Source organism: Lolium perenne, chromosome 7 (assembly GCF_019359855.2).
Source record: "Lolium perenne isolate Kyuss_39 chromosome 7, Kyuss_2.0, whole genome shotgun sequence".
Lineage (NCBI taxonomy): Eukaryota > Viridiplantae > Streptophyta > Magnoliopsida > Poales > Poaceae > Lolium > Lolium perenne.
This window is the reverse complement of record NC_067250.2, coordinates 206545411-206616967: the sequence shown is the minus strand read 5'-3', so window position 1 is coordinate 206616967 and position 71557 is coordinate 206545411. Positions and strand designations below refer to the sequence as shown.

General features: G+C 45.6%; 4 protein-coding genes across 4 annotated transcripts; 2 read left to right on the top strand and 2 right to left on the bottom strand.

Annotated features, from left to right (window-relative positions):
- Window positions 1-29506: 29506 nt before the first annotated feature.
- LOC139833826 (uncharacterized) lies at window positions 29507-29905 on the top strand. The gene is made up of 2 exons (XM_071824178.1): window positions 29507-29563; window positions 29621-29905. Exons 1-2 carry the CDS (start codon window positions 29507-29509, stop codon window positions 29903-29905), a joined length of 342 nt encoding a protein of 113 aa, XP_071680279.1.
- A 3931-nt stretch (window positions 29906-33836) lies between these two features.
- Window positions 33837-36827, top strand: LOC127314395 (uncharacterized). Its single transcript, XM_051344859.2, has 4 exons — window positions 33837-34418; window positions 35138-35569; window positions 35677-35989; window positions 36159-36827. The coding sequence occupies exons 1-4, from the start codon at window positions 33900-33902 to the stop codon at window positions 36329-36331; spliced, it is 1437 nt and encodes a 478-aa protein (XP_051200819.1). The 5' UTR covers window positions 33837-33899; the 3' UTR covers window positions 36332-36827.
- Window positions 36828-37240: 413 nt separating this feature from the next.
- Window positions 37241-40419, bottom strand: LOC127314394 (uncharacterized). The gene is made up of 4 exons (XM_051344858.2): window positions 40182-40419; window positions 38511-39695; window positions 37604-38425; window positions 37241-37459 (listed from the first exon to the last, which is right to left on the bottom strand). Exons 1-3 carry the CDS (start codon window positions 40255-40257, stop codon window positions 37614-37616), a joined length of 2073 nt encoding a protein of 690 aa, XP_051200818.1. The 5' UTR covers window positions 40258-40419; the 3' UTR covers window positions 37241-37459; window positions 37604-37613.
- Window positions 40420-41886: 1467 nt separating this feature from the next.
- Window positions 41887-48472, bottom strand: LOC127314396 (actin-related protein 3). The gene is made up of 10 exons (XM_051344860.2): window positions 48142-48472; window positions 46997-47231; window positions 46653-46907; window positions 45814-45960; window positions 44204-44296; window positions 43736-43855; window positions 42946-43056; window positions 42725-42850; window positions 42481-42573; window positions 41887-42247 (listed from the first exon to the last, which is right to left on the bottom strand). The coding sequence occupies exons 1-10, from the start codon at window positions 48186-48188 to the stop codon at window positions 42167-42169; spliced, it is 1308 nt and encodes a 435-aa protein (XP_051200820.1). The 5' UTR covers window positions 48189-48472; the 3' UTR covers window positions 41887-42166.
- Between the last annotated feature and the right edge of the window lie 23085 nt (window positions 48473-71557).

Genomic DNA, 71557 nt, shown 5'->3' with positions numbered 1-71557 from the left:
TTTACGAGCAAGTGCATCAGCACGCTTGTTGGATTCCACAAGGTTTTCTGACAAAATAGTCGGCAGCAATCAAAATCATGACAAGAAAGGAGGGAGAGCTCATTTGCCAGAAGAAGTAGCAAAATATTACCTTCGGCTTTTTTAGCATAGTCACGGTACCCGATGAATTGGGTACCGAGACGGATGAATTCCTTCATCAAAGGCTGACAAAGGAAAAAGAGAAGCAAGCATCAATAAGGTAAAAAGCTCGACAACAAAAAGTAAAAAGAAGCGACAAACAAAAAAGAGTCGATAGCATCGAAAAATATTTTGCACAAAAGAGGAGAAGTAAACAACTTACGTCATCCAGAGGAGGAGGAGTGGAGCTACCAAGTAGTAGGGCAGGCTCCGTGGCTGGCTCGACCCTAGCCCTCTTTGGCGAATGGGCACGGGGGCTTGCAGGCGGAGTTGGATGCTCGATGTTTTGTTGAGGAGGCGAAGTTTCATCTCCGTCAGGATGAGCTTCGGAGACAACTAAAGTACGCGACGTACTCGTTCGAGCAGTCGCGTCAATAGGTTGATCTTCATCCTCGTCACCGCTGCAATAAGATGGCGACAATATAAGAATCAACATAGACAAAAACATTGAGAGCAAAACAACAAAGAGTAATAGGAAACTTACGAGCTAACAAGAGCATCCTCGTAAGGATTGAAAGCAGTCTTCCTTTCAGAAGGACCAGATTCTTCGGCTTTGGAGGAGCCGGAATCGGCGACTTCATCCCTTTTCCTCTTGTTCCTTGGAGAAACAGCGGAAGGAAGGGAGCGTGTCGAGGCAGTGGCCTCAGACCCGGCTTCTTTTTCAGAGGAAGCCGCAGATTTTTGAGAACCGGAGACTTCACTTTCAGGGAGAGAAGTACCCTGGTTGTCATCATCGACAACGGTACATTCTTCGACTTCTCCACCTTCAGGAAGAGGAGGAAGAGAAGCCAGAACAGGGTGGTTCTGCGAAAAACAAAGAGTGTCGACAAAAAGTTATGCAAAAAGACGCTAGCAAGATAGTAGTCGACAAATACTAAAAACTAGAGAAGACAATATAGTAGTCAAGAGGAAAAATTACCTCGGGAAGGGGATTGGCGCCACTATATGGCGTAATGCGGCAAGAGGATGGAATAGTATCCTTCTTGCTGAGCGACGAGATTCTTCGGATCAGTTTCTCCAAATCCTTCACAGGAAGGTCTTTGGAGAGCATGTCGACGTCTTCTTCACCAGCGTACATCCAAAGGGGATTTTTGCGAGCTTGGAGAGGCTGCACTCTAATCCTAAGGAAATAGGTTGTGATCTGAATACCCGACAGTTCCTTGCCACGGGTGTTCTGGAGCTCATGGATGCGAGTCATCAGCGCCTCTGTCGCCAATTTCTCATCTTCCGTGGCTTCAGCATCCCAGGAACGGCGGCGAAGGATTTTGGCTCCTCCATCGAAAGGGGCGATATTGTTCTCCACTGAGTCGGAGCTCTCTTCGTGCACATAGAGCCATCTCTTGCGCCACCCTTGGACAGAGTCGGGGAATTTGACGTCGAAGTACTCAACGTCAGAACGAACACAGATAACAATGCCGCCGATATTATAGGCGACGTTATGGGAGCCATTACGGCGGAGGCAGAAGATGCGCTTCCACAGAGCCCAATTAGGTTGGACTCCGAGGAAGCATTCGCAAAGTGTGATAAAATCGACACGTGAAGGATGGAATTGGGCGTCAGCTGATGCAGCTGAAGCCCATAGACAAAGAGAAGACCTCAAAGAAACTCGTGGATAGGGGGAGAAAGACCGCGGATGAGATGGTCAACGAAACTAACCCGGTATTCGATTGGAGGCGAGGGATAGCTCTCCTCCTTGGGGAAGCGCAGTGCATTCTCCTTCTTGGTGAACCCAAGTTTCTTCAGCAGGTTCATGTCCTGATTAGAGATCTTGGATCTCTCCCACTCCAGATCTTCGGTGGCCATCTTGGATTCGGGAGTGCTATGCATGGTGAGCCGCGCGCGTGGTGGCGTCAATGAGAGTGGAGGAGAAAGGTGCGAGCGTGGCTGGGCGCAAGAGGCAATGGGAGCAGTGGAGGATTTTTGCAGAGGAGAAGCAGAGGTGCGGTGAGAGCGAAAGTTTACAAGGAGGAAGACGATGACCTTAAGTAGAGGTGCGGTGAATCGACGCACCGTTGGATGAAGAAATTGTGAGGTAGATGGTGTACACGTGGACAAGGGGTAAAAAAGTAATTTCACTAAGAAGAGAAAGAACAGGCGCTACAGTGTGTGCGCCAGGAAAAGTGGAGGACGTGTGTCCCCCACTTGCACGACGTGTCAACTGGATGAGCAATTTCGGCCCGCAAGGCAGAGAGAGAGCAGTTCTCGCGTTTTCCCGATACAGCGGTCGTGGCTATCGTCAGCAATGATGTCACCTTGGCAAGAGAAAAATTCGGCTAAGCAGCTTCATAAATAATGGCGACAGCAGAAGATTGTTGATTATTTCGAGAGCCTTTGGTCAAATACAAGTTTTTGATCAACTGCTCGGGGGCTACTTTGGAACAATGAAAAACTCGAGAATGACAAAATGGAAATGTCGAGAGCCTATGATCAAATACAAGCATTTGCTCATAGCCTCGGGGGCTACTCCCATCGGAAGCGCTGTTCGCGCACCCGATAGATATGAAAACTCCGAGAAAGAAGGAAAATATAGCAACGTAAGGCGTTGAGCCTACGCCCAAGCACAAGTCCTTAGCTGTAGCCTTGGGGGCTACTCCCATCGGGAACGCTGTTCGCGTGCCCGATGAAATTATAAAAAAGAGAGAAAGAAGAAGAAAAAGTGAGCATATTTCGAGTTATATAAATAACTCTACATATACTCCCATCGGGAGGGCAATATAAGTCATCAGTTGACTCAACAAAATGTGCTATTCCAACAGCCAAAAAAGCACTCGACAATATATTCTCAGAGCGCCAAAGTTGCGAACAATCTCTGAATGCCGCAAAACTTTGCGAAGGTAAGACCCCAGATCCGTTTTGAGTGGCGTGGCGCCGTCTCTGACGTCGGTTTGCTACTTTTTTCCGTATCAATAGATACGAAGAAAAATCCTAACGGACGCGTTTGGTACCCGATAAAATATGACTGGGACTCGACAGAATGGTAAGACCTTAAGCGGCACCTGTCGAAGTTTACACCAGTATCCTGAGATCATGTCCAGGGACGTGATCTTGAAGTAGGTTTTTGCAGATTGCCACTAGAGCAGTTAACTAGTACCTGATCCGTCAGATGAACTAGCCCCAACTACCATTATCCCTGTACAGTATATAATTACGTATCCAAAGATATGTGATAAAATTCGACAAAGTTATTGAATAAATATAAAGTTGGAGATTTTCCCTGACTCTGCGATTCAAGCAAAATCTCGGGGGCTACTGACATAGGCATCCCCAATGGGCCTGCCGAAGATGGTACCCGGGGTTTACTGAAGGCCCACGACCCGAAGGATAAGAAGAATCGGAAGCCCAAATTACTATTCAGGAAAGCTAGAGTTGTATTAGGAGAGAATACTTGTAATCTTGCGGGATGAGTTGGAAACCCTCCCGGACTCTGTAACTTGTGTATTACGAATCCCTCGGCTCCGCCTCCTATATAAGGGGGAGTCGAGGGACAAAGAAAGCATCGATTCATTGTCTCACAAACCCTAGTTTTCATATTGTCGAGCACTTTTCGGCTGAAACCTTCGAGATCTACTTGCCCTCTACTTCCGACTAAAACCCTAGTCTACAACCCGTAGGCATTGACAAGTTAATCCCTTGTCACCTTCACCCCAAGAAATATTCCATAGGTACAAGCATCAAAGCTTGTGGATGTTTAAGGCATCCCCTCTTCATCAATAAAACAACAGGTCATCTTTCTATGCGCTATATTTTTATTGCTTCATACGCTATGTGTTGTTCTTGGAGCCTCTTTATTTTATTTTTTTGGTTTTATTTTGTTTTGTTTGTTGTAGCATATGTTGTATCCCAGCATATTTGTTTTGGAGAAGACCCGCTCCGTTTTAATTGCATATAATGCTCTAGTTTTCGTTGTTATTGTTCTGTGAGTGTTCTAGTTTTCTGGTACCGTGTTTAGCTCTTGTTATTTCACTTGAATTTTGTTTAGAGCTTGTTAGTATTCTTTATTTATGTATGATTAGCTCTCTGGTTCATTTTTTTTCATCTCTGACATTTATTTCAAATAAGTTGATTGGTGTTGGATACGAAAAATGTTTCATGACTATAGTGATGCAAAAGGAAACTTGTCTAGACTGTGGCATAGACTTTGGCATGTTATGTTGGATGTTATTCCTGTCATATGCTTAGTATTTATTTTTGTAGCATGACTTGTCTCAAATGGCTGAGAGTTCATAATGTGTCATTGAAATAATCATGTGTTGTGTCCATCATAAAAGCATAATATTGTGGTAATCTCCTTTGATGCTTTATTAGGTTGACTTGGCGCATCTTATACCATGTTATGACTATAACCAGTCAACTAAAGCATCTATGATCATTTAGTTTTTTATTTGTAATATCACTTTATTCTTTCATTGATAATGTTTTATTGCTATGCATGATTATGGCCACTAATGCTCTCTTAGTTGGTCGCTCCCAGTCTTTTGCTAGCATTCGCCTGTGCTGAATATGATCTCTACTCATGCATCCAATTACCATAAACCAAAGTTTTCCAATTGTGTCCACCACATCTACCTAGCAGCATTATTGTATTCCAAGTAATTCATCATGTTTTTTATTTTTATCTCTAAATTAAATTTTGGCATGAGAAAATTAGTCAGTAAAGCTCTCACGAACTTGATGGCACATTTACTTTCTTGTACTTAATAAATTTGATCATTGTGAATATCTTATGAAGTTTATATGTTTGCAAATTGCGAGTTGGGAGTTATTATAACCATGCTTGCATGGGGAACACTTTCGATATTGCACTTATATTTAGTTGATGTCATGTTCTTTTGTTTATGGATGTCTAGCATGCGAAATAAAATGGAAAGTTGTAAGTCCATGGAATTTGTATATGAGTTAGAGAAACAACTGGGCCGCTAATCTAAGACATGCATCAGTCATGGTGGAAATTTACAGCTAAACCATAGTGAGCATTCTATGAAGCATTTGCAATAAAAAAAACTATACTCATGGTAAATAAAAAAAATTGATGAGATGCTCATTGTATGTTTGTCTTGTCATTTTGGCATGGGATTGCTCTTACAAGAGTATCTCCATATCATCGGGAAAAAGGTACCACGTTGGCGGTTCTCAATGATACATATATACTTACATTGACAAGAACTTATTTGAGACCTAAGTTGAGTAGCATGAGGTTTAGGTACTCGCATTCAAGGGGCATGAGATTTTCAACTTGTGATTTGCAAGCATATAGCTCTAATTTTTGGCTCACATTAACTTTAACCATTCAAGATGCTTATGATATATAGGGGCAATGAGAGCTCAAAGCTAAGAAGTACCATACTTTTTGGAAGGTTTATAAAACTTGTTTATCTTGCTTACTCTGCAAAGAGTCTCTCTTTTACTTTTATGTCGAGTCTTCATCTTCTACTTTATGCACCAATTAAGAGAGCATAGTTGTCATTATTAGTGCAATGTGCATAGTCCCAAAAATTATTATTGATGTTGATTCATGATTATGACTGTTGGGATTCATAGAAAACAAAAAAATTCCTACCGCGAGAACGAATAACAAGCCAAGATGCAATCTAGAAGATGGTAGCAACGAGAAGATCATGAGACTAACCCTCGAAGATTTTCAAAGCCTATGAGATTAGATCTCATTGATGTTGTAGTCGGTCACTTGCCGCTTTCAAAAGCGCGTAAAAGATCTTGACGGTGCCACAGTCGGGCAGCACCTCCGTACTCGATCACACATACGGTGTTGATGACGACGTCCTTCTCCTCGTTCCAGCGGGCAGCGGAAGTAGTATATCCTCCTCGGAATCTCGACAGCACGACGGCATGGTGTCGGTGGAGGTGGAGATCTCCGGCAGGGCTTCGCCTAAGCGCTATGGAAGAAGATGGAGGAGGAGAGAGGCTAGGGTTTGGGAGAGAGGGAGGCCTTTGGGGCGCCGTCCAGGGGGCCCTATTGTAACATCCCTGTTTTGCTAAACCCTAATTAGGAGTTGTTGTGCATCATGAGCATCATATAAAATGCATTAGGAAAAATTTGCAAATAAATTAAAATGGAAACCCAAGGTTTATGCAAGTCTTTGTCTTTTTGAAATGTGTTCAAATGTTTGAAAACCCCAAAATAAAAGATATGTGGACTTTCAGTTATTACTAGGAAGGCCACTAAATATTTTTCCCTAAAATATTTGGGTTATTTTGGATCACTACAAAGTTGCAAAATGCCAAAATAGAATAGAATTGGTGTTGTTTTAGCTTTTCCACGAAAACCCTCAAAGTCCAAGGGCTATTTTGCAAATCGCCCTTGTCTTCTTCCTCAGCCACACAGGCAGCTGCGTGCCTTGCACAGGGAGGCCGACGCCGGCCACGTCCTGCTCGCCCCACGGATGAGGACGACGTCCTGGAGCCTCCTACACGCCTCTCCCTCGTCTTTATCTCTTCTCCCCCTCACGCGCCACCTTCCTCTCTCTCTGCTGCGCGCCGAAACCCTAGCCGCGCCGGCCGCTCGCCGTCGCCGCCGTTCGGGCCACCCCCGCGCCCAACCGCCACCACCACTGGCTCCGCCTCGCCTTCCTGAGCGTCCTCGTCGAAGGAATCGACGGGGGAGGGCCAGAATCGACGCCACGGCCTCGTCTTCCCCGCGGCCGGCGAGAACGCCGACGGCGCCGCGCGGCGCCTGCAGGCCTCCCCGGCCGAGCTGAGCCCTCCACGATGCTCCTGGTGAGCTGCCGGTGCTCCGGCGCCCCTCCGTTCTCCCTCTCGCCCTCTCTAGCGCCCCCGCCTCGCTGACCCGTGCCCGGCCGCCGTGCTGCTCGCCGTGGTCGCCGCTCCGGCGACCATCTCGGGGCGGCGCCGCCTTCCAGAGGTCGCCCGCGTCGAGGCGCGTCCAACGCGCCCGCTCACGCTGCCCCGCGCGCCTCCAAACGCCCAGGCCGTGCCCGACCTGGCCGGCCAGGCCATAGGCGACGTCATGCTGACGTCATAATGACGTCAGCCTCCCTTTTCTTTTTTTGTAATTCATTTTCTGAATTTGTTTAAAATTTGTAAATTCAATATCTTTTTCATTTTTAAATCAGAAAAAGATGTATAATATGTCAAATTGATCAGAAAAGTGAAACCTATCCATCTAAGCTATCATCATGCATAGTTAAACAACTTCAATTAACAATTTTTGTTAGAATACCGAAATACCACTTTATGGAAGTCATCGAAATGCAATGTTTTATGCATTCGAATTCCATTTAATTTGACCATGATGTATTAGGGTTAGTTTCAATAACTTTAACCTGTCATATCATCATCTTTGTTTGCGCATTGCATCGATGCCATGTGTTGATTGTTCTACCTTTCCGGTGTTTGCTTCTTCGCGATCGATAGAGCACGAGTCCGAGCCGATGAAGATCGACAACACCGAAGATCAATATTGTCCACCGACAAACAAGTCAAGTACAAGTTTATCGAAGCTCCACTTCGGTTTGTCAGGGACAAAGGCAAGCCCTAGCCTGGTTCATATAAGTTTTACAAATGCTTTTACTCTGGTTCCTTCATATTGCATGCGATTCAACTGTCTTTTATCGATAGGTAGAGTTATCCTATCTGTTGCATGTTTCACCCTTGTAGCCTCAAATCCATGATCCACTGCTCCTAGCATAACTAGGTTTGGCATGTGTGCATCGCTAGAGCCTTTATCTCTTTATGCTTAGCCATGCTTAGTTTGTTACGCTGCTACTCCGGTCTTCGGACTGGAGCCTTACAATGATATGAATCTAGCATGACATGTTGACGTGGTAAGTATAGAGATTTTGTTAAACATGATTAAAGGCTCAGACGAGAGGCCACATTGGGATGTGGTGGGTTGTTTCGTTTCTGCCGACCCTAGGAACCGAGTTCTCGCCTCTTGAACCAAGACTGAGCGTACAACCACGCGAGGCCCTATTATGGTACCCTCTCGACTCACTAACTTGCCTAGTAGATTCCATGAGTCACATAGTTTGCGCGTTATTTGGACATATGCATCGAAAATGTTTGTGAAAAGGTGCATAGCATACAGGTAGGTAAGCGTGGCCGTGGTGGCTGGGGTTAGAGTCCCTGGGGAAACCCACCTCGCCTCACATCGTTAAGGACCGACTTCGGGACTTGACCCGTTACGGCGGAACAATCCTTAGCGCGTGACTCATGGTCTCGGCGACAGCAAGGTAAAGGTCGTGGTCAACCACTCTCTGCCGGCTTTCCAAGGAAGAGAGCTAATGTACTGGCACTAAGAATCGGTTGGCACGTGTGGGTAAAGTTGTGCACCCCTGCAGGGTAATGAATCTTTTCGAAAAGCCGTGTCCACGGTTACGGACGACTTGGGAACGGACGTGGAGATCATAGAGAACTTTAACCTAATCGTAAAACTTGGCAACCAATGTGTGTTTACGGCTACCTTCTTCGGGTGTTGAGGGGGTAATCCGAGGATAGTGGTTCGAGATGATGAAGATTGGTGGATACAATATGATGATCAGTAGAGCTAGAGATGTCGCTCTCTTATCCCCTTTCAAAGGTTCTGAGTAGTCGAGCTTCTCCTCTCTCTCGTCTTACAAAGGAAAACTAGCTTTACGCAAAAGAAGCTCCACAGAAAGCCTGCATACCCGCTTTGCTAAAATGTTGTACTAAGTCTTGCTGAGTCCCTGTACTCAGCTTTGCATGCTTTTGTTTCAGACGAAGTCGCTCCAGCAGATGGTGGTTTCTAGTCGACATCGATGAGTAGCTTGGGGTTCCCAGGTGGCAGCCTGGAATCTATGGGCTGGGACGTCGCCGTTATGCTCCTGGCCTCTTAGGCCTTTTGCTATCTTGCTATGTCTAATAGCATAACTTCGCTTCCGTTGATTGATGTTTGCCAGGTCAGTGACCTCTGCTTGTAATACTTTGGTTCTTCGCTCAGGTATGAGCTTGTATTACTTTTTGAGTCGTAGAGTCACTGTTGTGTTACCGATTCTCTCACTGTATTCTCTCGAGCTCTAGGTTAGGCTTTTGTCAGACGAACATCTGGTATTTGTCTAACCCTGATCCCGGGGGTGCCACAGGTTTTGGTATCAGAGCAGGACTGCCTGTAGGAAGCCCTTTCTACTGGTCGATGTTGAGTCTAGTGTTTGTGAAAACTATTTGAAAGCTAAAAGTATTTGCGAAAATCTGATTAGGCTTCTTTTTACTCCTTATCTGGTATCGCTCTAATTCTAAGGTGCCTTACCTTGTGTTGATTTGAAAGTTTTCCTATCTCTTCTAGTCTTTCAAACTTAGGTGCCTTAAGGGCATGTCGTTTCAAAACCAGTTAACCTAGTGCAGAGTTCTCTAGAGTCGTGTGTGTTCTTTGCTCCCTTTTTGTTTTGTTTTGTTTCAACAGAGAGATTCCTTTCCATCATGATCTCTCTATTTTCTAGGTTCCACAAAATTCTGTTCTAGGCTTCGAGGTTTCCTTTCGCCTTGAATGCCTTCTTTCTATTTGCTTGGTACTTTGGAAGCCTTGCATGACTTCTAGAATCTACATCGTGATTACTACCTCGCAGTGTCCTTTGTGTCACTCATCTAGTAGTTACTACTTTCTCGGGTTTTAACCCTTGGACTTGAACCTAAGGTCCCCGATTGTGCTAGATTCTGTTTTATGAATCTAAGTACATGAAGCTGGCCTTTAACCCAAGATCCATGCCATTGAACACTGGCGTTAATGTTCAAACATTACATCGGGATGGCTAAATCCAAATCAAGCTAGCCTTAAAGCTTGTGGTTGTTGTCGTGTTGAATTGCGGCAATAAATATCTTCCCCCTTCCACTAGCTATCGCGGAGATTCTTTCATTGAACCAAATAGATCACCACAAGAGTGCTCTTTGAGAGTATTATATCTATGTCTGTGACTCCGCCACACCTTCTTTTTTCAACATGAGTTTCACAAAAGTGTTAACTTGTGCATCTACATCTCAGGAATTCTGATCTTGATTGTGTTCCTCCTATTTAGTTTCTTTCCAACCTTTGTCTGCTAGTGAGTAGACAAGTTCTAAATGTGCATTGGTGTTTTCCAAATGTATGTTATTCTTGTGGTTCTTCAAGACATTCCACTTCAGTATGTCAGGAGAAACAAACTCCAGTACCTCGTCCGTTTCTAAGACTTGGTCAAAGTGTTGTAATCTGCAGATTAAGAGGCCTCGTTAGCTTCTGTTCTGTTCTACCTTAGACTATCACCCTCTTCTATATCATGAGATCGTGTTGTATCATGACCTTATTGATGAAGTGATAATCTTACATATCTTTACTCACCCTTTCTCCGAGCTGTCTATGCTTGGGAATGTTGGGGTTTGCGTATTGATGTAGCCATCCGAGATTCTTAGCAATTCTAATTGTTTTGAAATCCAAGGACAATTGATGTCATTCCTAGCATAATTGGTTCGCCAATTATTAAGCGAAGTCTGATTGTGCTACCAAGTCCATTCATTCAGACGCACATCTTCGGTCAAAGAGTTAGGTTTATGCTGAAGCTCTCAAGACCATATCGTTTGCTTTGTAAAGCAAGATTCCCTCTTGAATTCAGTGATATACCGGTGGTTCGTGATATTCTGGATGTCTTTCTAGGAGTATCACCATGTTGTTACATGACCGTGTTGTCGAGTTCATGAGTACGTTGGTTCGTTCAACTACTCCTTCTCCAAGAACCGTGCTGGATAACGCTGGACTAGTTGGTTGAGCTTAATCAACAACTTGGAGAGTTGAAAGACAAAAGGTCTATCCAACTTTGTTCCTTCATAAAGGGATGTCTAGTGTTGTCTGTGTTGAAGTCAGAAAGTATCTCCTTTATGGATATGCTATCTTTCCCATATTTGATCTGAGCTTGGGCTATCGTCAAATCAAACTCAGTTCCAAGGACTATCTTGATGATGTTATACTCATGGTGCTTCGCTTGAGTACATCTTCTTATCCTTTGGTCTGACCAATACTTTTGCCTCGTTCAGACAACATATGAGAACATCTTATTGGAGTATCTTGATAGTTTGTTATTGAGCCCATCGATGACATTCTTATTTTCTCCATGCTTAAAGAGATTCATATTGAATAGTTGGCCTTAATGTTGGAAACTTTTAGGAACCATCTTTGTGTTATCATGAAGTATGTGTTCTAGATGCTGGAAGTGACCTTCTCTAGTTCACGTGCACTTGCTGAAAGATGTCGCCGTGGATCTGAGTCGAGTTCCCTTTGTTATCCTCGGGAATCATCGCAAGTCGGTCAGGCATGTGCGAAGTATTCTTGATATGGAAGGTTGTTACCTCCATTCCTTGAAACATTCCTCTATGCACACTAAGCTACTGACTGGTTTGTTCAAAAAAAAGAGAAGCAGCTGAAGAGCTTCAATATCTTCTTTGATGTCCCCACAAGGACTCACTTGTGTTACCTTGCAAGTTCATGTGCACGCAATTGCCTTTGCAGTCGCAACCACATGTATTACGCAATCTAGCTCAATCCTCTGGAGCTTGACATTATAGTCTATATCTTGAGAATCTAGCAACTTTACCTTGGTGGTAACTATTGCAAAACTTCTATTCGGACATTCTGAGTCTGAAATATCTTTATACCTAACCTAAGCTGAATCCCAAGTGGCAATGATGGTTAGTGTTCCTCAAGGATTTTTGACATAGGTCTCTTTGTAAATCCGGCAAGATTGATGTCGTGGTTAACACAATTAGTCGGAAGGCCTAATGCCATAATCTCTTGAATCATCAAGAATAACCACTCTCAATAAGGATCTTGTGCGACTTATTCTAGGAGTTGCCCTTATGATGTCTTTTCAATTCCGGAGTCTGACCTTCACTTGATGACCTATTGAAGGCTGGTCAATAGCCTAATATTGGTGTCTAGAATATCAAGGAGAACATTATAAGCAGAGTTGTTAAATGTATCTCGGTCAATCCCTCGAAATCATTTCTCCGCTGACAACAACTTTGTTCGGGAAATTTCACTCCCCAATGATCCTTGCTACGTCTTTCGACGATGCTTATTCCCTTACTTTGGCTTACCTGAAATTCTAATCAATTCACACGTTGTGTGAATTCGTCAGTCATCTAGGCCCTAGCCTTTTGAGTAAACAACAATCATTTCATGTACCCTTGCCAGAAAAGTGACTATGATTCTTAAATCCAAAGTTGCTATGGTTGGATAGTCATTTGTGTTTCCACGAGTCACCCTCTCTAAGAGTGCCTCGCCATGGTATCAAAGGCAGTTTAACTCCTCGCTACCTTGTCCCTTCGTATTCTTGTCAAGCTTGGAGCAATTGCCTACCAAAATTTGAAACTTCTTCTGTCTTCTTCGTTACCTTGACGTGTTTCATGTTTATCAACTCAAGAGTTGTTTCTAAACACTCCTTCCATGAGTTGACCATGAAATACTTGATCTTTGTGAAGATCCACCATCCAGTGTCATTCCCTCTTTCCTTTAGAGTGAAGAAAGCAAAATGAAGAGCTCTTCATAGTGTTAAAGATCAACCTCTTCATGGTGATGTGGGTCAACTTCTTCATGGTGTCGTGGATGAACTTCCTCAACAAACCAGATCGGTGTAGTATCAACAAGCGAGTTGAAGACCGTCGTAGTCCTTGTTACCTTCTCTTTTCCTACCTTAGGAATCTCGGGGACGAGATTCTTGTAAGGGGTAGAGTTCTAACATCCCTGCTTTGCCAAACCCTAATTAGGAGTTGTTGTGCATCATGAGCATCATATAAAATGCATTAGGAAAAATTTGCAAATAAATTAAAATGGAAACCCAAGGTTTATGCAAGTCTTTGTCTTTTTGAAATGTGTTCAAATGTTTGAAAACCCCAAAATAAAAGATATGTGGACTTTCAGTTATTACTAGGAAGGCCACTAAATATTTTTCCCTAAAATATTTGGGTTATTTTGGATCACTACAAAGTTGCAAAATGCCAAAATAGAATAGAATTGGTGTTGTTTTAGCTTTTCCACGAAAACCCTCAAAGTCCAAGGGCTATTTTGCAAATCGCCCTTGTCTTCTTCCTCAGCCACACAGGCAGCTGCGTGCCTTGCACAGGGAGGCCGACGCCGGCCACGTCCTGCTCGCCCCACGGATGAGGACGACGTCCTGGAGCCTCCTACACGCCTCTCCCTCGTCTTTATCTCTTCTCCCCCTCATGCGCCACCTTCCTCTCTCTCTGCTGCGCGCCGAAACCCTAGCCGCGCCGGCCGCTCGCCGTCGCCGCCGTTCGGGCCACCCCCGCGCCCAACCGCCACCACCACTGGCTCCGCCTCGCCTTCCTGAGCGTCCTCGTCGGAGGAATCGACGGGGGAGGGCCAGAATCGACGCCACGGCCTCGTCTTCCCCGCGGCCGGCGAGAACGCCGACGGCGCCGCGGCGCCCTGCAGCCTCCCCGGCCGAGCCGAGCCCTCCACGATGCTCTGGTGAGCTGCCGGTGCTCCGGCGCCCCTCCGTTCTCCCTCTCGCCCTCTCTAGCGCCCCCGCCTCGCTGACCCGTGCCCGGCCGCCGCGCTGCTCGCCGTGGTCGCCGCTCCGGCGACCATCTCGGGCGGCGCCGCCTTTCCGAGGTCGCCCGCGTCGAGGCGCGTCCAACGCGCCCGCTCACGCTGCCCCGCGCGCCTCCAAACGCCCAGGCCGTGCCCGACCTGGCCGGCCAGGCCATAGGCGACGTCATGCTGACGTCATAATGACGTCAGCCTCCCTTTTCTTTTTTTGTAATTCATTTTCTGAATTTGTTTAAAATTTGTAAATTCAATATCTTTTTCATTTTTAAATCAGAAAAAGATGTATAATATGTCAAATTGATCAGAAAAGTGAAACCTATCCATCTAAGCTATCATCATGCATAGTTAAACAACTTCAATTAACAATTTTTGTTAGAATACCGAAATACCACTTTATGGAAGTCATCGAAATGCAATGTTTTATGCATTCGAATTCCATTTAATTTGACCATGATGTATTAGGGTTAGTTTCAATAACTTTAACCTGTCATATCATCATCTTTGTTTGCGCATTGCATCGATGCCATGTGTTGATTGTTCTACCTTTCCGGTGTTTGCTTCTTCGCGATCGATAGAGCACGAGTCCGAGCCGATGAAGATCGACAACACCGAAGATCAATATTGTCCACCGACAAACAAGTCAAGTACAAGTTTATCGAAGCTCCACTTCGGTTTGTCAGGGACAAAGGCAAGCCCTAGCCTGGTTCATATAAGTTTTACAAATGCTTTTACTCTGGTTCCTTCATATTGCATGCGATTCAACTGTCTTTTATCGATAGGTAGAGTTATCCTATCTGTTGCATGTTTCACCCTTGTAGCCTCAAATCCATGATCCACTGCTCCTAGCATAACTAGGTTTGGCATGTGTGCATCGCTAGAGCCTTTATCTCTTTATGCTTAGCCATGCTTAGTTTGTTACGCTGCTACTCCGGTCTTCGGACTGGAGCCTTACAATGATATGAATCTAGCATGACATGTTGACGTGGTAAGTATAGAGATTTTGTTAAACATGATTAAAGGCTCAGACGAGAGGCCACATTGGGATGTGGTGGGTTGTTTCGTTTCTGCCGACCCTAGGAACCGAGTTCTCGCCTCTTGAACCAAGACTGAGCGTACAACCACGCGAGGCCCTATTATGGTACCCTCTCGACTCACTAACTTGCCTAGTAGATTCCATGAGTCACATAGTTTGCGCGTTATTTGGACATATGCATCGAAAATGTTTGTGAAAAGGTGCATAGCATACAGGTAGGTAAGCGTGGCCGTGGTGGCTGGGGTTAGAGTCCCTGGGGAAACCCACCTCGCCTCACATCGTTAAGGACCGACTTCGGGACTTGACCCGTTACGGCGGAACAATCCTTAGCGCGTGACTCATGGTCTCGGCGACAGCAAGGTAAAGGTCGTGGTCAACCACTCTCTGCCGGCTTTCCAAGGAAGAGAGCTAATGTACTGGCACTAAGAATCGGTTGGCACGTGTGGGTAAAGTTGTGCACCCCTGCAGGGTAATGAATCTTTTCGAAAAGCCGTGTCCACGGTTACGGACGACTTGGGAACGGACGTGGAGATCATAGAGAACTTTAACCTAATCGTAAAACTTGGCAACCAATGTGTGTTTACGGCTACCTTCTTCGGGTGTTGAGGGGGTAATCCGAGGATAGTGGTTCGAGATGATGAAGATTGGTGGATACAATATGATGATCAGTAGAGCTAGAGATGTCGCTCTCTTATCCCCTTTCAAAGGTTCTGAGTAGTCGAGCTTCTCCTCTCTCTCGTCTTATAAAGGAAAACTAGCTTTACGCAAAAGAAGCTCCACAGAAAGCCTGCATACCCGCTTTGCTAAAAGGTTGTACTAAGTCTTGCTGAGTCCCTGTACTCAGCTTTGCATGCTTTTGTTTCGCATTTAAGTCGCTCCAATGAGATGGTGGTTTCTAGTCGACATCGACGAGTAGCTTGGGGTTCCCAGGTGGCAGCCTGGAATCTATGGGCTGGGACGTCGCCGTTATGCTCCTGGCCTCTTAGGCCTTTTGCTATCTTGCTATGTCTAATAGCATAACTTCGCTTCCGTTGATTGATGTTTGCCAGGTCAGTGACCTCTGCTTGTAATACTTTGGTTCTTCGCTCAGGTATGAGCTTGTATTACTTTTTGAGTCGTAGAGTCACTGTTGTGTTACCGATTCTCTCACTGTATTCTCTCGAGCTCTAGGTTAGGCTTTTGTCAGACGAAGATCTGGTATTTGTCTAACCCTGATCCCGGGGGTGCCACACCTATGGTGGTGCGGCCAAGAGTGGCTGCCCCCCTCCCTCTCCTCCTTTTTATATAGGTGGAATTCCTAAGGGTTTGCCCAAAGATCTGAATAAGACCCCAATTCAAAAACTGCCATATGGACGAAACCTAGAGGGACAGGGACTCTCCCTTTCCCCCCTTTATTTGGCCGGCCAAGGAGGTGGAGTCCACCATGGACTCCACCCTCCCACTTGGTTGGCTGGTTAGGGTTGGTGGAGTCCAACCGGGACTCCACCTTCCATGGTGATTTCTTCCAGAAGGTTCTAGAACATTCTGTCGCCATCCATAAATGCACCGAATCATTTCCAAACTTGGAAAGTGACTTCCTATATATGAATCTTATTTCCGGACCATTACGGACCTCCTCGTGATGTCCTGGATCCCATCCGAGACTCCGAACAAATATTCGAACTCCATTCCATATTCCATATCTACTTAAAACGACATCAAACCTTAAGTGTGTCACCCTACGGTTCGTGAACTATGCAGACATGGTCGAGACTCTTCTCCGACCAATAACCAATAGCGGGATCTGGAGATCTATAATGGCTCCCACATATTCAATGATAACTTAGTGATCGATTGAACCATTTACATACGATACCGATTCTTTTTGTCACGCGATATTTTACTTGTCCGAGGTTCGATCATCGGTCTCTCCATACCCTGTTCAACCTCGTCACCGACAAGTACTCTTTACTCATACCATGGTATATCATCTCTTGTGAACCATTCACATGCTTGCAAGCTAATCAGACGACATTCCACCGAGAGGGCCCAGAGTATATCTATCCGTCATCGGGATGGACAAATCCCACTCTTGATCCATATGCCTCAACCCATACTTTCCGAACACTTAATCCCATCTTTATAACCACCCATTTACGCAGTGGCGTTTGATGTAATCAAAGTACCCTTCCGGTATAAGTGATTTACATGATCTCATGGTCGAAGGACTAGGTAACTATGTATCGGAAGCAAATAGCAAATTTAACTTAATGACGTGATCTTATGCTATGCTTATATGGGTGTATGTCCATCACATCATTCACCTAGTCATATGACCTTGTTATTAATAACATCCAATGTTCATGATCACGAAACCATGATCATCTATTAATCAACAAGCTAGTTACACAAGAGGCTTACTAGGGACTCTTTGTTGTTTACATAACACACATGTATCAATGTTTCGGTTAATAAAATTATAGCATGGTATGCAAACATTTATCATAAACACAAAGATATATTATAATAACCACTTTATTATTGCCTCTTGGGCATATCTCCAACAGTTACTATTGCTTGTTCTTAAATTACTTGTATCTAGTCACCCTCTGAACTTTAAAGGTGTCCTAGCATTTATGTTTTGCTACTCTGTAAAGGACATGTTGAGTACCACTTTGTTATGTTTACTCTATGCTTATAAAAAAGGTTGCTTTCAATGCACTATTATTCATGATCCTTTGTCTGAGTTACTCTTCATGTTATAACATAGTTGCTAAGTTCTATTGAATTATATCTAGGGATTTCTAGTTTCGTGCCCCTGGTTCGTTAGTTGTACTCAGTTTTCCCCAGCCTCTTAACTTTTCCTCAGTTTTCCCCTCCCTCTAGTTTGAAACCCCTTTCAGAGGCTCGGACGGGAGGGTTGCCGTCTGTTCAGAGGCCTTCCGTTACCGGTGACGGCTAGGGAGCCGCGGTGGTTTTGACTTGACCGTTGCTTTCGAAATGTGTTGACTATTGACTGGAAGAGCTGACCCAAAGCTTTCCCCTCCGTCCGAGACTGGAGGAGCTCACACACCGCCCCTCCGCCGCCACGCCATCCTGCCCACCTACCTTATGGCGTCGTCCGCCGCCGAGCCGGCCCCGCCCCCACCACCACCCCTGGGCTCCGCCTCCACCAGATCTGGATCTACCCCTGTCCTCTTTGTAATTCCGTCTGGTGTGCAGACTATTCCCGCCAGCCGTGGAGAAGATTGGGAATCGGAGGGATCTAACGCATGGATTCCATCTGGGTAAGCATCGTCTGCCTATCCCATGTGAATTAACAGTAGGCAGTTTTTGAGCGCCAATCGTTGTTGCTCAACTAACTGCGTTGCTTTTCGAATAGGATGGATCCAGCGCTGGCTTTTCGGCTGGTGGTTAGGCTGGATTCTAGCTTTACGCGTGATTCTAAACGCTGTAAGACTGGGTTTTACTTCCCTGCGGTGGTTGCAACCACCATCTCGTTAAGGGATTTCAAAGCTAACATCTACGATATCTACACCTGGAGCTCTCTCGATGCAGTTCATTTCGAATATTTCAACAGCTCAGAGGGAAGATTTGTTCCACTAATTTCTGAAGACGATCTGGGATTTCTTTTTGCTTTGAATGCTTCTTGCCGGTTCGGTAAAATTCGTATCCATGTGGATAGGGGCCAGGCATCATCTGGTGCTGGGGCATCATCAGGTGGTCGGGCATCATGTCTCTCTACTGCTGCTGCCTCTGCTAATAGTGTGCGCCGTGGCGCTCCTTGTAGGTCCACAGCAGCACCATCTGTCCCCAGTGCTAGTGGTAGCCAGATCATTCGTACGGTCGATGTGGAGGACGATGCAGACATTGAGGATCAGCCTCCTCAAGATGATGAGGATGAGTTGATGTTTCCTGAATTGGTAGATCGATGCGAAGAAGGCAATGGAGGATCAATACATGGAAGATATGGCTTTTGGTGCCAGATTTGATGACACTGATGATGAAGAGAAGAATGAGAATGATGACAGCCTCGTTTTAGCCGATTACGAAGGTGAAGACTTGCCAACAATGGAGTGGAACAGGGAGAATCCCCAGCTGGTAGAAGGCACCGTGTTTCAAACGATGATGGACTGCCGTAATGCAAATACTACATATCACATTCTCACTAAGAATAATTTTGAGGTTATTAAAAGTGAGCCAGGTAGGTTCACAATTAAATGCCCATACCCAAGGTGTAGGTTTAGGCTGCATGCATCCACAATGCGCAGAAGCAGCTTGGTTCAGGTACTACGCCAACCAGTTGTGTATTTAGATCACGGTGTAAAATTTGTTATCTATTACTGACATCCCTTATCATTATGTTTCAGATAAAGAAGAATAAGGAGATCCATAGGTGTCCACCTCTAGGGGGAGAGCCAGAGCTGAAAACAAAGCTAGCGAAGACTAGGTGGTTGGCAGATATAATCCTAGATTGGCTGAGAGAAGATCCTTCACTTGGTCCAACAAAGACTCGTAAAAAAGGTGGCTGAGAAGTATAAAATGGAAGTACCTTACATGAGGATGTTCTATGCAAAGGAAATGGCTCTTGACAAGATCAATGGTCCATGGAATGAAAGCTTTCAGTTGCTTTACACTTTCAAAGCTGAAGTGGAGATGGCTAGTCCAGGCAGTGTTGTAGCGATAGACAAGCATACAGTTCCCTACAAATTGAAAAGCGGGAAGGTAATGCACAAGGAATGTTTTAGAAGGGCTTTTGTTTGTTTCAAAGCGTGCTGGAAAGGCTTTTTGGATGGTTGCAGGCCTTATTTGGCCGTGGATGCATCAGCTCTTCATGGCAGGTTTAAAGGACAGCTAGTTGCTGCTACTGCAGTTGATGGACATAATTGGATGTTCCCTGTTGCTTATGGGGTTTTGGAGGTTGAGTCACAGGAAAGTTGGACTTGGTTTCTGCAGAATTTGCGCGACCTTATCGGTCATCCACCAGGACTTGTTATCCACACGTACGCTTGCAAAGGTTTGGAGACTACGGTAGAAGCAAGATTCCACTGGAGTGGAGCATAGGGAATGTATGCGACACTTGGTACAGAATTTTACAAAGAAATTCAAGGGTAAAGTTTTTACTGACAACCTATGGCCAGCTTCATACACATGCAGCTCTAGGAAGCATCTGTTTCATTTGGATGTGTTGTATAAACAAAAACCTGGGGTGAAGGAGTACTTGGATGAACATCATGGTAGGGTGTGGTCAAGAAGCCAATTCAATGAAATTTGCAAGGTAGACTATGTAACAAGTAACCTTGCGGAGAGTTTCAATTCAAAGGTCAAGTCATTGAAAGGGCTTATGCTGTGGCAAATATTTGATAAGATTAGGCAGATGATCATGATAAAGATCGATCTGCATCAAAGAATTGCATCCACAAATTATGTTGGCCATCTCATGCTCCCATCTTTGATTAAGTCTTTGCATGCCAGGGCAAAACAATTGAGGATGCAATGCGTCAGAAAAGGAATGGAGGCTGAGGTAACCTACACTGACAAAGAAAACAGGCAGTGGAGGTATCCAGTGAGTTTGGTTGATAGGACATGCCATTGTAGGGGATGGCAGATCCGTGGGATACCCTGCATACACGCATTGTTTTTCATGAGTGTTATAGGGGGTGAAGATGGTGAAGTTGATCAGTATGTGTCAGAGTATTTCTCTGTTGCCAAATTTAGGGCTGCATATGCTATGAATGTTCCTACCTTGTTGGGAAAAGACCAATGGATGAAAGTCGATCCAGGCTTCAAACCGTACTCTCCAAGATTGACTAGACCGGCAGGTAGGCCGAGGAAGAATAGGATCAGTAGCTAGTGCAGAGGGTGGTGCACCGATTCGAAACGTAAGTGCAAACGTTGTGGAATCCCTGGACACATTGCTAGGCTTTGTAAAAATGGAGTTGACCCAGCTTTTGGAATGGAAGATCAGGCGGGAGCAGAAAATGCAGAGGAGAATGAAGCAGCAATTCAACTTGAGATTGAAGCAGCAGTTCAACATGAGGTGATTGAAGCAGCAAATGCAGAGGAGATTGAAGCGGCAGCTCAACATGAGGAGATTGAAGCAGCAAATGCGAGAGGAGATTGAAGCAGCGAGTTCAACATGAGGAGATTGAAGCAGCAAATGCAGAGGAGATTGAAGCAGCAATTGAACATGAGGAGATTGAACCGATGGATCGAGAGCAGAGGGAACAGATGGATGTAGAATGGCTTCAACCGATGAGTCTAGAGGAGAGGGAACAGTATAGTCGAGAATGCCTCGAAAGTAGTAAGGCCATGATAGAAACTAACTTCGAAGAGTACATGGCGAAGAAAAAGCACAAGCTTTGCAGAAGAAGAAGAACAAGAAAGAGGGCAAAAGGAAGGTAGACACCGGTAATATCCCTGGTAGGGTTACCCGAGTAAGGTGGTGGCCCCGGCGAGTCACACCAGGAGCAAGAGAAAGATTTTATTCGAACAACTAATTTGAATTTGTATGAACAATTTGTATTGTGGTTCCCTTTGTATTGGGGATCCCTTTGTGTTGAACAATTTGTATTGGGGATGCCTTTGTGTTGAACAATTTGAATTTGTATGAACAATTTGTATTGTGGTTCCCTTTGTATTGGGGATCCCTTTGTGTTGAACAATTTGAATTTGTATGAACAATTTGTATGCCACATTTAAGCCACATTTATCATTTTAGGGTTTTAGGGTTTTAGGGTTCAATTCAAAATAATTCAAAACATGGTGGAACCTTCCCATGGAGCCTTGTTATGTTACCTACAACCTAGAGAAATAATAATGGAAAAGGAAATATAGAGATATGAAGTTTTTATGCCAAAAGCTTCAAAACCACTTCCTAGTCCATGAGCTACTAGATATGAAGATGCAGGGCTTTCTGCTCAATACACCTCCCAAATACCCACTATGCTTACAAACTTTGTCCAAATGAGTCCAAATTCGTCACACTTGTGTATCTTTGAGTTGCAAACAATATCTAGTCGGCCAAAATGTAATATATTGTTCAAATAACACAATTTTACAATTTTTATGCCAAAAGCTTCAATTTCCTTAGTCCGTTTATTATTTGGGTGCCCCTGTTTTACTTAGTGTTACTCAGTTTTCCCCTCCGGGCCCACTTGTTTTACTCGGTCATACTCAGTTTTGCCCTTCCGATAAACATTTCCTCACTTTTCCCCCTCTTAGTTCTACTCAGTTTTCCTAACTTGTACTCACCGGCTGATCTCTCGATTGGTCGAGATGTATGTCACACGGATCTTGGTTAGTTGAAAGCTCAACGAACGCTTGCACCGTTCGATCATTTATGATCGGACGGCCTGTATCTCTCTCTCTACCACGATGGACGCATACGGAGACAAGAGCAGAGCACATACCTACCAACCCTGGCAGTCGCATATTCCAGTCGCATCCTCCTCTCTCGTATTTCCTCTCTTACTACGGCGGTCGCGGCGGCGCGGATCTAACCGTGCGTGCGGCGGCGCGGATCTAACCGTGCATGTGGCGGCGTGCGGCGGCGCGGATCTAACCGTGCGTGCGGCGGCGTGCGGCGGCGCGGGATCTAACCGTGCGTGCGGCGGGCGGCGCGTGCGCGGCGCGGATCTAACCGTGCGTGCGCCGTGGATCTAAGAGTGCCGGTGAGGATCTAACCGTCGAGAAATAGTTGAAATGTCTCTCTCTGTCTCTCTGTCTCTAACCGGTGAGGATTCTATTCTCAGATCTGTTGAATGATGAAGAACACCAAGACAGCGGCCGTGCCGACAGTGGTCATCGATGCCACGAACATTGAAGCCATCGCCTACAACATCGCTTCGACGGCGCAGACCCAGCCTTCAATGTCGGAGCCTGTTGATGTCTCACTTCCGGTGCCGAGAGTGCGAATCGATGCCAAGACGATTGAAGCCATCGTCTACAACCGCGCTGCAAAGCTACCGATCCAGCCCTCCGCAGATCCGTCGCTGATGAAGTACACCAAGACAGCGGCGGTTCCGACACTGGTCATCGATGCCACGAATATTGAAGCCATCGCCGATAACATCGCTTCAACGTTTGATGGCGCAGATGACCGTGTTCGACGCCGCAAATTGGGATAAATCATGATAAATTTGTATTTTTCAATTTCCAAATGGGATAAAATTGTTCGAACTACTACCTCCGTCTCAAAAAAAGCTTCTCCACGTTCTTGATGTGTCCATGTACATCCGTATGTATGATTTGAATTCTATCCCAACTTGATTGGGAAGATATTGATATGTATTTGATCCGGAGGCTGGTACATGCTTTCACTTTTGGGATCCCTTCACTTTTATAAAATGTTCATGCATTCTAAAATTATCGTGCGCATTACTTAGCACAAGTAGGAAATTGTACACCAAAATACAGTGCTTAGAGCCACAACAAAATACAGTGGTTAGAGCCATCTACTGAATAACAATTCTATACTAAATCGTCTACCAGAACCACATAACTGCTAGGACAGGGATGACACCTAATAAAACTGCACAGATGAATCTACTTTTCTCCTCTCCCATCACTTTAAGTTCATGTTCTAGATTTTCTACCACTTGATCAAATACGGCAAGATCTGTCTCAACTCTCAACTTCTCCTTGCGAATAAGCTCTGAATTCTTCTTTTCTTCCTCCACAATACGCTTCAGCTCGAATATCATCAGGTTTTTACGGGCCAATTCATCACCTAAATTGGCCACCTTCTCCTCCAAATCCATCCTCTGGCTACACCACTGGGTTGATTCATCTTGGTATGCAATGTACCATGGATCATCGGCTTGCCTGGCTAACTGTAACAATAATGGAAAAAAGAACAACTGAAATCACCCCAACAGGCCATGACGGACTTCAAATTCAACGGTAGTACAGAGAGCTAAAGCTAGATACCTGCACTTCCGACGAGGTAGGAGAAGTAGAACGTGGCCACGACATGATCGAATCCCCACCCTCGCCGGTGTACCCGCTACGACCAGACATTGAGGACTATTTCGTACCTGCAAACTCCAATAAATTACGGGAACCGAATCGATTAGGGGGCGGGGGAGGCAGAAGCGGAGGTCTTACCAAGCTATACCAATTGGTGCGCGGAACAAATCCCGGTCGTCGTGGGCGGCGGATCTGCTTGCGGCGGACTTTCCTGCGGTGGGTACAATGCGTGCGGACGAAACAAGTGCTGGAGCCGTGGTTGACGTGCAGCGCCGCAGTTCGTCCGACGCCGCCGGGGGACAGAGCCGGCGGTGCGACGAGGCGCCGGCGATGGCTGCTCCGTCCGACGGTGGGGAACGAGCTGCCAGCGGTTCTCCGGTCTAGCTTAAGAATAATTAATTAGCGAACTTGTTGCTTCTCTCTATGATATTCTCTAAAGACATATATCAGAGCGGCAATATGTGAGTTTTCCTGAAAAATAGACGACCCACTGGTCATTGGCTGCGGCAGCCCTATAGAGCGGCAATATATGATTTTTCTCTCTAAATAAGTAGACGATCCCACCGGTCATTGGCTGCGGCAGCCACACGTAGCGACAATATGTGTCTTTTCCTGAAAAATAGACGACCCCACCGGTCATTGGCTGCGGAGGCCCCACAGAGCGGCAATATATGATTTTCTCTAAATAAATAGACGACCCCACCGGTCATTGGCTCGGCAGCCCCACGTAGCGGCAATATATGTCTTTTCCTGAAAAATAGACGACCCCACCGGTCATTGGCTGCGGAGGCCCCACAGAGCGGCAATATATGAGTTTCTCTAAATAAATAGACGACCCCACGGTCATTGGCTGCGGCAGCCCCACAGCGGCAATATATGTCTTTTCCTGAAAAATAGACGACCCCATTGGTCATTGGCTGCGGCAGCCCTATAGAGCGGCCCCATTTGTCATTGGCAAGACCGCGTATAAAATCATGAAATAAAACGGCCCACACGTCGCCGATAGATGGATGGCTGCTCCGACGCAGTCTCTCTCGACCCTACCCGTCAGCACGAGACGGTCAGGGAGGAGCTGCCCCTGTGCGGCCCCACCCGGTCAGACTAACGGTCAAGGCCTCTGACCTGACGGCTACCGGCCGTTCCAGCACTTGTGCGTGTTTCAAACTAGAGGAGGGGAAAACTGAGGAAAAACTAAGGGACTGGGGAAAACTGAGCACAACTAACGAACCAGGGGCACGAAAATAGAAATCCCTTATATCTATCATGCGTATGTTTAGAGTACTTTGATCCCAGCTCGCAATGCTTTACAATGCTTGATCAAGATTGTGTTGGTTGCATGTCACCTCAAAAATTATTTTGTTATCACTTACCTACTCGAGGACGAGCAAGAGTTAAGCTTGGGGATGCTTGATACGTCTCAAACATATCTATAATTTTTTATGATCCATGCTTGTTTTACACCAATTCATATATGTTTTGCTTATACTTCGATGCACTTTTATATGATTTCCGACACTAACCTATTAACAAGATGCCACAGTGCCAGTTCCCTGTTTTCTGTTGTTTTTGTATTTCAGAAAAGTTGTACAGAAAATATTCTCGAAATTGGACGAAGCAAAAGCCGAAGTCAATATTTTACCGAAACGAAGACAGAGTCCGGGGGGGCGAAGTGGCGCCATAGGGCGGCCAGACCACCCCATGGTGCGGCCTGGGTTTGGCATGCGCCTAGGGGTGGTGTGGGCCCCCCAGGAATCCACCAACCTTGCCTCCTCCGCCTATATATTCACGATCTCGAGAAAACCCTGGATACCCGAATATCCATCCACAAAAAGTTCTGTCACGGCCGCCATCGTAGAACCCATCTCGGAGGTTCTGAAGCTCTTCCCGGCACCCTGCCGGAGGGTGAAATCATCGCCGGAGGCATCTACATCACCATGCCCGCCTCCGAAGTGATGCGTGAGTAGTTCATCCATGGACTATGGGTCCATAGCAGTAGCTAGATGGTTGTCTTCTTGTAAGGGTATATTGCCCCTATGTGTGGTTTTGGTAATTCGTGACAACCCCTATGGACTAATGTTTTCATTGAGTTTATATGAAGGAATATTCCATAGGTAGTACTTGTATTACATGTGTTGGATTCAAGTATGGATGCCATGAAGATAAAGATATACCTTGTGTATTGGCATCAAGATAATCGATTTGAAGATATATATATATATATATATATGTGATATGATCAAGAAGAAGAAATGAAGATGGAGTTCTTATGTGGAACTACATATTAGCCATGCTCTAGCTTATGTGATAAGCAACGAATGATCAAGATCTTGAGTGCTTGATTCCAAGTGAAGTATTCAAGTTATGGCTCTAAGTCGGTGTCATGATAGTCTCATAAGTTGAGCTATGGTTGACTAAGATTTAGAGCATGCAAACAAATGAAGAATTATATATACACCTCAATATAGTATGATAGAGCATGAGAAGATACAAGGTTGACCAATACAAAGAGTGAAGAATAGATTCAAGTTTGGTCAACACATGAAGCATGAAGAATATGCCACGAGAAGTCATGTGGTATGGTAAGCCGTGTCAATTATGCTTTATGAAGTAACCCATCATATATGTTCCCTTGTGTTGTCTATGTGGGTTAGGTATCTTTCCATGGGCATGCATCAAAAGTGAGATCTCATATAGCCCATGAGAGGATGACGGCAAGTGGTGATCGTCATCAAGGTTGAGTTGGGCAAGTTCAAGTTGAGCATCTCAAGAGAATCATATGCTTGAAGTTTGCCGTCCATTTGGCGATAATGTACATGTGAAGATGTGCATCAATGGAGCTTTCCCATCATGGTGTATGGGGGAGCATTTGTGAGTCTTTACGAAGCAACAATGATCAAGTGATGCATTCCGGCTTGAGTGGAGCTTGAAGAGTTATCATCAAGATCAAGCGGGATGCGCAAGGCAAAGTTATGTCCTTGCTAGATTTTCCTTTTACCGGTCTCAAGGTGGTTGTTGGGAGACCGGGTTATAGGATACATAGACGCACTATCAAGAGGGGCTTTCAGTTGGGTAACTTGATCACATCGTCTTAGGGAGCTCAATCCTTTGCATGCTTTGCATTCCATAAATCTTGTTGCTTCTTGGTGTTTCTCTGTGTGAGGTTCTTGAGCTTGTTTCTAGCTTTACAACAAGCCCAAGTTCATCTAAAACGGAATTCGTATGCATCTTCTATTGCGTTTTCATGGTTGGAGGTTTTACCGGTGTCTCTTTTATAGATAGGTAAAAACCTTTTATATTATGTTTCTTACTCAATAGTTGGACTATGATGTTTCTATACATAACGTTGTAGTGCTCGTTGTCATGATTCCAACGAGCCCAAGATCATCGAAATCGGAGTCCGGATGCAAAAATATCGCAGTTTTAGTACACAGCCCGGTCCACCGAGTGTTGTTACCGGGTAGGTCGGTAGCCAGCTCGTCGGGACCGGGTCCAGTACCGGGTGGCTCGATTCTACCCCCAAACAGTCATATTTTGATGGGCTATAAAAGGGGCCTTCTTCCCCATTGTTCTTGGGGTTCTTAGGCATGTTTTTTACCACCATTGTTGACATTCTTGAGCTTGCTTCCTCTCCATTCCCTCCTATAATTCTTGCATATTCCTGGGGGATTTGAAAGAGGAGATCTAGATCTACAACCTCATCCAATTCATATCTCCTCTAAGTGAGGGGAACTCTTGGGATCTAGATTTTGGAGTCATCTGTTGATTTCCTCCATTGTTCTTCCTCTCTAATTCCATCTTAGCATTTGTTGCTTTGGTGAGATTTGAGTGTGAGGGATTTGAACACCTTTGGTGTTCTTGCTTTCCATCATTGCATAGTGTTGAGCTCTCCACCACGATTCGTTCGAGTGAGAGACCGTGAGCTTGTTACTCTTGGAGGGAGACCTCCTAGTTGGCTTGGCGGTTGGTGCTCCGGTGATCTTCAAAGAAGATTGTGAAGAGGCCCGGGCTTCTCCTTCGTGGAGCTTGTGAAGTGGTTTTGGAGCTTGCCATCTCCGGAGTGGAGGAAAATCTAACCATAAGGAAAGGCCATTATCCTTCGTGGGTTTGGCTCGGAGAAGAAGGTGAGTCTTCGTGGCGTTGGGGAATCCTTCGTGGGACCTCCACCTCTCCAAACGTAACGTACCTTCTTGCAAACGAATGGAACACGGGAATACATCTTCGTCTCTGCGTGCCTCGATTATTTCTATACCCGAGCTTACTTTTCTTGTGATAGCCATCGTGCTTGAAGTACATATATCTTGCTATCACTTTTGCTACATATATCTTGTGCCTATCTTGCTTAGTTCTAGTTGTTGTTGTTGCACTTAGTCAATCCTACCATATTTAGTATTTGTGCTTGTAAAATAAACGTTAGTTTAATTTTGCATTCTTACAAGACAAATCCGTAAGACTTTTTAAAATGCCTACCCTCCCCCCTCTAGGCGACATCTTGTCCTTTCACTTCTCCAATTTGTGCTTCATGTATAGATCTTGTGAGGTGCCCTACATGATCAAGATCATCCTTATGTAATCCTACATGTTGTGTTTGCTGGGATCCGATGAATATCGTATACTATGTTGAGGTATATATTCAAGTCATATGTTATTTGTGATCTTGCATGCTCTCCGTCGCTACTAGATAGTCTTGCCAAGTAGATGCTTGTAACTCCAAGAGGGGGTATTTATGCTCGATAGTAGGTTCGTGCCTCTAGTAATCTGGGAGAGTGACAATAACTTCTAGGATTGTAGATGTGATGTTGCTACTAGGGATAAAATAACAATGTTTTATCCACGGGTAATTCTATTGTTTACTTTACACACATTGCTTAATGCGATAATATGTTGCTTGCAACTTAATACGGAAAGGGGTTCGGACGATAACCGAAAGGTGGATTATTAGTCATAGGCGCAGTTGGGTTATAGGCGCAGTTGGGTTACGGTCTATGTATTACGTTGTAATTCCAATCAAATCTCATAGTAATCATCTTGTCATGTATGATCGATACACTGCCAATTGCCCAGCTGTAATTTGTTCACCCAACATGATATTTATCTTTATGGAGAGACACCTCTAGTGAACTGTGGACCTCGGTCCTTTCTTTTACACTGATACAATCATCATGTTCTATTTACTTATTGCAATTCATGTTCTCTTTAATTACTGCAAACATCTCTTTCCACTCGATACGTCAAATCTTTTGTGTTCAGCAAACCGGTAAGATTGACAACCTCACTGTAAGTTGGGGCAAAATACTTTGGTTGTGTTGTGTGCATGTTCCATGTTGTTGCCGACGCCGGTAGTGCGCCCTGCCACTAGTCAGCTAGCAACACCTTCAGAAGTCACGCATTTCTCCTACTGGTCGATTAAACCTTGGTTTCGTACTAAGTGAAAACTTGCTGCTGTGCTCATCACACCTTCCTCTTGGGTTTATCAACCGCTTCCACAACAACGCTCAGCAAGATTGTTTGGCGCCATCACTGGAGCACCATCAGCGCCTCCCGGCACGTCAGAAAATGAGCGCGGGCTCCGCCTGGCAGCCAGACACACCGATTTCCCCATCTCCTACTCACGTCCGAGCCAACTCCCACCCCTCTAGATCGCTACCGTCGCCGACGCTACTGCGCCCCCTGCTTGCAATAGACACCGCCGCTTGTCTAGAAACCGCCGTCCATCGACACGGCTGCCACCCCCTCGATCGGCGGCCGCTGTTTCGCCCGGAATAGAGCTTGCCGCCGCCGCGGCACAACCGTCCCGCCCGCAAGGTGTTCGTCCGATTGCCACGATGGACATAGACGACGAGATGAAGGTGCAGTTGTTCACGGAGGAGCAGAACGCTGAGGTTGTCCAGCGGCAATAGCAGCAGCTGATTCTGACGAGCATGTTGCACGTTCATCAGCCTTTCTTCGTCGTTCCTCGGCGCGGCGGCTCAAAGCCAGGCAAGAGGAGGAAAATCAACCGGCATCGTCAAGCCGGCGCAATGCTGCTTGACGCCGACTACTTCAACGACGATGCGACTCATTCACCGATGGAATTTCGGCGCCGGTTTAGGATGAACAAGGCGTTGTTCTTGAAAATTGTCTACGGTGTCAGGGAGTACGACAACTACTTCATGGCCAAGCAAGATTGCACAGGTTTGTGGGGCTTCACCTCAATTCAGAAATGCACTGCTGCAATGCGCTGACTTGCATACGGAGCTCCTCCAAATACATCCAATGACTACCTACGGATGGCAGAGTCGACATGTACAAAGACTCTCTACAAGTTCTGCTGAGACGACATAGCGGTGTTTTCTAAATACTATTTGAGAGCACCAAGAGCAGATGATACAGCTCGGATCCTGTAAAAAAATGCAGCAAGAGGGTTTTCTGGGATGCTCGGAAGTATTGACTGTATGCATTGGGGCTGGAAGAATTGTCCTTTTGCTTGGCAGGAGATCTACAAGAGGCATACTAGTGAGTGAAGTGTCATTTTTGAGGCGGTGGCAGACCATGACCTTTGGATTTGGCATGCATTTTTTGCATGGCGGGAACAAACAATGATATCAACGTGTTGCAGCGCTCCCCTGTGTTTGCCAGGCTAGCTGAGAGACAAGTTCCTACCGTGAACTTTGAGATAAACGATCACACATATAACAAGGGGTACTATCTAGCTGATGGTATCTACTGTAGGGATGCGTAGCATAGAAAACAAAAAAAATTCTACCACGAGAACGCAATCCAAGCCAAGATGCAATCTAGAAGATGGGAGCAACGAGGGGATGAACGAGACTAACCCTTGAAGATTTCCAAAGCCTACAAGAGGAGGCTCTCGTTGCTGCGGTAGACGATCACTTGCCGCTTTCAAAAGCGCGTAGAAGATCTTGACGGTGCCACAATCGGGCAGCACCTCCGTACTCGGTCACACGTTCGGTGTTGATGACGACGTCCTTCTCCCCGTTCCAGCGGGCAGCGGAAGTAGTAGATCCTCCTCGGAATCCCGGCAGCACGACGGCGTGGTGGCGGTGGTGGTGGAGATCTCCGACAGAGCTTCGCCTAAGCTATGTGGGAGAGAGAGGTAAGAGGGAACCGCTAGGGTTTGGGAGAGGGGGCGCCGGCTAGGGCAGCCTTGAGGGGGTGCGGCCATGGTGGTATTGATGTGGCCGGCCAGCCCCTCCCCTCCCCTCTTTATATAGGTGGAAGCCCCAAGGATTAGGTCAAAAGTCTCCGAATAAGACCCCAACATAAACCTTCCATATGACCAAACCTAGGGGGAGTGGGACTCCCCCCTTTCCTTGGTGGGGTGGCCCCCTTAGGCTGGCCGGCCAAGGTGGGTGGAGTCCCTCTGGGACTCCACCTTCCATCCTGATTTCTTCCGGACTCTTCTAGAACCTTCTAGAACCTTCCAGAGAAAATACCGGATCATTTTCAAACCTAGAAAATGACTTCCTATATATGAATCTTATTCTCCGGACCATTCCGAAACTCCTCGTGATGTCCTGGATCCCATCCGAGACTCCGAACAAAACTTCGAACTCCATTCCATATTCCATATCTACTTAAACGACATCAAACCTTAAGTGTGTCACCCTACGGTTCGCGAACTATGTAGACATGGTTGAGACTTCTCTCCGACCAATAACCAACAGCGGGATCTGGAGATCCATAATGACTCCCACATATTCAACGATGACTTTAGTGATCGACTGAACCATTTACATACGATACCGATTCCCTTTGTCACGCGATATTTTACTTGTCCGAGGTTTGATCATCGGTATCTCTATACCTCGTTCAACCTCGTCTCATGATAAGTACTCTTTACTCGTACCGTGGTATGTGGTCTCTTATGAACCATTCATATGCTTGCAAGCTATTAGACGATATTCCACCGAGAGGGCCCAGAGTATAGCTATCCGTCATCGGGATGGACAAATCCCACTGTTGATCCATATGCCTCAACTCATACTTTCCGAATACCTAATCCCATCTTTATAACCACCCATTTACGCAATGGCGTTTGATGTAATCAAAGTACCCTTCCGGTATAAGTGATTTACATGATCTCATGGTCGAAAAGACTAGGTAACTATGTATCGAAAGCTTATAGCAAATAACTTAATGACGTGATCTTATGCTACGCTTAATTGGGTGTGTCCATTATATCATTCACATAATGACATAACCTTGTTATTAATAACATCCAATGTTCATGATCATGAAACGATGATCATCTATTAATCAACAAGCTAGTTATACAAGAGGCTTACTAGGGACTCCTTGTTGTTCACATAACACACATGTATCAATGTTTCGGTTAATACAATTATAGCATGGTATGTAAACATTATCATAAACACACAGATATATTATAATAACCATTTTATTATTGCCTCTTGGCATATCTCCAACATCTACCTGACGTATGCTACATTTGTGAAGACAATTTCCTCTCCAGCAAACGAGATGGAAGCTTATTTTGCAGCACGCAAGGATGTTGAGCGTGTTTTTCGAGTGCTTCAACAGTGTTTCGTCATTGTCAGGTACCCTGCTCTCACTTGGTCTGAGTCTCAGCTGTGGGAGGTGATGAACTCCTGTGTGATCATGCACAACATGATCATTGAGAGTGAGCACGACGAACATGTGCAGGATGATCAACCATTTGATTATCAAAGGCCACTTGCTGAGGTAGAGCATGTATCCCAAGAATTTGCTGCTTTTCTTCGTATGCACAATGAAATTCGAGATACGGATGTCCATGCATAATTTAAGGCGGATCTAGCTGTGCATTTGTGCGCGAGGAGATGAACCGCCAACAATGCATGATTTTATTTCTATTTGTTTGGTGGTATGAATAATTTAATTTCCATTTATTTGATTGATTGACTGTATGAATAATTTTGTTTGATTGCATGAATAATTTAAGTACTATTTATGTGATTGTATGAATTATTGAATATAGTATAAATAAAATGTGATTGATATGTTGTTTCAAATATTGTAAAAAAAGTTTTTGGGGACCGCCGTTTGGGAGGCGTCAGTGGGAACAGCGTCCCCAATAGAGAATGCATTGTCGTCGCCCCCATACAGCAGTGTCGGCGATCCTATCGGTGACTATTTGGAGCGCGCCGGTGAAGATGCTCTAACTACTAATAAAAATAAACTAGAATACTAATTGGATACGAGACAAAAACCTCAGCTCAGTCTCCACCGTATCATATAGATTCATACTAGAAAATCTAATCCTTTCGAGTTGAATAGGGTTCAGATTACCCGTCAAATGTTTCCCTGAACACATCGTAGAAACGACCGATCATGGGAGGGAAGTAGCCAAAATGCGGTAGTCTTGTTCGTCCGGTGACGGCGCGACGGTAGGGCCTGGCGGCACAACCTTTGGAACCAACAAGCGGCGGTAAATGAGCCCCATGTCTCTCGAGTCCCCCCAGGCCACCACGCGAGAGGAAACCGAAAACATACGCTCGAAATCGTGCATACGCATGTATTCCTCGGTCTCACCACCAAAGTGTCTCAATTTTATCAAAATTTAGTCGTACGTATATCCAAATTTTGATAAAGTTGAGATAATTTTGATGGGACGGCGAGAGTATTAGATGACTTTTTGAGATTTGCCGCAAAAACTTTTGTGGGTTAGAAGAGCCTTTTGCGGTATATATTTGGAACTTCTTTCTTTTTATCCCTTGACCGCAAAACGCCGGCTAGTTTAAGGTTCCGTCCATTTTACGGTATCCGCTAGAGTTGCTTTAAAAGATTCGGCGGCATTTATCGTGGGACATACTCAAATAACACATGAATTACATGTACTGTTTTGGAGTTTCTTTATTATAATCATAACACAGGCCTTTAATCCCTTTATTATTAGAAAAAGGTGAAATGGTTCAACTTTTTCACAAAAATTCTGAAAGAAAATCCGACTTTGCTGCTCCCTGCCCACCAGGCCACGAACCGTGCGGAATTTTCTGGCATGCTTCACACGCAAACCGGGAGGCGGTCCGCCACGTCACCCACACAACTGCCCAGGATCCAATCACGTGTCCCTAGCTCTGTTGGCTCCCTCGCACGCCACTGGCCAACTCCGTGTGGGCCCCACATGCTCGCTCGGAAAATAAAAGGGCCCACTTCCCCGTCTCCTCCTGCCCTCCAACCGCCGGTAGCCCGTTTTTGACACTCCTTCCCGCCCTCATGGCCGACGCCGACCGCCTCGCCGGAGCACCGCCGCCGCCGGCTCCTCCGCCTCTACCCCCGATTCCCCCCAGGCCGGCGATCCGGGTCCCGTCGGCCTCGGCCTCCGACACCTACCCGCCGTTCTTCTCCGCGCCGCTGCTCCCGCTCCCGCCCGTCGACGCGCAGCTGGAGCGGTGGCTGCGGCGGCTGGGGGCCTTCCTCGCGGCGTCGGGGCTCTCGGCGTCGACGCGGGCGGAGGTGGCCCTCGCGGCGTCCGTCCTGGCCGTGGTCGGCGTGGCGCTGCCGGCGGCCGCCGTCGCGCTCTCCCCGTGCCACGACCGCGGCGTTGTCTGCGACGACTACGAGGTGGAGCTCTTCGAGGAGTTCGTCATGGTCTCGCAGGCGGCCGCCGCCGCCGTCGCCGTCGCATGCGTGTCCAGGAAGATGGCCATGTACGGCCTCCGCAAGTTCCTCTTCGTTGACCCGGAGCTCGGCATGCGGATCCGCTTCCAGAAAGAGTACGCCGCCAGGATCGAGGTCAGGTCTCTCGTCCCGCCGGTCAGCCCCCAATTTTTTTTTTTTTTTTTTTTGCTTAATAATCTTGTTTGCTTGTTGACTAGTCCACGAGTTTCCCGCAGCTTTTCCTTGATTCATGTTCCAGTGAGAGAGCGCGCGCTTCCAGCAATTTCTTGCCTACTTGCTACTATTAGTAGATGACTACGAAGCTATGATATGCATCATTTTGTCCAAACATGTAAGCTCGAACGATAGATTAAGTGGCATCAGGGGGCATTGTTTATATATATCCTGCTTAGATTCAGGACGTGTGCTTGTTTCAGACTATCTGGCAAACTACCGAAAATCTCAAGCCTCCTGTCTGGATCCTCTTCTACAGTATATGTATTTTTTTGCCGCCTTGGATTCGTTGGTCCTGGTCGGTGGATCTATGTAGTTGATTATATCAGTTACATATGTATATGCATGTGCCTTCTTCTGTCCCCATGTGAATCGAGGTCATGGGCGTGTTAAAGCAGGTTTGTGTTTCTGCCAGGAATCAGTTTTGTCGCTGACTCTGAATCAAGGTTCTAGTGTTATGTGCCACATGTCTGTTTCATAATAGATTCAGTTATGCTCTTGAACACAAGACACGCCATTTGCATTCAGCTGCTATTTGTAACGCAAGTTTGAATTGCTAAGTGCTTACGAGTTTTGGCATTCCGCTTTTGTGCTGACGAGTGCTGCGGCCCCTATGACAGGACTTCTTCCGAACGCTGCTGTGGTGGATATTGCCATGCTTTGTCGTGAAGGTCACCCGAGAAATCTTCCGCTTTTCGCACATGCTCCACGAGTCAACCTGGAGAGCATTCATCGTGTTCTTTGCTTCCATCATCTCATGGATGTATTTGACCACAATTGTGCTGTCTTCGAGCCTGCTTTTCAACTTGGTTTGCAATCTTCAAGTTATTCACTTTGATGACTACGGCAAAGTTCTAGAGCAAGATGCAGATCCTTTGGTCTATATGAAAGAGCACCTGCAGCTCCGCCATAATCTCTCCAAAATTAGTCACAGGTTTCGCATGTTCCTTCTGCTGCTCTTCTTGTCTGTTACAGCAAGCCAGTTTGCCATTCTTTACAAGACAACAGCATACAAAGGACCAATCAATTTCACCAATGGTGGTGATATAGCTGTGAGTACTACATGCTTGTTTAGTCCGAAAAATAACACAAACTTCCCCGTCTTCATATGCTAGTACAAAAAGATCAGATTATAGATACAGTTGTTTATGTGCTGCAGGTGTCTTCAGTTGTTCAAGTTGTCGGTCTCGTCGTTTGTTTACACGGAGCTGCTAAAATTTCTCATAGAGCTCAAAACATTGTTGCAATAGCTAGTCGGTGGCATGCTTTAGCGACATGCTCTACTGATTCTACATATGGGAGCACCCCAAACGGTTCTACGCACCTTGCGACCTTTCCATCACAAATGTTTCTGAGAGATTACTCTGAAAGTGACTTGGAGTCTTTGGAAGGTGGCTCGGTGAATGGCGGTTCTCATAACTCAGCTCAATTGACATCTTACCTGTCCTCATACCACAAGAGGGAATCGCTTGGTTAGTATGCTAAAGCTTCATTTAAGTTTGCATTGATAAAACTTATCTTAAAACTCTCTTCAAGTTGCATTGCTTAACCATTCTTAATATTGTTTCTGCTGGCAGTGCAATCATGTTATTTTACTTTCCTTCCTCTTTTTCTCATGCGTTTTCTTCTCTTGCGTTGCAGTGCTCTATCTGCTAACCAACCCTGGTGGCATCACGCTATATGGCTGGACTGTTGACCGGACATTCCTCAACACGATCCTGACGGTCGAGCTAACCCTTGTGTTGTTCGTGCTCAGCCAGACCATTGTGAGCCCAGCGAGTACATCGTTCAACAGTTACATGAGTTTTCGATGAATGGAGTTTGGTGTCAGCTGCAACATTGTGATTTTGGTTCAGAGAGCATGACACCCATAGAGATAGCAGGGTTTCTATGCAAACATCGGACATCGGCGAAGTTGATCGGTCCTATACAAGCTCACGTTGTACACTTTCTCTGGGAAAAAGCATGGTTGGTATTTCTTGATAATTTCCAGTTTGAGCTTGATCGTTGGTAATGTGTCATGCACACACATACCGTCCCTGCTAATGCGAAGCTTGCAATTGCCGGACATAGTCCCGTTTGATCGCTGGACTGTGTAGGGTACAGACTGACCCGGTTGTATCTTGGTGCAGTTTCTGAGCTGCCACCGTCCCTCTCCATGTGAAGGTTTTTTTCGGGAAAACTGCTCCATGAGAAGATGGTCTTGTCTCTATTTTTTGAAACAAGTATGGTCTTGTCTCTTGATTTTGCTGTGTATATGTACATGCGCTGTTGTATACCACTCGATATCTACAAGACTGAGTTTCTTTACTAGTTTTGTCAATTCTGCTGGATTAAGTGATGTACAGTATATGTTTTGACGCATAAAGTGGAGAAGTAATTGAACAAGATCTCTATCCGTTGCATTCCTGGGACAAAAACTCTGAATGTTCTCGCCTGAAAGGGCAAAAATACACACGCTTGTTAGGAGGATTTCAGAAAAATGATTATTCCAGATTCTCTTTTTACGAAACAGTAACAGCCTGCTTATTTTGCCAAAAGAGTGTCGATTAGAGATTCAAAGGCGCATAATATTCGGACATACACCGGAACCTCTACAGGATCAGTGATCGCCGGAACAGCAGATTTCACCCTGATATAACAAAATGACCAGCCACGATTAGAAGAATTCACAAACGGGATCTAACCTACCAAGCATCATACTCCACGCAAACGATCAGAAAAGTCATCAAGAATAACAAGTTCACAGCATCTAGGGTTCCAGATCAGCAAGAAAACACGGCCCTAAGATCTAGCATCCTCTGGGTATCAGATCTCAGGCGTCTGCGGATAGCTGCTTCTTGTGCTTCAGAATTAACCACTATTTCTACTCCAGTTCTTAGCAAATGCTGAATCCATCGGGATAACCACCATTCACAATGTTGCAGAGGTTTTAGATTCACCTAAACAAGAAACCAACAAAATGTCACCCGTATTAGTTTGTCACTTGATTCAGATCATTAAATGCCTGCTGAATCCAACGGAGAAACTCAATAATAACCTTAGTTAGTGACACACTTGATTAGAAACTTCTAAACAGAACTTACCAGCAAGAGGCTAGCGGGGGCTGGAGAGATCCTTCTTCTTGTTCCTAGTAGACATTGCGTGCGACGAACCCTCAACATTAGTAGCTGTTTTTCCTTTCTTCCTCTTTTGCCTCCTACCATCGAGCATGCCACTCTTCTTTGATTCCCAGGCCCCGATTGGCTTGTCAAGGACATCCTCACTCGATACCGCCTTGCATATCATATCAACCACAGCCCTAGAAGGTGTAGCAGGATCACATTCATTTGCATCATCCAGTAAAGTCAAAGATGCACTCCCTGTCCTAGGGATATTCAGCCAATCCATGATAGGGTTTTCTTTATCATATAGTTCAACATCCATCATCATCCAGCAAGGATCAAACTCTTTATTTCCCTTGCCATCTTTTTCTTCGTTGTCTATTTTGGATTCTTCGGTCCGCAGCCTGAGATTGTAGCGGACATAGACCAACTTGTGGAGCTTTTCATAAGCTAGCTGGTTTTTTGCTTGTGCGTGCATTAATGCAAATGGGCTCCAGTTACGCTCACACCCACTAGAGGACATGCACTGAGACACGATTCGAAACGCATAACCCTGTAGTATTCTGACTTCTCCTCCATATAGCAGCCACCAATGAGCTGGTCCCGCTTTGCCAGCTCCATGCCGAGCTAATTCTTTGTCAAACCTACCACTGGAAGAACGGAACATTTCAAATTGTTCAAGTGCCTCAGCTGCATTTGCAGGTGAGTCTGCAACCTTCTGAATAGCCATTGTGAATGCTTGCATATAATGTGGATTGCTGGCAAGATCATACTTGTAGTGAGCGTCGGGATCAAGCATACCAGCTGCAGAGGAAAGAGAGTTAGATAAGTACAAAATGCACTGAAGGGGGAAAAAGTTAAGGCATATATTAGCTTAGTCTTAATTTACCTGCAATCATGAGAGTGTCATTGTACAGATCTTCCACCCTCTTGTCCACCACATCTATTACATTCTTCAAATCTTCTGACCCCTCTTTAAAAAGAGAGAGCAATTCTTCCCTAGCAGCCATCATCCTAGGCATAAACCCAGAATGCATCCTTGTCTTATGTGCATACTGAAGTACAGCATAAAGTGGTCGCATTATACCTAGCACCCACTCTACTTCTTCCCACCAAGAGCGGCTTATTAAACAGTCATACGCGTAGTCATAATCTGCCTCCCTGCTCCAGGAGCCGTCGGCCCACTCATCCGAGACCATCCACTGCCTGAGCTTGTCTTGGATATCCACAAAACTTTGTAGGAACACAAAGTCAGTTCCAAACCTTGCAGCGTTCGGTTGGATCAACTCTCCAATCTTAATTCTCATTTGATCATGCAGCTCAGAATGATTGTAGAAGAACCTACATATCTGCTTGGCGCTAGAGACCACCGCATCAATTTTGGGGATGTTTCCGATGTCCTTGAGCATGAGATTAACAGTCTGAGCTGCACATGGCTGCCAAACAATGTGTGGATACTCATTGATGAGTTGACCACACGCTTCCTTGAAGCTGGACCCGTTCTCTGTCACAATCTGAACCACGAAGCCTTGCCCAATCTCCTCCACGACCACCTTCCGAACTGACTCATAGAGATATGGGACACTCCGCATGCGTCCGGTGGCATCGACAGACTTGTGAAAGAACATGCGCCCGTCGCAGGAGATCATGAAGTTCAGAATGGTCGTCCCGGTGGGTCCTGTCCACGAGTCACACATGACAGTAACACCACACTGACCCCAGCGTTGTTTCCAGTTGGCGATATACCTCTCCAGCTCATCATACTCAGCCTGAAGGCATGGTCCGTCTATTTCTGCCGCTGTAGGAACGTGCTGAACCGCCTTACCAAGCTGCTGCGTCAGTCTCATGGCCTCTCGGAAATGCGGGCAGTCGGCTTTCTCGCCGGAAATGCCGTTGGCGTGGAAGAACTTGGCCCAGGCTTCCCCAAGCTGCTCGCTGGAATCCTTTCCGATGGCACCCTGGAACCGAGGCAGCGTGGATGCCCTGCCGGGAGAACCTGGATAGTACCCGAAATCAGCAGTCACTCTCTGCCTAGTCCTCAGTGCAGGCTTGTTCTTTCTGGCAGCAACAGTACCTGCAACCCATCCATGTAAGCAAAAAAAAAATAGCAGCAGCAATCTGTAGGGGGGGGGGGATAAATCCCATCAGATGAACATTCTACATTTCTAGTGAAGATAGGAGACATGTTCCATCAGAGGTAATGTTCTGTCATTCCATCACACATCAAGAACCATACAAGGATGCCTATCACAACCTAGTACATATCACGGACTGAACTAAACAATGCGGGCTCTGAAGAGGAGACATATTCCATCAGAGATAATGTTCTGTCATTCCATCACACATCAAGAACCATACAAGGATGCCTATCACAACCTAGTACATATCACGGACTGAACTAAACAATGCGAGCTTTGAAGAGGAGACATATTCCATCAGAGATAACGCGCCTCTCTACAGTATGAAGCTAGTGCTGATGATACCCTAATTTCGTCTGTGACAGATCGAGAGCTCTACGGATCACTCCGGGGTGAGTTCGAGCGGAAGGCCATTAGTTTACCGGTGCGTGGTGAGCGCAAGCCCACGCGGACGCCCCAGCTGGTGCTGCTGCTCCCATCATCAGAGTCCGATTCCATGCGGATGCGGCGGTTCGAGCCCTGGTCTGGTTCGGAGGAAGACGAAGTAGCCGCCGATGGAATGTTTGGGGGAGAGATTTTGGGGGAGAATCAGCCAGCAACAGTGTGGGCCAAATGGGCTTCCTAAGGCCGAACAGGCCGAATGCAAGATGGCAAACGCGATGCCTTCAAAAGGACCCGGAAATTTTCAGTTCGATGTACTGTAGGTTGGATTTTATCCTTCGATATTGTGTAGCACCAGGCAGATACACAACAAACAATCGTTGTGAAATTGTGATGTGTGAGGAGATCCAACTGGATTAGATCAGATGGATAACAGCCCCTTTGATATATTGTGTAAAACCAGACAGTTATAGGACAATGGCAACTCTTGTCGTAGTCCACCTAGGATTCCAGGTAATTAGGCTGACATGAGGTCATGGATGAAACAACTTGCCAAGTTGTTTGACGAGCTTGGTCGGTTTTCAACTTGTGTTGGAATAAATTGTTCCCTCGTGCCAAGTACATCAGTGCAGATTCCTCTACTCCATACGAAAACTTACACGAGGTGCACAGTTAAGACTCGGTCCAAATGAGCAAGACACGTTAGTTTGGAAGCGAACCCCTGCAAGTACTTGGTCCTCCAAGAGTGCGTGCGTACAAGCACTGCTTCAACAACCTCGCTCTCCCTCCAAATCAGCAGCCCAAGGTTATTCCACAACAAATCATTTGCTCAACCAGGTTTGGTGGCGCAAAGAGATAGCCTCATGTGCAAACGTTTGCTTGGAGACTTCTTCGTATGGCTCTCCCCACTGGTAAGCGAGCAAGCAGATTTTCCAAACATATAGATGAATATTGCTCTAGGTGTGGAGGTATGGAAGATAAGATGCACATGCTCTTTCTTTGTCCTTTTTCTAAAGCTGCATGGTTCTGCAATTCTTGGCATATATCTAATTAACCCTTTATTAAAACAGAGTTACTTGCTGCAGCTCACAACTCTCTATTACTGACATGATCAATGCTTTGCTTTCCTCTGACAACCCACGGATAAATACTACAAATCTATATACTTTTTTGTGGTGTCTTTGGAAAGCAACAAATGATACCCTTTTTGGCAGAAAATTCCGAAACCCCGCCCAGGTGTTTACTGCCTTTAACGCCATTTTGCAGGGAAGTAATCTGGTAGGAATGTTGCCGCACGCAAACCAGGGCTGAGCCTGTGCGAGGATCAACTGCAGCACCTTCACCCTACCATCATGGAGACACAGGCCTTGCTCAATTTTCTGTGATGCGGCATGGAAGATAGATGAAAATGCTCAACAAGCTCCTACTGGAATTGGTATTTATATACAGGTGGATAATAACCGCCATTTCAAACAGCTGCATATCGCAGCCATATCTCCGCCCGCTGCATCTGCCCATCAAGAATTAACTCTACGTCTGTAGCTATCAAGATGCCTATGTCAGGATGTAGGTCTTTGTCCAGGCAGAGATATCCTCTCTGATCTAAGCATGAATCCTTTCAAGCTGCTTTCTGTAAAGTGCTGCTGATTTTAATAAAATCTCTATGTTCAAAAAAAAAAAATCCAATTACTTCTAGCATTCCAATCAAGCAGTGAAAGAAGGTCTCCGTAGCCAAAGAAAAACCTATAGTGCTCAGCAGTCAGGACACTGCGCCATACATAGCAAAACTCTTTCAGCCAGTCTATCTGAACAATGGGGGAAAATGTGTGTACCACGAAAATTGGCTAGAAATATGCACCTGGAACGGGGAGAGTGCTGGCTATACACAACATGGGTTACAGAACAGAGAGCTACATATTGAGCTACCAATCTAATGGCCCCAATGATGCTAAATGAAGAATCAATTTTGACTCTATTCTATTTGGAAAAACCTAGTAGCGCTACAAAAAAAAAGTATGTCAAAACTTCAGTACATCCCTTTGAAAACGGTGCTTGTTCGGCAGATGCTTGCTCCATGTTCCTCATACTCTTCCTTCGTGTGGCAGGACTGGATGAGAACAGATAAAACACTTAATTCCATGCATATCAATTTATTCATGTGGACAATAAGTATGATTGAATGAATAGCCCAATTAAAAACAGCACCATCAGTAGTAACACGAACTGAATGACTTCCAACTGAACCTTGGCTTTTTACCGACATGTAACAGTTAATATAGCAGAAATATACGCACGGTTACCCACTTCTGCATGTGAAATGAAGTGTCAAGTGACAGGTACCTCGAAAAATTCAGGGCTAGATGCAGCTACTGAACCCCCGAACCAAACTGCATAGCTCTGTATAGGATGGGTGACCACGTTGACCTCAACAGGCTGACATCACAATAATAGACAAATGAAACATACACATAATCAGTCACATGTAGACTATTGATTACAGCAGGCTTACATTGAAATATGAACAGATATAGAAAAAACCAACTATTCATGCCATTAATAGAGAACCAAGCATTGCTGTACTTACTTTCACTTCCACATGATGACGGGCATTAGTTGCAGCAACACGATCATCTACTATCTTCTTTATATTATTTTGGAGTCTCTTGTGGAAGTCTTTAAACATGGTAGTTCCACCAGATAATACAATATTCTGCAAATAGTACAGATTTCATACAGTATCACATTGTCAGCATGTCACTCCTTATTGGCTTATTCTTAGATGTCTGCAGAGCTCAAAGAAAGCACCTTATACAAAGCTCTCCTCGTGTCAATTGGTGCAGATTGAACACAGCTATCAATCAGTTCAGGTAAAGGAGTGGAGAAATCAGCAGAGTACATCTCAGGATGGAAGAAGATCTGCATTAGTGTAATTACAGAATTACACCTGATTCCAACTACTCTTCTTGTGTCAAGTTTTCAAGAGCAAGTGCACATGGAAACTGTCACCTCTTTCTTCTAATAAAACATGTAACAACCAACAACATTAAGCTCACAGGGAAACAAACATGGAGTTATTAACACCTGGATTTCTTTAGAGCTTCTAGAATATTTCATAACCTACCTATACCAATGCTAAACCATAGCCCTGGAACAATCCTGAGCTACTTATTGTTTAGTTCCTCTGTTCCCGTTTTATAAGGCAGGCTTAATTGGTTGCCAAATGTCCTATAAAATGGAACGGAGGGAGTATTTATGAATAACCGAAACATGATCCCAGTTCCCAATATATTAGTCAACCTGTCTTCCAGTCAGATGATTCTATAAGTACATAAGGCACTGCAGCCTTCAAGTTTAAACAAACAACAGCATCCATTGCTCTGATGCCTGCTGACAAGAGCTTAACATGTGAACCATCATATTAGCACTTTCACACATTTAAACCCCCATTGTTTTCCTTATTACTGAAGATCTTAAAGAGTGAAATGATTTCTTCAAGTAACCATAAATGTTCCATCATACTATGTAGTTTTAATCCAATAGTGTAAACCAAAAGAAGTACAATGGATAAGTATAAAAATACTGAGCACGGACAAACCTCTGGTCCAAGAAAACGCTCATATCCAATGTCAAATGTGTACGGAACCCCAGTCTTTGGTTTGACTGCGGACCATTGTTTGACATATTTACTAGGCTTGCTGTCAAGTTTCTTGAACTCCTGAAGTTGTAGAGTTCGATCAATAACCCCATATCATATTTGTGAACACATGAATTCATACAGAAATGAATGCATAAATGAGTTGGCATTGCAAAAGAAAAGCCCAAAAGGTAGGTGTTAGTCATTATTAAAGTAACACAAGAAAATATATGCAGCATGTAAACCAGTTCCATGACAAAATAAACACATTTCAATAGTAATTTCTGCAGAGAGAATATATTTTAAATTTTGGCTTACATGGGGAAAATTTAAGTCTCAACTATTCCACTGAATAATATACTTGTGATCATTGGGCAGTAAAGGACAAAACACATAAAATCAAGACATTAGTTCTAAGCAACACAATACCTTGACAATGTCTGAGGAAGTATAGCAATACGTTTCTTTCACCCTACGAGCTATATCCAAAGCATCATCAGGTGGAAGAAGCTCACCTCTTTCCTGCATATTGCAAGATGGTAGTAAGTACTAACAACATTTTTTATCATAATACAAGTCTTAATAATCATAGAAGCAGTCATGTACGTGCAGAAATCCACTGCCTCTGATCACCAGTATATGCTGTTTTGGGGACCCAGGGTATTCAAGATGAAACTTCGACCGCCGATTTATATTAATACATGTTGCTTGAGTATATTTTCATAATGGATCTACTGATATCTTCATATTCATAGAGATGGTCAAATTTTAAAATGTCTGACTAGGCCAAATCCAATATCGACAAACATTTGTGATTGGACAGAATATCATGTTTTGCTAGCTTCTGCAGAATGGACCACAACTAAATATTGAAGGCAGATGACATGTTGTGGTCCTGCAGCAAAATGGAGTTCTTACCCAGATGGCAACAAGCAAATTCCAATTTTCCATCTTAAAGTATGTATTTTCATTCAATCAGTATTCATTAAATTATAATTTAGATTAACAGGCCACTCAAATACTACGGTAGCACTAGTAAATAGCTATGGTTCAATTTTTTCTATATTCGTGTGGTTCAAATAACAAATAGCAATGCTTCATGATAGATCATGTTAACAAAATTAATTTCTTGTGGATCATGTAAGGTCTGCAGGCAAAATATTGGGGAGACTGGAACCTCAGATATCCTTACAAAAGGAATGGAAATTCTTCCAAGCTGATCAATCAAACCATCCGTTCAGGCAAGCGCAAAACTAACGTCAGAATGACAAGCAATAATGCACAACCGATCGAGGGCCTATCCACTAACGTGAATATTGATCAGGAGGCTTCACAAAGCTAATCCATGAAATTATTTAACTGATTAAGAATCATTTTGAAATTGTTGACCAACTTGTAGTGTTATCCAATTATCACTATCGTTGAACTATCCAAACAAATATTATAACGTAAGGAATATTTACTGAAGTACCTACAAAATAAGTGATGATCTCTTGTTAGGGTAAAGCAATCCTACAAATAAAAACTTCTAGCGATAAAATTCAATTCTGTAGGTAACTCCATACCACCGAAATATAGATGCAACTGCGTCAACATTAGGGCACCCTCTACCCTCTTCAAAAAATTGAACCTAACTTTTCCAATGAGTAAAGTGAGTACAGGGTACCCTAATGGTGGCCTACTTGCATCTAACACTCAAATTTATAATTTAGTAAATTGCTATTCAACTGTTCTGGTTTAGTAAAATACTGCACAAACTCGCTTCTACTAATGTACTCCCTCCGTACATAATATAAGATGTTTTAGACACTTTTAAAGTAGACTAGATACAAATCAGAAGGAGTGAATCCACACACTAAAAATAGACTAGATACACACAAATGCGAATGAACCTTCAAAAGACCTTAAACGTCTTATAAAACCAAACAGAGGGAGTACTTACAATATACCACTGCTAGATACAGAACCTATTTATGAACAGCAAAAGAACTTTGACACCTTAATGTAACCCTACAAAACGTGGGAAGAAAATTAAATACCTGTAAGAGCTGCAGAACAAACTGAGTTACATCACTTCCAGATAGAGGAAAAGACTTTATGCTGCTCCCAATTACATAGCCGTTAACAACTGGCACAATATGTGGGGCTCCATCCCCAATGTCAACTACTACACCTGTCATATCAGACTGACAAAATATATTGGTCAAATTTAATGAGAACTGTTATATCTTGCCAGAACACTTGTTGTTTAGATGAGACTACTTCATCAATGTGCATTTCTCCTAGAGTTTAAATAAGCATTGAGTTTACAGTTGTATGTGATTTTGCATCTTCTTTGCTGCTATTTATGCCTAGAACACAATAAATAACAAAAATATCTTTGCAGAGCTTCACAATACGAATTCCCAGTAAAAACAAATTTTAGCTGGCAGTAAGTTAATAAGCGCTCACTATGGCCACCAGCAAGTGATAAAAAAATAGCAGTAATTTTATGATTGCCACAAAATGGTTTCATTTATTTCAGGTTATATTTACGCTCAAACTCCACAGTTCATACTTACGAAAAGGGAATAGCAAAATATATGTCCAAAGTGGTATAGAATTTCCAAGGGCTGGCAAGCAACAGGTATGCATGTGTAATGTTAACCCAAAAATGAACTGCGATTTTGTCAGAACATGCAAGGAACTATGTACTACTACTAAATTTGTGAAATGGGAATTTATCTTAATATCGGTACGAGACTAATACGAGGATTTTACATTGGCAATCTGTTCAATCGTTCACAAGGCAGTGTGTTCCAGTGAAAAAGATGAAGTCCACATGTTGATAACCATACTTGATAAACATAAGCATGAAAGGAGGTGATTCAAGACCAACCTCAGAATCCGACTCCTCTTCAGAAAGACTTTTCAGATACGCAAATCCAGCAGAGAGGCTGAGCACAGATTGGACAGAAATATATAGACCAGGGACATTAAAGGTCTCAAACATTATTTCACCCATACATTCACGACTTTCAGGCGTACTGACAGGACTATCTGTAAGAAGGAAATAGTGTTCCTCAGGATTGCAGCGTAGATAATTGAAAATGGATTGCTGCCAGAATCTCTCCATTGTATCCCAATCATTAACCTGGAAAGCAGGGATAGGGACATGACATGGTGGCATATTGCACAAACGAAGGACAGTGTAATAACGAATGAAAATGTATATATGCATACCTGACCATGATGAATTGGGCTTCTTGAACTGTACAGGCCACTAGATTTGAAATGCGAAAGAGCCTCGTCCCCGATAAAGAAATCAAGGTCAGCCATGACACCTGCATTGTACTGTGCTAACCAATTTGCACTGCTGCACTGCTCTGATTGGTCCAAGAAAGATTCATTGACAGCTACTACGGTAGGGATGGTGAAAGTTGGTTCAGAATTACCAGCAAACCCAAGTTTGCTATACCTACACATAGAAACACACAAATTATGTAAGGAAACATGGCGATGGCCTTAAGAGAGCAAATATTTGCAAGGGGCATGCTTTTGAAATAGCCGAGCAGCTTTGGAGAAATCAACACAATCCAAGTTCAAGAGAGACATTTGGGTGTGGGCAGTTATTTCCTGCCTTCTATCGCTTTCATTTGCATGTAATAATACACATAATACATCAGATAAGACACGCTATAGTACTTCCTAGTAGACTACAGTCTAACAGCAACGATAATTTTAAGATAAAGCACTTGAACAACATTACAGATATAATCTCAAAAGGTTTTTTTCGACAAAGATAATCCCAAAAGGTAGAAACAGTTTCGTTTGTCGAACAAAAGAATCGCACATCAAATGGGTAATATCTCTGGATGTTGAGTTGATAGATCCAGCATTAAACAGACAAATACTGCATTACCGGCACTGAATGGACCGATACCTAGTTCAAGTAACGATGAAAATAAGATAGCTGTAGTAGTAAGTCCATAAACCCACTTTTGAATAGTTATTACTACCTAGGTACATCATAGTACTCTTTTTCTCTAATAACGCCTGTCAATGAGCGTCGTTTGTATTATAGGTTCAGGTTCATCGCACTCTAGATCACTCAAGCTACTACTGTGAATGTTGCCTCCCAATTAAGGAGCGAGGTCGCATGACACGAAGTCACGAAGCACATTTGTTCCCAAGCCAATCGGCAGCCCGATCCGACCTACTACCATTTCACCACCTACCGCGGTCAGTGGGAACACCAGGAAGACGCACTCGCCTTCCTGCGCCCGCACAAACGGGAGAGAACAAAAAAGGAGTAAAACCTAGCTACTGATGCAGGCGCAGACGCGAATCACGCGAGCGGGGTCGGGCGGAGGGATTGGGAGTTTTACCCTGTGCCGTTGTCGAAGACGACGGCGGGGCGATCGGAGGGGTCCATCTAGGAGGGCGGCGGCGGCGGCGGTTCCGCGCCGGCTCATATCTCGTCCGCGGCCGCCCGGGGAAGCATGGGCGGGCGAGGGCTGCCCCGATCGCTCGGGCGAATCGGTGCCGCGGCCGGTGGGGGGATCGATCCGCGCGCAGCGGGGTTGGGGCGGGGTGGAGAGCTCCGGGGAGGAGGGGGGCGCGTCCGGTGCCGGTGGGCGGTGGTGGCGAATGGGGTGGTTGATTTGGTTGACGACGGAAGCGGGAAGGCGAGTCGCAGGGAAGCTTGGTCCTCCTCGGTTGTCTTGCCGTGGCGTGGTCGGAGATGGAGGCGCACTAGTAGGTGTAGGTTGGGTCCGCACTTGCTGCACTTGTGGATCCAACCAAACAAACCACACCACAAGGAGCACAAAAGTTGGGGTTCGGATGCAAAGATACCCGTCCTCTTTTTCTTTCTTTTTTCAAAATAGGGTTTCTCGGCTTCTGCATCATTATGATGAACATGGCCATTTATTAGAAATAGGTTCAAAAGTAGTATTGTTTACAACTCACGCATCACCAATGATTAATACAAAATTCAACCATCGAAAAAAACACATATTGTGACTACACATCAACATAGCCGTCTAGTATGTCGCCAACCAGCCTGGCACAAGATATCCTTAGCGACCATCAGGAACCGTGTGCATCCAGAAACCATGGCATCCGCTGCCCCTCCGGAGAGAGTAGGGCCCAAAGCTCGACCCAATGGGAAACCATATGGACAACCTGCAAGAAATGAAAAGAGAGTTTTTTATTAAAAATTATATCATTCCTGATCCTCCAAATAGACCAACATAAAGCAGAAACCCCAATTCGAATATAAACCTTAGATTGTCTATCTACTCTATTTAACCAATTACCAAACATATTAGTAATATTGGTGGGAGGTGAAAGATCATAAGTAAAATTAACCATACGCCATAAGAGCTTAGCTAAAGGGCACTCAATAAAAAGGTGTTAAATGGTCTCCTGTTCCCCACCGAAGACACATTTTGTACACTCATTCCAATAACGTTTAGCTAGATTGTCCTTAGTTAACAACACCTTGTTACTCAGGAACCACATGAAAATTTTAATTTTTAGCGGAATTTTAACCTTCCATAGATATTTTCTCAGAAAGGGGGTATGGTCACACATAAGATCTTCATACATCGACTTCACTGTAAACAAACCATTTGATGTCAAATTCCAAACAAAATGATCATCTTCTTTATTCAACTGTACTGCCATGAGTCTACGACATAATTGCAACCATGAAGTCCATTTATTACCATTTAACACTCTACGAAACGTAATATTCAGTGGTGATTGGCCTAGCACCTGTGCAACTTCTTCCCAGAAGCGGATACTCAAACCATTACCCACTTTGAAAAAAAAACCTAGAAAAAAACTCATGTTTGACCTCCATAAGACCTTTCCAGAAAGGGGGGTCAATAGGTCTCGCTTGAACCTCCGATAATGTCTTCTGTCTTAAGTATTTATTATGTAGCAATTCCTGTCACATCCCGTCTTCATTAAGGAGTTTAAAAAGCCATTTACTCAATAAACATCTGTTTTTGATTTCAAGAACCTCAATACCTAATCCCCCTTGATCTTTGGGTCTACAAACAATGTTCCATTTTGTAAGCCGGTATTTTATTTTGTTTTCGTCAGACTGCCAAAAGAATCGAGATCTATAGAAGTCCAAACGTTTCCTTACCCCAACGGTGATGGGATTCGTAGCATAGAAAACAAAAAAATTCCTACCGCAAGAACGAAAACCAAGCCAAGATGCAATCTAGAAGATGGTAGCAACGAGAAGATCACGAGACTAACCCTTGAAGATTTCCAAAGCCTACGAGATTAGATCTCGTTGTTGCAGAAGATGATCACTTGCCGCTTTCAAAAGCGCGTAGAAGATCTTAACGGTGCCACAGTCGTCCAGCACCTCCGTACTCGGTCACACGTTCGGTGTTGATGAAGACGTCCTTCTCCCCGTTCCAGCGGGCAGCGGAAGTAGTAGATTCTCCTCGGAATCCCGGCAGCACGACGGCGTGGTGGCGGTCGTGGTGGAGATCTCCGGCAGGGCTTCGCCAAAGTGTATGCGGGAGAGGTGGAGGAGGAGGGCGGCTAGGGTTTGGGGAGAGGGGGGCGCCGGCCTCTATGGGGTGCGGCCAAGGTGGCTTTGGTGTGGCCGGCCCCCTCCCCTTGTCCCTCATTATATAGGAGGAACCCCCAAGAGTTTGTCTCAAAGTCTGCGAGTAAGACCCCAACTCAAAACTGCCATATGGACGAATCCTACTTGGGGTGGGACTCCTCCCTTTCCTTGGTGGGGTGGCCGGCCCCCTATGGTGGAGTCCACCTGGGACTCCTCCTCCCTTAGGCTGGCCGACCAAGCTAGGCCGGGACTCCACCTTTCCATGGTGATTTCTTCCGGACTTTTCTAGAACCTTCTAGAACCTTCCATAAATGCACCGGATCATTTTCAAACTTAGAAAGTGACTTCCTATATATGAATCTTATTCTCCGGACCATTCCGGACCTCCTCGTGATGTCATGGATCCCATCCGAGACTCCGAACAAAACTTCGAACTCCATTCCAAATTCCATATCTACTTAAACGACATCAAACCTTAACTGTGTCACCCTACGGTTCGTGAACTATGCAGACATGGTTGAGACTTCTCTCCGACCAATAACCAATAGTGGGATCTGGAGATCCATAATGGCTCCCACATATTCAACGATAACTTAGTGATCGATTGAACCATTTACATACGATACCGATTCAATTTGTCACGCGATATTTTACTTGTCCGAGGTTTGATCATCGGTATCTCTATACCTCGTTCAACCTCGTCTCCGACAAGTACTCTTTACTCGTACCGTGGTATGTCATCTCTTATGAACCATTCATATGCTTGCAAGCTAATTAGACGACATTCCACCAAGAGGGCCCAGAGTATATCTATCCGTCATCGGGATGGACAATATCCCACTTGTCGAGGGTACTCCTCGGCAATGCCCTCCGATTGGGGCTTAGGGTTGATGGAATCCTGTAGGCTGACACGAGACATTGGTTAACAGACAAGCGGGGAGAGCAATTTACCCAGGTTCGGGGCCCTCGATGAGGTAAAACCCCTACGTCCTGCCTGTCTGATCTTTGATTATGAAAATATTCGGTTACAATGGGGTGCCGAAGGTTTCGGCTGTGATCTCGTCGAGAGGCTAAGTGCCACGGCGACCTAGCTCTAGACTTATGGTGGCTAAAGTTGCTAAGATTGATTGTGTCTCTCGGCAGCCCCTCTCCTGGCCCTTATATAGGAGGCCAGGTCTCAAGAGATCTGTCCGGGTACGACTAGGTTTACAAAAGACCCAGCGCTAAACTTTCCTTGTTCGGCTCCTCTTCGTCTTGTTCTTCAAGGAATCCTTTCCAGCACCGCCCTAGTGGCCCACCTTGCCATCGGGTATCTTCACGGGCCTCCAGTTGGGCCGTACAGGATAGGGCAATGTCGGTTACCCGAAGGGTAATGCCCACGTCAGTAGTCCCCGAGTGTCTAGCCGAAGATTTTTTCGGGTAGAGACTAAAGCATGCCTCCACCGAACGTTCTTCACCCTTGATTGTTTTTGTTCACCTTGTAACAACATCATTTTCTTCTATCGGGTGCGCGTCCAGCGCTCCCGATGGGAGTAGCCCCCGAGTCTAGGTGTGGATGCTTGCGATCCGTGCGTAGACTCAAGTTGTGCTACTCGAACATCTTCTTCTGCCGAAGTTTCCTACAGGTCTTCATAGGTCACCCGATACATTTGTATCGAAGCTTGTATTTTCAGTAAGGTTTGAACGCGTAAAGGATATTGAGTAACGTGCCCAGCTTTGCTGGTTAACTGCCGATGGCAAAACATCGTTACCCTACACAGAATCAAGTCCCCGGGCATGATCCTGGAGTGTAAAAAAGTTTTATCGGGTGCGCGTCCAGCGCTCCCGATGGGAGTAGCCCCCGAGTCTGGGCACGGGCGCTTGCGACCGGGTGCAGACTCGAGCTGAGCATTCCATCCTTTTCTTCAAATATTACTTCACAGGAATATCTTCGAGTTCATGTTTATCGGGTGCGCGTCCAGCGCTCCCGATGGGAGTAGCCTCCGAGTCTAGGCGCGGATGCTCGCGATCCGTGCGTAGACTCAAGTTGACCATCCGATGATTTTTCGTTTTTCTTCGGATGCTTTCGGCGGGCTTCACGACGTCACCGATGACGCAATCACTGCTGCGGTTTTGATTGACAAGACGTGAACTAACGGGCCCACCCCAGTTCTGCACGGGCAGTGTTTAGGAAATGACCTGTGCATGCGCTTTGACCGAGGCGCCTCCTCGGTTTTTGCACATCGTGGGAATAATGGGCCGCCGGTTCCGTTCTCCTCCGGAGCGACACGTGTACGAACAGATCTCGCCCATCTCCCACGATGTCTTTGGAGTTATGGCCATGATTTTCCATCAATCTCGTGGCATAAATAGGGAGCCTTCCCGTTGTTTTCACTTTTACGCTTCTGCACTGCTCATCTTCTTCCCCAGCATTTCTTTTTATCCCCGTTCTCTCAAGACCTTCGAGCACTATGGGCAAGAAGAAGAGCGCCAGCGCCTCAGGCGCATCCAAGGTTAGCCGCGATTGGGGCGCCTCCACCATTTCCAACCGCGAGGTGAACAAGCTGCGCACCCTCGGCCTCATCTCCCCGTCCGATGACGACATCCGTCTTCCAGGTGTTGCTTCTCGCCCAAAGCCCCCGAAGGGCTTCACTGTTATGTTCGTCGCCTTTCTATTCCGTGGGCTTTCTCTTCCTGCCCACGAATTTCTTCGTTCTCTCCTTTTCTTCTATGGGATCCAGCTCTGGGAGCTGACCCCAAATTCCATTCTCCATCTCTGCATCTTTATCACCGTCTGCGAGGCTTTCCTCGGCATTGATCCCCACTGGGTCTTTGGAGGAAAATCTTCTATGTCAAGCGTCACAACGACAACAATGGCCCTCCCGTCGTTTGTGGCGTTGGTTTCGTTGTCATAAAGGAAGTTGATTACTTCAACTTTCCTATGAAAGAATCCGTCCAGGGCTGGCGCCACAAATGGTTCTATCTACGAGACACTCCAGCTTCTGGGTGGCGCTCCAACCTTCCTCCGTTCAAAGATGTTTTGGTGGCTCAGCCGAAGAAATCTTGGCGGAACACCCTATCTCCTGCCGAAAGCGTTGTAGCCGACAAGCTGTTCGAGCAAGTTGTTGACTTGAAGAATGCGGGAGGCTTGACGATGTGCGGCACCGAGGCATTTTCAGTGTTCCTGAAACGTCGGGTGCAGCCACTAATCTCCCGGCCCCACCAGTTGTGGATGTACACCGGGAAGGAAGGCACGTCGAGGGTAAGCTCTGCTGATCTGTCGGATGAAGATCTTCACGACGAAGTACGGCGTCTCACCTGCTATAGCATGAAGGACGTCATTGTCCTGACCTCTGCCCGCTCTCCATATGATCTCAAGCATCTTCCGGCTGAGGTAGCCCGTTACTGTGTTCTCTTTTTTTATTATCATTGTGCTGATCTTCGATTTCTCACCAATTTTTCTCCTCTCGACAGGCCTCCACCGTGGCTCAATGTTATCCTCCCACACCCGAAAGTGGCGTGGAACCGGAGGATGATGATGATGACTCCGAGGAGACTGAGGATGCCCAACATATTCTTGAGGACAGCGACGTCCAGGAGGATGAAGCTCCCGAGGATGATGCTCTGACCAGGAGTAGGCGGTGCAAGAGGATAAACGAAGACCTCATCACAACGGCTGAATCGAGTCCTAGCGGACAAGATAATGATGCCGATGAAACCGCGTCGCCTCCCCCTGCTGTGAGAAGTTCGGCAGGCTTTTTTGCTGTCGAGGATGACCTGGACCTGTAAGCATCTATTTTTCTCTTCGTAACTTTCCTTCTTAATTCTGTATGCTGATCATCCTTGCTTTTCAAGTAGTTCCGACGACAATGACGATGTTCCTCTTGCAAAGAGGGCTAAGTTATTCTCTGGGAAGTCTGAGTCAGCCAAGGAGTCAAATCCTTCGCCTGCCAAACCAACGCCGCCCTCAAGGACGGCCTTGGAGAAGATCCCAGTGTCGAACGTTATCCCTCCTGGCAATGCTCCTGTTCCATCGGCTGCCCGTGACCATGTAAGTGGTTTATCTTCTTATTCCCATATCCGACTGAGGTTTCTTGACCTTTGCCTTGCAGCCAATTTATGCCGCAGTTGACGCTGTGGCAGATTTTGCTGACCAATTCACTCGCCTAGAGTCTGAAAATGCTCATCTTCGGAAGACCATCAAGACTTCGGCTGATCAGGTGCTGGAAGCCAACAGGCTTGCAGCCTATGTTCAGAATGAGAACATCTCGCTGAAGGATGAACTGAAGAAGTTGAAGCAAAAGATGAAGGATGAGCAAGATGCTAGACGCGAGGCTGCAGCCGCAGCTGATGAAAAAGAAGGCGTCCTCCGTGAATCCATTGCCAGCTTATTGGGTAAGCTCCTCGGTGCATGTTATTTTCCCAGTTATTTCCTTCAAGTTGCTTATCTATCTTCTTCCAGGCGCTGCCGATATAACCATCAATCGGGCCCGCAAGCTTCGGGAGGATTCCGTGTCCGACGCCTTGTCGCTCGCTACTGAGTCTAATGTCCAAGTTCTTGGACTGTTGCAAAGAACCAAGGGAGCACTGTCGAGGTTATTCTCGATGATCTTCCCGAAGATGAAGCAGGACAAGATTCTTGGCGAGATGGCAGACGCTTTCCTCGTCGACCCTTCTGAGCTTGTGGAGGTACTAAAGCGTCGTTCCCATTTGTTTGGAGCAGTACTTACTTTCCAGCTGCTAATGGGTCATGGGCTGGGCTCTGAGCTAGAGAAGTTGTCTAAGGCATCGCCTGTAGATGACAACAGTTGCCTAATCAATCTTGATCCCTTCAAGCAATCGGCAGTAACATGTGCCAATCAACTCCTCAAGCTGGTTGACGAGGCGAAGACCAAAACTGCGCCTGAAGCTACCCTGGCTCATCATCAGCTCTTCCTTGAACGAATGCTTGCTCTGTCAGTTGTAATTAAGGCCTGATATAGTTTAACCCAACCATGTTTTATTCTGGCTTTGTTATCAGCAACAACATCCTTTTGAATGTAATATATATGCTCCTGCGCTCCCGATGGGAGTTTTTATCGTCGCTATTCTGAGCTAAGAATTGTGCTGCAGATTCCTCCGTCTTCTTCTCGTGCCGATCCTTCTTTAAATCCTTCGACTAGCGATGAATCTGATCTTGTTCGTCGTTTACGTGATCAAATATCTCGATTGAATAAAGACATTACCACCCTTCGCGTGATGGCAGTGTTGGTGAAAAGAAAGAGCGAGATCGCCACTGCAATTGAACAACACGCCCTCAACCGTCTCCGTGTTGCTACTGAAATCTTGAGCTGTAAGTGTCTATCCATCTGCCGATTTTTATCGAAGCTTGAATATTCTTTAGCTGATTTTTGCCTCTCGACAGTCGTAGCTTCTGACGAATCAGAGGAAAACAAGAGGATCCAAGAAAAGATCGAAGTGATGACCGATGTTGCTCACCCGAAGCATGAGTTGTGCTCCCATCGACCGAAGGCTGTTGCCGTGGCCAAATTCAAACATCGAGCAGAGAAGGTGCACTACTACTTTGACAAGTTTCATGCCCATCTCTCGATGGTCTGGAGAACATTGTTTCCTCTGGATGAAGCACCCGAAACTTTATCTGCTTTATTCACTCGATTCAAGACCCCTGAAAGGATTCGACTATTGGTGCGGAAAGAGCTCCTGACCGGCGCTGAACTTGCCCTTGCTTCAGTGTTAGCGTGTCATCCGACCTTAGATTTGGAGGCCATAGCAAACACCAATAGGAGTTTAGACCAGTATTATGATATCGCTAGAAATCCTACGTATACTATCATCTCCTAGATGGAAACAGGTATTGAGAGGGATCTGAAGGCCCGAGAGGACCAGAGAAACCTGCCATGAATTTATGCATATATATGTAATGACCTTGTACCTGCAAGGGATAATCTTATATAAGTTTAATTTGTGTTTCGTACATCATGTACTTTTGGTGAATTTGTTAATTCGATTGATAATTTTGTGTCGGGGGCGGCTGAGTGATCAAGTCAACCTGCTCACCCGACGACTCCGTTGTAATTGCAAGTTTATTGCAGAGTCGATATGTAAGTTCTGTAAGAGCGACACCCGTCGAATAATCGAGCGATTTAGGCGCTTGGCTTCGTCACGCGGTGCACCGGTTTGAGCCTTGTTTGTGATAGTAAGTCCATCGACTGCAGCACTCGCGTATTTTCTCGAGGCTTGGATGGATTGTTGTGTGTCATTAACCTTAGCTCCCGATGGGAGTATTTAATTAACGACACTGTGCGAGCGTGTTTATGGCCAGCGCTCCCGATGGGAATAAGAGCCAATGACAAGTGCCCCGGACAATTTGTTCCGATGATGAGGCTTGGAACAATAAAGGTAGGAAACCTGATCAGAATTTTATTCATAACATAAGGCAAGCTTGAGAGCTGCCGAATAACAGGAGGGGGATAATTATATCCTATGCATAAAACCGTCGCAAATGTGCAACGTTTCATGGGTTTTCAACGTCTTTTCCCGAAGTTGGATTCTTGAGCCGATAAGCTCCTCCTGGTATCACTTTAGTGATGATGAACGGCCCCTCCCATGGAGATTCGAGCTTAGAGGGTCTCTCCTGCTTCAGTCGCAATACCATATCTCCAACATTGAAGCTTCGATTGCGTATTCGTCGACTATGATAATTTCTTAACGCCTGCTGATACACCGTTGTTCTCGCCAAGGCAATATCCCGAGCTTCGTCAAGGAGATCCACAGCATCCTGCAGCGCGTTGTTGGAGGTAGCTTCCGTGTACGCGGTCACCCGAGGGGCTTCGAATCGAACATCGGCTGGCAAAACTGCTTCGGCTCCGTATACCAAGAAGAACGGGGTGTACTGGGTTGATCTATTGGGTGTAGTACGCAAACTCCAAAGCACAGATGGTAATTCTTCGACCCAAGCTCCAGCTGCGCCCGTAAGGCGTTTTTTGAGGCCGTCTCCGATGAGACCATTGATCCTTTCGACCTGGCCGTTTGTCTGGGGATGTGCCACCGATGCGAATTTTAGCTTGATGGCACCGTCGTTGCAAAACTTCCGGAACTTTTTGGAGTCAAAATTGGTTCCGTTGTCTGTGACGATACTGTGAGGCATGCCAAATCGACAAGTTATTCCTTTGAAGAACTGGACAGCGGTTTCGGCTTTCTGATTTCGATCAGGTACGGCCTCGATCCATTTGGTAAACTTGTCGACTGCAACGAGTAGATACGTGTGATCCCCAGGCGATGACCTCGACAATGGCCCAACCTGGTCGAGTCCCCACTGCGTGAAGGGCCACGCAAGTGGTATCGTCATCAGATCTGTTGCGGGAGCGTGAGGTCTTGGTGCAAAACGCTGGCAAGGGTCGCATTTCATGACCAGGTCCCGTGCGTCCGATGCTGCCGTTGGCCAGTAAAATCCTGCTCTGAAATCTTTCGCCACAAGGGCCCTGCTGCTTGCATGGTGCCCGCAGGTTCCTTCATGTATCTCACGTAGCAGAGCCTTTCCGTCATCGATGGCGATGCACCTTTGAAAAATGCCAGAGATACTACGCTTGTAGAGTTCTCTGTTTACCACGGTGAAGGCTTTTGACCGTCTCACAATTCTCCTGGCTTCCACCGGATCCTCCGGTAGTTGCTGCTCTATCAGGTATGCTAGAAAGGGTTTGGTCCACAGGGGTTCGAGGAGGAGGACCTGTTCTGTAGGTCGAGACGGGGATTCTTCGACATTTTGTTGCGAGATAGTCTCTGAATCGTCAACCGATGATTTTGGAGGTGCCGATGCTTTCTCCTTTATCGATCGCTGACTGATAACTTCGTAAAATACCCCATCTGGAATGGGGGAACACGTGGATCCAATGTTTGCCAGGGCGTCGGCTTCCTCGTTGTTGGCTCTACCGATATGCTTAAGTTCACACCATTCAAACTTGGCTTCCATATTCTGGTATAGTTGACGGTAGGCTATCATGTTGTCGCTAACCGCATCACATAAATTCATCGACTGTTGCACCACCAGGTTCGAGTCTCCATAGGTCTCCAGGCGAGTTGCTCCACATGCCTTCGCCATCTTCATTCCGTGCAACAACGCTTCATATTCTGCTTCATTATTTGTCGACAGGGAGAAATTCATACGTAGGATGTACCTCATCTTGTCCCCCTGTGGCGATATCAGTATCACCCCTGCACCTGCGCTTGTACTCCGCTTAGATCCGTCAAAATACATTGTCCACGAACCAGACATGTCGGGTGCTGCCGATGTTTGTGACTGGATCCAGTCTGCCACAAAATCTGGGAGGACTTGAGATTTAATCGCCGTCCGGTTGACGTAGGTTATGTCGTGTGGCGCTATCTCGATGGCCCATTGAGACACTCGACCCGTAGCTTCTGGGTTAGTGAGTATATTCTTCAATGGTGCCTCGCTTACGACAATGATCGGGTGCTCCGTGAAATAATGACGCAGCTTGCGAGCCGTTCTCCATACCGCATATGCTAGCTTCTGGTGATGAGGGTACCTCTGTTTTGCTGGCGTGAGTACTTCGTTGAGGTAGTAAATGGGCCTCTGTACGCCGTGAACTCTTCCTGCCTCCTCTCGTTCAACAACTAGAACGTTGCTGAAGACTTGCACCGTGGCCGCTATGTACATGAGCAATGTTTCCTTTTCGCGTGGGGTTACGAGTACTGAAGACGTCGACAAGATCTTCCTCAGGTTATCAAAGGATTCCTGTGCCTCGTCCGTCCACTCGAATTTTTCTGACTTCTTCATCAGGCTATAGAAGGGCAAAGCTTTGTCTCCCAGCTTGGCAATGAATCTGCTGAGTGCTGCCAGTCGTCCTGCCAATTGCTGCACTTGATGCAAATTCTTTGGCGGCTCCATGTCGAGAATAGCTTTGATGTTTAAGGGGTTGGCCTCTATTCCTCTAGCTGAGATGAAGTATCCAAGTACTTGTCCTCCTGGCACCCCGAAGAAACATTTCTTCGGGTTCAGCTTGATTTTATATCTATCGAGGTTGTCAAAGGTTTCCCGCAAGTCGTCAATGAGAGTGGCGGCGTGCTTCATCTTTACCACAATATCATCAATGTAAACTTCAATATTTCTTCCAATCTGCTCTCCGAGACAGGCTTGCATGCACCGCTGATAGGTTGCCCCTGCGTTTTTCAAGCCGAAAGTCATGACGTTGTAGCAAAAGACGCCGTGCAGGGTGATGAACGCGGTTAACTCTTGGTCTTCCTTCTTGAGCTTGATCTGGTTATACCCGGAGTATGCATCGAGGAAAGAGAGACGATCACATCCTGCTATGGAGTTGACTATCTGATCAATACGGGGCAGCGGGAAGTGATCCTTAGGGCAATGCTTGTTAAGACTTGTGTAATCGATACACATGCGAAGAGCGGTTGTGTCTTTCTTCGGCACCATGACGGGATTGGCCACCCACTCGGCCTCCTTGAGCTCCCGAATGAATCCTGCTTTACGGAGTCGACTAACTTCTTCACCGATTGCTTTTCTCTTCGGCTCAGAGAACCGGCGCATCAACTGTTGTACTGGTTTGGCTTTTGGGTCAACATTGAGGGCGTGCTCAGCGAGTTCCCTGGGAATACCAGGCATGTCGGATGGCTCCCATGCAAATATTTCCCAGCGCTCACGGAGGAACTCGATGAGCGTGCTTTCCTATGCGACAGTAAGGTCTGCCGAAGTAAAAACTGTCTTCTTCGGGTCAGAGGGGTGCACCTGCTGCTTCTTTGCCTCCTTCATAACGTCAAGCTCATCGGATCTTACGTTTCGATTATCGGCTGGTGGCTTCACGTGGTCCGTGATGGCATTGATTGCATTAAGTTCTTCCCTAGCCCCGAACTTCGAGGCGATCTTTTGGAAATCCCTATCGCAGTTGTCTGAGCAGGAGAAGCTTCCATGGATTGTTATCGCTGTCCCATTATTGCCTGGCATCTTTAGCTTCAAGTACGCGTAATGGGGAACTGCCATGAATTTGGCAAATGCAGGTCTGCCGAGGATGGCATGGTACTGAGATTCCCAGTCGACTACTTCAAACTCGATTTTCTCCTTCCTGAAGTTGCTAGGTGTGCCGAAAACTACGTTGACGTGGGCATAACCCTTCGGGTAACCGACATTGCCCTACCCTATACGATCTAGCTGGAGGCCCATGAAGGTATTCGATAACAAGGCGGGCCAATTGGATAGCGAAGCGGAAGATTCCTTGACGGGCAAGACAAGGAAGGAGCCGAACAAGGAAGGTTTAGAGATAGAACTATTGTAAAATCTAGTCGTACTCGGTTAGACCTCTTGAGACTTGGCCTCCTATATAAAGGCCAGGAGAGGGGCTGCCGAGGGACACGTACAATCTTAGCCACCAGAAGTCTAGAGCTAGGTCGCCGCAGGACTTAGCCTCTCGACGAGATCTCAGCCGAACCCTTCGGCACCCCATTGTAACCCAATATTCTCATAATCAAGATCAGACAGGCAGGACGTAAGGGTTTTACCTCATCGAGGGCCCCGAACCTGGGTAAATCGCTCTCCCCGCTTGTCTGTGAACCGATGTCTCGTGTCAGCTTACAGGATTCTGATGTCTACGGGTGCTTCTATTCTTGTAGACAGTGTTGGGCCTCCAAGAGCAGAGGTTTGTAGAACAGCAGCAAGTTTCCCTTAAGTGGATCACCCAAGGTTTATCGAACTCAGGGAGGAAGAGGTCAAAGATATCCCTCTCATGCAACCCTGCAACCACAAAGCAAGAAGTCTCTTGTGTCCCCAACACACCTAATAGGTGCACTAGTTCGGCGAAGAGATAGTGAAATACAAGTGGTATGAATGAATATGAGCAGTAGTACGGCGCCAGAAAAGTGCTTGCTGGCGTGCAGTTGATGGTAGTAATATTGCAGGAAGTAAACAAGCAGTAAAACAGTAAACAAGCGATGATTGCAGTATTTAGGAACAAGGCCTAGGGATCATACTTTCACTAGTGGACACTCTCAACATTGATCACATAACAGAATAAATAGATAGATGCTAGACTCTACACCCTCTTGTTGGATGATGAACACCACTAACTGTGTAGGATTACACGAACCCTCAATGCCGGAGTTAACAAGCTCCACAATATTCAATGTTCATATTTAAATAACCTTAGAGTGCATAACATATCAATATAACCAAACCAAGTACTAACATAGCATGCACACTGTCACCTTCACACTACGAAAGGAGGAATAGATCACATCAATACTATCATAGCAATAGTTAACTTCATAATCTACAAGAGATCACAATCATAGCCTACGCCAAGTACTACACGATGCACACACTATCACCATTACACCGTGCAGGAGGAATAAACTACTTTAATAACATCACTAGAGTAGCACACAGATAAATTGTGATACAAAACACATTGCAATCATAAAGAGATATAAATAAGCACTTCACTATGCCATTCATAACAGTGAATAAGTATTCTGTGAAATATAGCCTAAGAGACCCACACGGTGCACACACTGTCACATTTACACACGTGGGACAAGGAGTCTCCGGAGATCACATAAGTAAAACCCACTTGACTAGCATAATGACATCTAGATTACAAGCATCATCATATGAATCTCAATCATGTAAGGCAGCTCATGAGATTATTGTATTGAAGTACATAGGAGAGAGATGAACCACATAGCTACCGGTACAGCCCCGAGCCTCGATGGAGAACTACTCCCTCCTCATGGGAGACAGCAGCGTTGATGAAGATGGCGGTGGTGTCGATGGAGAAGCCTTCCGGGGGCACTTCCCCGTCCCGGCGGCGTGCCGGAACAGAGACTCCTGTCCCCCAGATCTTGGCTTCGCGATGGCGGCGGCTCTGGAAGGTTTTCTCTGGTTTCGTCGAACGTAATAGGGTTTTCGCGACGGAGGCTTTAAGTAGGCGGAAGGGCAAGGTCGGTGGAGTCCTGGTGGGGCCACACACTAGGCCGGCGCGGCCAGGGCTTGGGCCGCGCCGCCCTACTGTGTCCCCACCTCGTGGCCCCACTTCGTTTCCCCTTCGGACTTCTGGAAGCTTCGTGGAAAAATAGGACCCTGGGCGTTGATTTCGTCCAATTCCGAGAATATTTCCTTACTAGGATTTCTGAAACCAAAAACAGCAGAAAACAGGAACTGGCACTTCGGCATCTCGTCAATAGGTTAGTTCCGGAAAACGCATAATAATGACATAAAGTATGCATAAAACATGTAGATATCATCAATAATGTGGCATGGAACATAAGAAATTATCGATACGTCGGAGACGTATCAGCATCCCGAAGCTTAGTTCCTTCTCGTCCCGAGCAGGTAAACGATAACAAAGATAATTTCTGGAGTGACATGCCATCATAACCTTGATCATACTATTGTAAGCATATGTAATGAATGCAGCGATCAAAACAATGGTAATGACATGAGGAAACAAATGAATCATAAAGCAAAGACTTTTCATGAATAGTACTTCAAGACAAGCATCAATAAGTCTTGCATAAGAGTTAACTCATAAAGCAATAAATAAAAGTAAAGGTATTGAAGCAACACAAAGGAAGATTAAGTTTCAGCGGTTGCTTTCAACTTATAACATGTATATCTCATGGATAGTGTCAATGTAAAGTAATATAACAAGTGCAATATGCAAGTATGTAGGAATCAATGCACAGTTCACACAAGTGTTTGCTTCTTGAGGTGGAGAGAAATAGGTGAACTGACTCAACATAAAAGTAAAAGAAAGGTCCTTCAAAGAGGAAAGCATCGATTGCTATATTTGTGCTAGAGCTTTTATTTTGAAAACATGGAACAATTTTGTCAACGGTAGTAATAAAGCATATGTATTATGTAAATTATATCTTACAAGTTGCAAGCCTCATGCATAGTATACTAGTAGTGCCCGCACCTTGTCCTAATTAGCTCGGATTAACACGGATTATCATTGCATAACATATGTTTCAACCAAGTGTCACAAAGGGGTACCTCTATGCACTTTGTACAAGGGTCTAAGGAGAAAGTTCGCATTGGATTTCTCGCTTTTGATCATTCTTCAACTTAGACACCCATACCGGGACAACATAGACAACAGATAATGGACTCCTCTTTTAATGCTTAAGCATTCAACAACAGTTAATATTCTCATAAGAGATTGAGGTTTTATGTCCAAACTGAAACTTCCACCATGATACATGGCTTTAGTTAGCGGCCCAATGTTCTTCTCTAACAGTATGCATACTCAAACCATTTGATTGTGAAAACCGCCCTTACTTCAGACAAGACGAACATGCATAGAAACTCACATGGTATTCAACAAAGAGTTGATGGCGTCCCCAGAAACATGGTTATCACACAACAAGCAACTTAATAAGAGATAAAGTGCATAAGTACATATTCAATACCACAATAGTTTTTAAGGCTATTTTGTCCCATGAGCTATATATTGCAAAGGCGGATGATGGAAATTTAAAGGTAGCACTCAAGCAATTTACTTTGGAATGGCGGAGAAATACCATGTAGTAGGTAGGTATGGTGGACACAAATGGCATAGTGGTTGGCTCAAGGATTTTGGATGCATGAGAAGTATTCCCTCTCGATACAAGGCTTAGGCTAGCAAGGTTATTTGAAACAAACACAAGGATGAACCGGTGCAGCAAAACTCACATAAAAGACATATTGTAAACATTATAAGACTCTACACCGTCTTCCTTGTTGTTCAAACTCTTTACTAGAAATTATCTAGACCTTAGAGAGACCAATTATGCAAACCAAATTTTAGCAAGCTCTATGTATTTCTTCATTAATAGGTGCAAGGTATATGATGCAAGAGCTTAAACATGAGCACAACAATTGCCAAGTATCAAGTTATTCAAGACATCATACCAATTACTACATGTAGCATTTCCCGTTTCCAACCATATAACAATTAACGAAGCAGTTTCAACCTTCGCCATGAAAATTAAAAGCTAAGAACACATGTGTTCATATGAACTAGCGGAGCGTGTCTCTCTCCCACACAAGCATTTATTCAAACAAAAACAAAAACAAAAACAAACAGACGCTCCAAGTAAAGTACATAAGATGTGACCGAATAAAAATATAGTTTCAAGAGAAGAAACCTGATAAATTGTCGATGAAGAAGGGGATGCCTTGGGCATCCCCAAGCTTAGACGCTTGAGTCTTCTTGAAATATGCAGGGATGAACCACCGGGGCATCCCCAAGCTTAGACTCTTCACTCTTCTTGATCATAGTATATCATCCTCCTCTCTTGACCCTTGAAAACTTCCTCCACACCAAACTCGAAACAAACTCATTAGAGGGTTAGTGCATAATCAAAAATTCACATGTTCAGAGGTGACACAATCATTCTTAACACTTCTGGACATTGCTCAAAGCTACTGGAAGGTAATGGAACAAAGAAATCCACCCAACACAGCGAAAGAAGCCATGCGAAATAAAAGGCAGAATCTGTCAAAACAGAACAGTCCGTAAAGACGAATTTTAAAGTGGCACCAGACTTGCTCAGATGAAAATGCCCAAATTGAATGAAAGTTGCGTACATATCTGAGGATCACGCACGTAAATTGGCAGATTTTTCTGAGTTACCTACAGAGAACCCTGCCCAGATTCGTGACAGACAGAAATCTGTTTCTGCGCAGTAATCCAAATCTAGTATCAACCTTTCTATCAAAGACTTTACTTGGCACAACAATGCAATAAAATAAGATAAGGAGAGTTTGCTACAGTAGTAACAACTTCCAAGACTCAAATATAAAACAAGGTACTGTAGCAAAATAAACACATGGGTTATCTCCCAAGAAGTGCTTTCTTTTTAGCCATTAAGATGGGCTCAGCAATTTTAATGATGCTCGCGCAAGAAATAAGAGTTGAAGCAAAATAGAGCATCAAGAAGCAAATTCAAAACACATTTAAGTCTAACATGCTTCCTATGCATAGGAATCTTGTAAATAAACAAGTTCATGAAGAGCAAAGTAACAAGCATAGGAAGATAAAACCAGTGTAACTTCAAAAAGTTCAGCATATAAAGAGGTGTTTTAGTAACATGAAAACTTCTACAACCATATTTTCCTCTCTCATAATAACTTTCAGAGGCATCATGAACAAACTCAACAATATAAGTATCACATAAAGTATTCTTATTCACATGCATAAAAGTATCATTACTCTCCACATAAGCATAATCAATTTTATTAGTTGTAGTGGGAGCAAATTCAACAAAGTAGATATCATTATTATTCTCATCATCAAATATAGGAGGCATATTGTAATCATAATTAAACTTATCCTCCATAGTAGGCGGCACCAAAAGACCACTATCATTATAATCATCATAAACAGGAGGCAAAGTATCGTCAAAGTAAATTTTCTCCTCAATGCTTGGGGGACTAAAAATATCATGCTCATCAAAGCCAGCTTCCCCAAGCTTAGAATTTTCCATATCATTAGCAACAATGGTGTTCAAAGCATTCATACTAATATGTTCCATAGGTTTTTTAATTTTCGCATCAAACCATCCATGTCTTAAATCAGGAAATAGAATAAGAAGCTCATTGTTGTCCATTATGCCAAACTAGTGTAAACAAGAAACAAAAAGATGCAATTGCAGGATCTAAAGGAAATAGCTTCGAGCACACACACAACGGCAACAGAAAAGTACTTTACCTGGGACCGGAGTATGAGTGCCTTTTACCTTTCCTCCCCGGCAACGGCGCCAGAAAATAGCTTCGTTGCCGGGATCCGGTGTGTGAGTGCCGTTTACCTTTCCTCCCCGGCAACGGCGCCAGAAAATAGCTTGATGTCTGCGGGTGCTTCTATTCTTGTAGACAGTGTTGGGCCTCCAAGAGCAGAGGTTTGTAGAACAGCAGCAAGTTTCCCTTAAGTGGATCACCCAAGGTTTATCGAACTCAGGGAGGAAGAGATCAAAGATATCCCTCTCATGCAACCCTGCAACCACAAAGCAAGAAGTCTCTTGTGTCCCCAACACACCTAATAGGTGCACTAGTTCGGCAAAGAGATAGTGAAATACAAGTGGTATGAATGAATATGAGCAGTAGTACGGCGCCAGAAAAGTGCTTGCTGGCGTGCAGTTGATGGTAGTAATATTGCAGGAAGTAAACAAGCAGTAAAACAGTAAACAAGCGATGATTGCAGTATTTAGGAACAAGGCCTAGGGATCATACTTTCACTAGTGGACACTCTCAACATTGATCACATAACAGAATAAATAGATAGATGCTAGACTCTACACCCACTTGTTGGATGATGAACACCACTAACTGTGTAGGATTACACGAACCCTCAATGCCGGAGTTAACAAGCTCCACAATATTCAATGTTCATATTTAAATAACCTTAGAGTGCATAACAGATCAACATAACCAAACCAAGTACTAACATAGCATGCACACTGTCACCTTCACACTACGAAAGGAGGAATAGATCACATCAATACTATCATAGCAATAGTTAACTTCATAATCTACAAGAGATCACAATCATAGCCTATGCCAAGTACTACACGATGCACACACTATCACCATTACACCGTGCAGGAGGAATAAACTACTTTAATAACATCACTAGAGTAGCACACAGATAAATTGTGATACAAAACACATTGCAATCATAAAGAGATATAAATAAGCACTTCACTATGCCATTCATAACAGTGAATAAGTATTCTGTGAAATGTAGCCTAAGAGACCCACACGGTGCACACACTGTCACCTTTACACACGTCGGACAAGGAGTCTCCGGAGATCACATAAGTAAAACCCACTTGACTAGCATAATGATATCTAGATTACAAGCATCATCATATGAATCTCAATCATGTAAGGCAGCTCATGAGATTATTGTATTGAAGTACATAGGAGAGAGATGAACCACATAGCTACCGGTACAGCCCCGAGCCTCGATGGAGAACTACTCCCTCCTCATGGGAGACAGCAGCGTTGATGAATATGACGGTGGTGTCGATGGAGAAGCCTTCCGGGGGCACTTCCCCGTCCCGGCGGTGTGCCGGAACAGAGACTCCTGTCCCTAGATCTTGGCTTCGCGATGGCGGCGGCTCTGGAAGGTTTTCTCTGGTTTCGTCGAACGTAATAGGGTTTTCGCGATGGAGGCTTTAAGTAGGCGGAAGGGCAAGGTCGGTGGAGTCCTGGTGGGGCCACACACTAGGCCGGCGCGGCCAGGGCTTGGGCCGCGCCGCCCTACTGTGTCCCCACCTCATGGCCCCACTTCGTTTCCCCTTCGGACTTCTGGAAGCTTCGTGGAAAAATAGGACCCTGGGCGTTGATTTCGTCCAATTCCGAGAATATTTCCTTACTAGGATTTCTGAAACCAAAAACAGCAGAAAACAGGAACTGGCACTTCGGCATCTCGTCAATAGGTTAGTTCCGGAAAACGCATAATAATGACATAAAGTATGCATAAAACATGTAGATATCATCAATAATGTGGCATGGAACATAAGAAATTATCGATACGTCGGAGACGTATCAGATTCCATCAACCCTAAGCCCCTATCGGAGGGCATTGCCGAGGAGCACCCTCGACAATTGGCGCCGTCTTTGGGAACCCTGTCGGCACAAGATCGGTCATCGGCAGACCCAGTCATGTCATCGGCAACTTCATCGACACCGTCATCGCCAAGCCTGGGAAGCCCGATTCGATTCGGCTCCTATGAATTCACCCCGCACAGCGACTCGTCTCGTTCGACCTTCTCAGATCTACAAGGAAACATGGAGATGACCTTCGGCAGCGTCCACTACAACGTCAACGCGGAAGGAATTCTTCGACTACTGGAGCCACTCGCCTCCGGATCAGCAGATCCAAGCGCGTCGTCATCAATCGATCTTTCGGCTGGTCTGACGGACTCAACGGACTCGCCTGCGTCATTGACTTCTCGTTCGACGTCTTCCATGTCGGTTGGATCTGACAATTCTGCATCTTCGGAGATAACCTCATACTACTGCTTGCACTGCGATGCCAGGCACGGGCTAGGTTCAAGTGACACACCGTTCATCTGCAATGCCAGTATTCGTCGGGAGAGGACAGTGTCGACAACATCGTCCAAGGTACCACCCGGAGAACGGCACACCACCAGGTTTATGTCGCCAATAACACGGGAAACACAAGGCACAGGGGAGACGGAGATCACACCCCTCGTTCCAGCAGACGAGCAAGTTTCAAAAACAGCGCCAGCAACAAGAACAATGATTACACCATCGCGGACGAGGAGTGGGCAGCAGCCAAGGCAGCCGTACTTAACAACACGCCGCTCCCCGCAGGAACCTCGGTTGGAACCCTCAACGCTTATCGCTCTATACCAGAGAAAAACCGGGAACACCTATCGAAAGAGCAAGCCGCCCTCGAGAGAGGCTTAACTGCTGCAGAACAATCTAGGAGAGGTTCGCGAGGAAGCGCCTCTCGAAGCACTCAGGGGGCGGGCAAGCACCGATCAAGATTGTCCAGACTCTCGGAAGATGACGCCAGGGAAATAACATCGAACCTGACCAAGTCTTTTATGACCACGGACACCGCGGGATGCCACGGCCAAAAACCGTCGCAGGGGCAACTGCCAATCTCGCGGCATACCTCATCAATCAGCGCCCTGAAGGTTCTATGGCCCAAGCCCATCGAGGTGCCCTAGAAAGTCTCGCGATACTGGGGGACAACTTGGTCCCGCGGAAGGAAAAGTCCACGCTACAGGCCAGTGGCTCAAAGCATCATGCGAGAGACGCTCGAGATGAAATCACTCAGAGCAGAATTGACAAAGCAAGGCGACGACGCGCCGCTAGGGAGGAATATGACAGTGATTCTTCGGATGAAAGTCGGGAGAACGATGGCGAGCTAAGGGGGCCGATTGTTTAAGCTACAAAATCCGCGAGGCGATGCCCCCCAGAAAGTTCAAACCCACTCCTACTGACGCCGCCAAATACGATGGACAACAGGAGCCGAGGTCCTGGATAGACGACTACATGCAGACCGTGATTCTGCACAAAGGAAATCAGATAGCAGCAATGCAATGCTTGCAGCTTTACCTAAAGGACTCAACACGAGCTTGGCTGAGAGGTCTGCCGAAAGGTTCCATCAAATCATGGGATGACCTAGTAGACGCTTTTGTTGCCAATTTCCAAGCAACATACAAAAGGCCCGTCGGGATTGAGTAATTACGGCATTGCCAGCAAAAGCAGAAGGAATCGATGCGTGCATACATCGGGAGATTCACCAAACTCTTAAACGTTGTCGAAGACGTTTCTGTCGACAGAGCAATTGATGCCTTCAGCGATGGCATCCGACGTGAAAGCTACATAGAGGAACTCTGGCGTAAAAAACCAAAAACAATAACCAAGTTAATGGAAATCGCCAACAGCTGGGCTGATGGCGAGGACAACGTACGAAGGCCACGACAGCGCAGTGATGACGAAGATGACGACCAGCCGAAGCATGATTCGGGTGGACGAAGGGATCGTCACAAGAAAAGGAAAAAACCGCAGCTACGACGATAGTAACCTGGTAGCCGCAAGATATTCTGATCGGCAGGACGATCGAGATGACGACAGACGAGACGATCGGCAGGATGGTAACCGGAATAATTCTGGAAACCGCGGCAACTACAAAACGTGACCACAGAGGACTCCCGAGCTACCCTTCGCCGAGCAGATCAACGCTCCTTGCTACTAGCACTCGTACATTGATGCCAAGGACAACAAAACAAAGTCAAGCCACCTGCTCAGAGATTGTAGGCAGTTCCTTGACATGGAGAAACTTATCCGGCAGAAGCAACAACAATCACCACCTCCGCCACCACCACCACCCCAACACCAGGTCCAGCAGGCTCAGCCTCATCAACCCAATGAAGCGTTTCCACCACCACGTGGGCAGATGAGCATGATCCATAGGACAGGTGTCTCGAGGAGAGAAATGAAGAAGCTTACCCGAGAAATTAATCTGGCAGAAAGCATCATGGCGAACTTCCCTGAGTATGTCGAGTGGTCGTCTCAGAACATTACGTTCAGTCGAGCAGATCACCCGATGACCATACCAAAACCAGGACACGCTGCCTTAGTAGTCGAGGCACAAATCGGGGGGTTCAAGATGAGCAAAGTCTTCATGGATGGTGGAAGTGGGCTAAACCTGATATTCGTCGACACAATCAAAAGTATGGGGATCACCATGAGGATGCTAGAAGAAACAGACACTTGCTTCCACGGGATTCTCCCAACTTCACCGGCGTACTCTCTTAGCAAAGTTTACCTGAACGTCGTCTTTGGCAAAACCGACAACTTCAGGAAGGAAAAGATCAAGTTTGAAGTAGTGAACTGGGAATCACAGTATCACGCTATACTCGGGAGACCAGCTTATACCAAGTTCATGGTTGTACCGCACTACGCATACCTCAAGCTGAAAATGCCTGGGAACAACGGGACAAACATCACAGTCTATGGAAGTTTTTCACGCTCGGATAATTGTGATCGCGACTTTCAGAGGATTGCTACAAAGTTTGGGTTAAAACAAGAAATTGTCGATCCTCCGCCCAGGCTATCGATACGTGAAATTAAGGAGGAGAAACATGTCAGGGAAACCAAGAAGAAGCCAGCCGACCTTGCTCCAGAAGCTTCGGCAGCAAAAATTTCGGCAGATGATGGCACAGCAGTCTTAGGAGACAGCAAGACATTGGCTATCACTGTCGAGACCTGATACGTCTCCGACGTATCGATAATTTCTTATGTTCCATGCCACATTATTGATGATATCTACATGTTTTATGCATACTTTATGTCATATTTATGCATTTTCCGACACTAACCTATTAACGAGATGCCGAAGAGCCAGTTGTTGTTTTCTGCTGTTTTTGGTTTCAGAAATCCTACAAAGGAAATATTCTCGGAATTGGACGAAATCAACGCCCAGGGGCCTATTTTTACACGAAGCTTCCAGAAGACCGGAGGGGAGACGAAGTGGGGCCACGAGGCGCCGCCACAACAGGGCGGCGCGGCCCAGATCTTGGCCGCGCGGCCCTAGTGTGTGGGGCCCTCGTGTGGCCCCCTGACCTGCCCTTCCGCCTACTTAAAGCCTCCGTCGCGAAACCCCCAGTACCGAGAGCCACGATACGGAAAACCTTCCAGAGACGCCGCCGCCAATCCCATCTCGGGGGATTCAGGAGATCGC

Excerpts from the sequence above, each read along its gene's own strand:
- LOC127314396 (XM_051344860.2), bottom strand. The coding sequence starts at position 48,188 with ATGGACCCCTCCGATCGCCCCGCCGTCGTCTTCGACAACGGCACAGG. Across the intron at positions 45,961-46,652 it reads AAGAGGAGTCGGATTCTGAG|TCTGATATGACAGGTGTAGT; the intron begins GTTGGTCTTGAA and ends ATATTTTGTCAG. Across the intron at positions 43,856-44,203 it reads CTTCCTCAGACATTGTCAAG|GAGTTCAAGAAACTTGACAG; the intron begins GTATTGTGTTGC and ends CTACAACTTCAG.
- LOC127314395 (XM_051344859.2), top strand. The coding sequence starts at position 33,900 with ATGGCCGACGCCGACCGCCTCGCCGGAGCACCGCCGCCGCCGGCTCCT. Across the intron at positions 34,419-35,137 it reads AGTACGCCGCCAGGATCGAG|GACTTCTTCCGAACGCTGCT; the intron begins GTCAGGTCTCTC and ends CCCCTATGACAG. Across the intron at positions 35,570-35,676 it reads CCAATGGTGGTGATATAGCT|GTGTCTTCAGTTGTTCAAGT; the intron begins GTGAGTACTACA and ends TATGTGCTGCAG.
- LOC139833826 (XM_071824178.1), top strand. The coding sequence starts at position 29,507 with ATGGACATAGACGACGAGATGAAGGTGCAGTTGTTCACGGAGGAGCAG. Across the intron at positions 29,564-29,620 it reads CGGAGGAGCAGAACGCTGAG|CCTTTCTTCGTCGTTCCTCG; the intron begins GTTGTCCAGCGG and ends CACGTTCATCAG.
- LOC127314394 (XM_051344858.2), bottom strand. The coding sequence starts at position 40,257 with ATGGAATCGGACTCTGATGATGGGAGCAGCAGCACCAGCTGGGGCGTC. Across the intron at positions 39,696-40,181 it reads CTTGCGCTCACCACGCACCG|GTACTGTTGCTGCCAGAAAG; the intron begins GTAAACTAATGG and ends GATGGGTTGCAG. Across the intron at positions 38,426-38,510 it reads TGACACTCTCATGATTGCAG|CTGGTATGCTTGATCCCGAC; the intron begins GTAAATTAAGAC and ends TTTCCTCTGCAG.